Source organism: Bos grunniens, chromosome 29 (assembly GCF_055505025.1).
Source record: "Bos grunniens cultivar Pamir isolate PY7600 chromosome 29, Bosgru_T2T1.0, whole genome shotgun sequence".
Taxonomy (NCBI): Eukaryota; Metazoa; Chordata; class Mammalia; order Artiodactyla; family Bovidae; genus Bos; species Bos grunniens.
The window spans coordinates 28,700,992-28,773,080 of NC_141193.1; the positions used below are offsets into that span (position 1 = coordinate 28,700,992).

The window sequence follows — 72,089 nt, forward strand, 5'->3', positions numbered from 1 at the left end:
CTTTGTGAGCTCATCTAACCCTGATCTGAATGAGGAAATTTAGAAATGGTATAAGCTCAGACACTTAATTTTTTCTGTGATGAATATTGTGTTTTTTCTATGCCTGTAGAAGAGAAACATGGGCCTGCCTAAAGTTTTACACAGTAAAGGAAGGGATTTTTTTTTTTTTAATTAAGACTTTTTATAAGAGAAGTTTAAGGTTCATGGTAAAATTGAGGAGAAGTATGTAGAGATTTCCCATATACTCCCTTCCCCCAATATGCATAGCCTCCCCCATATCCACATCCCCCACCAGAGTGGTACATTTGTTAGAATTGATGAACCCACATTGGCACATTATAATCACTCAGCCTGTGCAGTTTCTTTAAGGTTTGTTCTCAGTCTCCTATATTCTATAGGTTTGGACAAATGTATAATGACATGTATACATCAATACGATATCATATTTTCACTGTCCTAAAAATCCTCTGTGCTTCAACTATTCACCCCTCCTCCACAAATCCACCCTTACCCTCATAACCAATGGCAACCATTGATGTTTTTACTGTCTTCATAATTTTGCCTTTTTCAGAAAGTCATATAGTTTAATTTGATTTAATTAAATATAAATTAATTTTATTTAATTAAATATAATTAATTTAATTTAATTTTAATTTGAGTCATACAGTCTGTAGCCTTTCAGACTGACTTCTTTCACTTAGTTATAGTCATTTAATATGCCTCCGAAGTGGTAAAGAATCCACCTGCCAATGCAAGAGACACAAAAGATGTGGTTTGATCCCTGCATCAGAAAGATCCCTTGGAGTAGTCAATAGCAACCCACTGCAGTATTCTTCCTTGGAAAATTCCATGGACAGAGGAGCCTAAAGGGCTACGGTTTATCGGGTCCCAAAGAGTTGGACACGATTGAGCCACTGATGCGTGCACATGTATATGTCTTTTTATGACTTGATAGCTCATGTATTTTTAGTGCTAAATAATATTCCATCGATGTAAGTAATATTCCACAGTTTATTTATCCATTCAACTACTGAAGGACATCTTGATAACTTCCAAGTTTTGATAAATATGAATCAGTTCAGTTCAGTTCAGTCGCTCAATCATGTCTGACTCTTTGCGACCCATGGACTGCAGCATGCTAGGCCTCATCCATCACCAACTGCTGGAGTTGACTCAAATTCATGTCCACTGGGTCAGTGATGTCATCCAACCATCTCATCCTCTGTCGTCCCCTTCTCCTCCCACCTTCAATATTTCCCAGCATCAGGGTCTTTTCCAATAAGTCAGTTCTTTGCATCAGGTAGCCAAAGTATTGGAGTTTCAGCTTCAACATCAGTCCTTCCAGTGAACATTCAGGACTGATTTCCTTTAGGATGGACTGGTTTGATCTCCTTTCAGTCTAAGGGACTCTCAAGAGTCTTCTCCAACACTACAGTTCAAAGTCATCAATTCTTCTGCACTCAGCTTTCTTTATAGTCCAACTCTCACATTCATACATGACCACTGGAAAAACCATAGCCTTGACTAGACAGACCTTTGTTGGCAAAGTAATGTCTCTGCTTGGTCATAACTTTCCTTCCAAGGAGTAAGCATCTTTTTATTTCATGGCTGCAGTCATCATCTGCAGTGATTTTGTAGCCCCCAAAAAAATAAAGTCAGCCACTGTTTCCCCATCTATTTGCCAAGAAGTGATGGGACCAGATGCCATGATCTTTGTTTTCTGAATGTTGTGGTTTAAGCCAACTTTTTCACTCTCCTCTTTCACTTTCATCAAGAGGCTCTTTAGTTCCTCTTCCCTTTCTGTCATAAGGGTGGTGTCATCTGCATATCTGAGGTTACTGATATTTCTCCCAGCAATCTTGATTCCAGCTTGTGCTTCCTCCAGCCCAGCGTTTCTCATGATGTACTCTGCATATAAGTTAAATAAGCAGGGTGACAATATACAGCCTTGACCTACTCCTTTTCCTATTTGGAACCAGTCTATTGTTCCATGTCCAGTTCTATCTGTTAATTATGAATAAAGCTGCTAAAAATGTTCAACTGTAGGTTTTTTTGTGGACATAAGTTTTCAACTGAGTTTTGTTTTAAATATAAAAGGGACACAGTCTTCCAATTAAATTGGGATAATTGAACATACCATTTGTGTTCATTTTCTCCTACTGGCTCACGAAAACGATAATGAAAAGTTTTTGAAAAAGCAATAAAGCCCCAAGGAAAATGAGAATGGGACGCCAGGAAACAATATTTAGAAGATGTTACCAAGCTTTCAGAAGATGGAAAGCTGATGGACAAGTGGAAAGTGACGTAAAGAGTGAAGAAGGGTGATCTCCAAATGCCTTCCAGTGGAAGCCAACCAGAAGTCACCTGATTCATGCACAAAGTGAGGAAAAGCTCGGGAGCTGAAATGAACAGATAACTCTGAAAGTAGGGTGGTTGGCTCAGGGTTAAAAACAGGTGCTCTGCTGCCATTGTCTATAAAGAGGAGTTAGACCTACCCAGACAGGCACATGAACTCACCTATCATGAAAGGATATGGAAATGTATCTCTCCAGGGTGATCATATGGTTCCACACCTGAAGGAGATAAGTATAACTGAGGCCTGGGGTGAGATGAGATGCCTTACTGAAAATCAAAAGGAAAAATCAAAGTTTTTATACTGAATAGTAAGACTCTACCCCCAGCTCCTTTCTCTATTCAGCTTTCAGAATGTTGGTTACCAGATGTGTGATCTTCTCCAGGAAAAATCTTAGAGGACTCCAATGTAGATAAGAAGGAGGGGAAATCATCAGGAATATTAAATAAGAATGTTTCCTGATTTGAGGATATGAAAGACTCTGTCTCTTAGCAACAAGCACAAAGAATACAAAATGTCCCTTATTAAATTTTCCAAATAATAAAGATAGAGTACCATAATGCTTCCATAGAAAGATTTAAAAGAAACCACACACATGATACGCACTTCTTCAGGAATCATAATGGAATTAATCTTCCCAATGGGAACACTGTAAGATGGAAATCAATGAGACAATATGATCAAATAAGACAATATGATCAAAATTATCAGGGAAAAAAGTGTTATACTTAAAATTCATAGCAACAAAACTATCAATCAAGTGTGAAGGAAGAAAAAGTCAACTTTCATATTTGCAGGGTTTCAAATAACAAGCCTTGTGTTAAATAAATAGCAGGCCCCTGTTTGTATATAAACAGACTCCTATTTCAGGAAACCATGGGAGTATGTAATCCAGGAAGGATGCAGGATCCAGAAAGCAAGAAGGGGACACAGAAAAGGAGTTGGAAAGATCTTTCAGAAGATGGTGACTGAGGACTCCAGGTTGGCATCGATATAACAAAACTGGAAAGCACCTAGTGTAGATTGAAGTAGAAGTTCAGAAAGCTCCAGGAGAAATGTATCCATGGAAAAGCAGAATTGATAGATTACCTCATGAGCTTGATTATATCAAGAGGAATTAGTTCTTTTGGCATGTTTTGAGATAGATTAATGACAGGAATATAGAAACATAATAAAACAATGTCAACAAACTAGTGTATAAGAGAAAGGAAATGAAAGCAAAGTAGCCCTGTGGCTTGGCTGTGAGGGGGGCAAGGTGGAAGGCTTGAGTTGAAATTCCAACTTTGCCATTGAACTGTGATCATATGAGTGTTGCTTGTTATTATTATTTTGATTGTTATGTTCACATTACATTTTGATTTAAATAATATCAATGAGAGGATGGGGGATAGCAAGTGTGTGCAAGTGAGAGGGAGAAAGAGAGGGAGAGATGTGAAGCAGAATTAAATTTAATAATTCCTCATCTTCCAAAGGAGAATGTCAAAGGACAAGTCAAAAGTTGAAAATCAGCCAACAGCAGTGTAATGATTTTAGTAGCTGACACATACAGTGCTTACTTATTCTGTATGAGGATTATCCTTTAACACACATGCACACACAGTCACTCATTTAATCTTCTCCATAAAAGTGGTGTCAGCTAGTAGCAAGAATTGTCAGTAGGTGAAATGAGTCAAAGATGGTGGTGGTGGTTTAGTCACTAAGTTGTGCCAACTTAAAAAATATAGTCACAATCTGAAAGTTAGAGAGTTGTTCTATTCAGTAGGAATGTTTAGGACTTCAAGCCTGGGAGATAGCTTCTCAAGTAGCCCTGAGAAACTGCTCTAAGAAGATAGGGGAAGGAGTCAGGTTTTATAGAAGTTTGCAACAAAGGGGTTGATAGTCAATATCAAAAGTAGAAAGTGTTAGTTGCTAAGTCGTGTCTGGTTCTTTGTGACCCCCGGGCCTGTCCATGGAATTCTCTCCACAAGAATACTGGAGCGGGTTGCCATTGCTTTCTCCAGGGTATCTTCCTGACTCAGGGATTGAGGTCTCCTGCATTGCAGGCAGATTCTTTACCATCTGAGCTACCAGGGAAGCAGTATCAAAGAATATCAAAGATTATTGTTAATTAAGGAAAATCAGATATCTCAAAGAATTTAGCATTTTGTGTATGGAAAATTTAGAATTTTGTGTATGGAAAGATCCAAGCTTCTGGGCTCACTGAAATCATTTCCTTCATAGGCATGTCAGCTCCCTGGGGCCAGCATCCTGCTTTTTCACATCCCCCATCTACAGGGAGTGGCTGTAGTCTGAGGGCTATTAGATAGCAGATATTTTCCTTCCTGAATTCTTTTAGGGCTTACTAGCTCACACCAGAGGGCTGCAATCCCTAATAACTGTGACGTCTTTGTTTACTGATTTTGGCAGGAAATACTCCATGACAGTCTTGTTGACTTATTGCAACCCCATGGACTCTATGTCCATGGGATTTCCCAAGGAAGAATACTGGATTGGGTTGCCATTTCCTTCTCAAGGGCATCTTCCCAATCCAGGGATCAAATCCAGGTCTCCTGCATTATAGGCGGCTTCTTTAACCAAAGCTAGACTAAATATAAAATGTATACTGCATTAGAGACATTTTTGTATTGTCTTACTTGCTATGATAGAAAAGTTCTTTAATTTCTGTTATTATCAAAATTTTGCTTTCCATGGGATCGCAGAGTCAGACACGACTGAGCAACTGAACAACAACAAGGATAGGAAATCATGAGCTGTTGAAAATTGCTCTCCTTTTACCACCTCTCCTCTTACCCTCTTCTGATCTATAGACTCTGAGGTAGGAAGTGCTGTTAGAAAGCTGAGTTCCAGTCAAATGGGGGAAACTTCTTTTACACACAACTTGTGTGTTCTGACATTGTTTCAAGATTCATTTCAATTCTGAGGACCTTCCCCAAAGGAAAAAGTACAAGTGGCCAATGAATGGGGGTTCATTTGTTCCCGAGTCATCTCAGTCTGAAAGGAATCAGCCACTTCAGATCCACTGTTAGCTACTTCTGTCCTGAGGATGAATTCTGTATATTGTCACCTTGCTTATTTAAATTATATGCGGAGTACATCATGAGAAATATCGGGCTGGATGAAGCCCAAGCTGGAACCAAGATTGCCAGGAGAAAGATCAATAACCTCAGATATACAGATGACAGCACCCTTATGGCAGAAAGTGAAGAAGAACTGAAGAGCCTCCTGATGAAAGTGAAAGAGGAAAGTGAAAAAGTTGGCTTAAAACTCAGCATTCAAAAAACTAAGATCATGGCATCCAGTCCCATCACTTCATGGCAACTAGATGGGGAAATAATGGAAACAGTGACAGACTTTATTTTTTTGGGCTCCATAATTACTGCAGATGGTGACTGCAGCCATGAAATTTAAAGACGTTTGCTTCTTGGAAGAAAAGCAATGACCAACCTCTACAGTATATTAAAAAGCAGAAACATTACTTTGCCGATAAAGGTCTACCTAGTCAAAGCTATGGTTCTCCCAGTAGTCACGTAAGGATGTGAGAGTTGGACTATAAAGAAAGCTGAGCACCTAAGAATTGATGCTTTTGAACTATACTGTTGGATAAGACTCTTGAGAGTCCCTTGGACTGCAAGGAGATCCAACCAGTCCATCCTAAAGGAGATCAGTCCTGGGTGTTCTTTGAAAGGACTGATGCTGAAGCTGAAACTCCAGTCCTTTGGCCACCTGATGTGAAGAACTGACTTATTTTCAAGACCCTGATGCTGGGAAAGATTGAAGGCAGGAGGAGAAGTGGACAACAGAAGATGAGCTGGTTGGATGGCATCACCAACTCGATGGGCATGAGTTTGAGCAAGTCCCGGGAGTTGGTGATGGACAGGGAAGCCTGGCAAGCTGCAGTCCATGGGGTCACAATGAGTCGGACATGACTAAGCAATTGAACTGAACTGAACTGACAAGGGTAGAAAAGTAAGAATGTTAATGGAAGGCATTTTACTTTGACATTTCCCTTTTCTCCACTCACTAAATAAAAGTGCTAATTTTTCTTTTTAATGTCTGGGATCATGCCGGGGTTGAAACAGGAGAGTGGGCTAGGGAGAAATAGAATATACTTTTTAGAAATTAAGTTATCTTACAGAAGCAATCTCCCAATGCCATTTGAGTCCACAATTTTCAAACTGATCTAAGCAAGTGTTCTAATGATAGCTGTTGTGTACTATATCCATGTGTCTATGGGTAATTTTTCCTCAATCCCTGAATGAGTTAAAAATCTGATGATAAAAGGGAAAAGAAGATTATTATTTTTTAATATTTTATTGGCTCACACACAACTATTACAGCAGTTACTTTCTGACCCTTTTGCTTTATCTTCTATCCATATACAATTCATCCTACCATTGCCTGATAAACTTCTAAGAAGATTACTGTGCTTGATAAAATCATAAATTTTTTCCAATTATTCATAAGGAAAAAAAATCTAAATTTCTTAATTAAAATCTGAGGTCTCTGAAAGAGACTAAGTATGTGTCTTATTTATTTCTTCTTCTGTAGTATCCAGCAAATGATTGAGCATGTAATTAAGACAGCAATATTAACAAAGATTTCATTGAATTAACTTGAAATTTAAGGCTTTCTTTTGTCTTACCCCATTCTGCTTTTCTAGTATTTTGTTCTATAATTACTCTTACATGACTCTTCCCTCTTTCTAGGGTTTTTAATTTGTATTCTAAACTTCAGGTTTGTCTGTCCATCCTTTTTTCATTCATCTGATTTTTCCATTCATAGATATTTTCAAAGATGATAAATCAAAATACTCTCAGTTGCAAGTAATGGAAAATCTAACTCCAACTGGCTTGAGTATTAATTAAACGGCATTGTTACCGAGTCCAAACTCCCTCTGCTCACCTCAAGATAAGTCAGTGAATCTCAGATGAGGTGTTGGGGTCATTAAGGGAGCTGGCTGACCCAGAAGATGGCAGCTAGCACCTCACAATAACCATCTTGTAGGGGCTGGGTTACCAGTTTATTTTATGGGTCAGAGATAGGGAGAGGTTGAGGGAACAAAAGACTATTCAAGGGCAAGCCTCAGGCAGGGGAAGATGTTAGTTTCATCTCCTTACAGTCCTTCACTGGTGGGAGGCTCAGGTTATCTCCCCGAGGCAGGCCATTATGTATGCCTACAGTAACAACAACAATAACAAAACCAGCAGATGAGGGTAAAGTCACAGAAGCAGATCTAGCATAAATTCAAAATTAACCCTTCCCGATTACAGGATTCATTGACTCAAAAATTTGGAAAATCACTCTAGTCAGTCAGAGCAAAATGAATGACCGAAGGTATTGACACTCAGGACCACAGTGAATGATCACAGTCTCTCCAATTTACACAGTAAAACCTACCCATTATGGTTCTCACCACGCTGTAATGGTGAATCCGTAGTTAAGTCATGTCCAGTCACTAAGTCATGTCCAGTTTCTAAGTCATGTCCAACTCCTTGCAACCCCATGGACTGCAGCCTACCAGGCTCTTCTGTCCATGGGATTTTCCAGGCAAGAGGACTGGCGTGGGTTGCCATTTCCTTCTCCAGGGAATCCTCTTGACCCAGGGATTGAACCTATGCCTCTCATGTCTCCTTCATCTCCACACAGATTCTTTACCACAGAGCCACCAATGGTATTTTTACTATTATTATAATCCAACTAGCAGGCACAAAAAATTGTGTAGATGGCATAGGATTATTTAACTATGATTTATCAGTGCCCTGCTATTCTTTGTACTAAGAGAAAAACCACACATATAAATATTTGAAAGACGTTTTCCTATTGACTTTCAAAGAATTAAAATTAACCTCCTGGTGTATGCTAGTTGCTCAGTCATGCCCGGCTCTCTGCGACCCCGTGACTGCAGCCTGGCAAGCTCTTCTGTCCATGGGATTTTCCAGGCAAGAATACTGGAGTTGAAGGAGGAAACAGAACAGGCTCTATCTTGAAAGCAGGAGTCCATCTTGGGCCGGACTGTGGCCTTTGAGCTATATGCCCAGTATCTATGGAAATAACATACCAACTGGAAAACTAGGCCCCAGGAAGGAAGAGCCCCAGGACTCCTACCTAGACTCCCTAATTATCTCCAATCTATCTAACGGAATAGAATCATACATTCATTCTATTATGCTTATTGGGGTATGACCACAGGCCTATTGATAACTGTCCACTGTTAACTACCTAGGCTTAAAGCATATGAATCTCGGGTTAACTTTTATTGTATCTTTCTTTTTCTTTGTTCAGACTAGTTTCAGGAAATTTGGGGAGGTGGATTTGGGCACATAACTTAGGGTATATAAGATTTTCACAAAAACTGGTGAGGGTCCTTGGCTAAGAGGAGACTCTTCCTTGGGCCCGCTGGTGTAATAAACTGCACTCCACTCTCTGCAGTCTCTTTCTGAGTGAGTTTGTTTCCCAGAACGCGTGCTTACAACAGAGTAGGTTGCCATTTCCTTCTCCAACCTGCTGTTAGGTTAGCCCTTTTAGCGCAAAGAAAATTATCTATTTCAACACTAGAGGGCGGCAGTTAGAAAACATTAATAGACGCCATTGCATTTCACTACATTTTTTGTTGTTTTTTCTCCAAAATTATGACCAGAGTATGCTTACAGCAGTTAAATATTGTATATTTTAAATATTCTACACCATTACCAAACTGTGTATTCATAATATTTACTTTGTAAAGTGTCACTTTAAATATTCTAAAAATGAAAGCTTTTCACCTTCTGCCACTCATAACTTACGTATCTTAGAAAGCAGAGTGAAGAAGTCAACTTGACAATCTCTAGTGTGTGTAGTCAAGTGGGAGATTTCAATAATGTTATATGCTTTCCTTCAAGGAATATAATGTCCCATAATCTGGAATGATGATGAAAGCAAAATAGCATCCCTATAGGACAGAGAGATTTCAATTAGGTAATATTTCATCAGATCACAAAAATATTCCATATTATAATACTTGTCAGTCTGTTTATTAGTCTGTAAAATACATTAAGGCAGGGTGTTCTCTGTTTTAGGCTTCTTCATGTTGAAGTATTTATTTTATTCTCTTTACAAGTGGCACCTCTTATCTACTAATTTTTCCCCAATTTTTTAAATTCAATCATACCTTTTACTTTAAGAAAAAAATGTTGAGAGTTTAAAGAAGCTAATGTTTTCAAAATCGTTTTGTAATATATCCCATTGCTCTATGTATATAGTATGGGATTCACAACAAGGAATATGTTTCTGGAATTAGAAGAGCAATAGTTGGTCTTCATTCACTTTAACACTTGGATTTTTCCAAGGCACAATGCTGTGAAAGTGAATGAGGATTTTTTCCCCTTGGGTACACAAAGAAAGAAATGGCATAAAATGTGTATATCTTTCTAATGGTGAGTTATTTATAGAGAGTAAGATGCACATAGAAAAGACTAATATGTATTTTGGTAGTTTATATATATATATATATATATACTTGATTACAGTGTACATTTATTTAAAACTTCCTACTTCCAAATTTTTTATCAGACAGACCACAGGTAAATAAAAAAATAATTCATATTAGGCCATTAAATATAAAAGTGCAGAGTAGTTATATACACAGATGTGAGTAAGACAAACTAAATTATTTCTTCTATCTCTGGTTCTCAAGAAATTGTACCATAACTTATTGGTAATTTCTCTAAAGCTAACACTGCAAAGTAAAGTCAAATAAAGCTGAACTAAAAACTGTCCATTTAAAAACCCTTAGTAAGAAAAAGGTCACAGATGAATCCTAGAGCTTATTTGCATCACTTCAGCCTGAAAGAAGTATGTAATTAGAATGAACATGGATTAAAGAATGCAAAGTCAAATAAAGTCATACTATAAAAAAGCTTCTCAAAGCAGTTTTCTCTTTAAGAATATGCAAGCTGTACAACCTGCATAGAAAGCTATAAACTATACTAAGTCCACTAGTTTACTATACCCCAGGAAAGCACCTATCCCACAGTGGGTGCAATATTTGTTGGGTGAATATTTGTTGATAGTGAATAGAAACTATTGCATTCAAAACAGCCTCAGAATTAGTCTCCTTGAAATATTTTTCAAAATAAATTTGCTTTAAAAACACGTTACCAGTGATTGATAAATAATATTAATTATGATAAAAAGGAAACTTCTCAAACATTACTATTTCAAAAAACTTATAGTTATTACAACTTATTCTATTGTGAGTGAAAACATTAGCCCATTTTTACCCCCATGATTGCCATGTCATTTCTAAATCTTAACTGAGTGAAGTATAATGACTCTTTCATTAACTGAAGGATTCCCAGACAACCAAATTATTTCTGAGGACTTAAGTACTTGGTCAGACAATTGCAAACATATTGCCCACAAAGGATTCTTCATATTTGTAGGTATAGATTTTAACAAGTACCAAAAAAGAAGAAGGACATGGGAAAGGAAGAGTAGAGAAGAAGAAGGGACTTCCCTGGTGATTAAGATTTTGTGCTCCCAAAGCAGGGAGCTGGGGTTTGGTCCCTGGTCAGGGATTCCCTGGTGGCTCAGACAGTAAAGTGTCTCCCTGCAATGCAGGAGACCTGGGTTCGATCCCTGGGTAGGGAAGATCCCCTGGAGAAGGAAATGGCAACCCACTCCACTACTCTTGCCTGGAAAATCCTATGGACGGAGGAGCCTGGTAGGCTATAATCCATGTGGCTGAGGCTGCAAAGAGTCTGACAAGACTGAGTAACTTCACTTTCACTTTTCTTTCAGGGAATTAGAACCCACATGCTGCCACTAAGACCTGCTGCAACCAAATAAATACATTTTTAAAAAAGGAAAGAAAGAAAGAAGGAGGAGAGAAAAAAGAAAGGAAGGAGAGAAAGAAAACAGTTTTAATTATTAATACATAAAGACAGTTGCTTCTAAATTGATAACATATCCTTCCACCAGAGGGCAACATTTGCAAGACATTTAAATGATCTCTCAAAAGCATTTCCTAACACAAAAATATAAACAAATGCAAACTTATAACACTGCTATTGGGTAACATCTTATGTAATTTTGAAGAATACAAAATTTGATGATGATGATAGTTATTTAAACAGTTGCTTATAAAACACTACTTAGTAAAACACAAGCAATAAATTGACTTCTTTAAAATATAAGAAGATAGAACTTTCAGAAAGGAATATATTGCTCTATGTCATTGGACTTTTTTTTCAGTTCATTATTAGCCATGTAACTCAAATATAATACAAAAATTTTAGGGTAGAAGAAATGAAAAAATACTGTTCTACATCAATGAATAAATTAATGAAAAAGTCATAGAATTTTACATGTGGAACGGACGATAGAGATTACGTGCAAGCCTTCATTTTTTACAAATAAGAAATCAGTTTATTAAAACTAAGTAACTGATTCAAAGTTGCAGGGATGATAATCAGCAGAACCAGGATCCAAACACAGTCAGCTGATTTCACATTTTTTATTCTACACCATTGATATTCAAATTATGATCCAGGGGTGCAGCCCTGGAAACTTGTTAGAATTGCTGCACCTTGGTCTCCACTGCAGAACTATTGAGTCAGAATCTGTATTTTAAACAAGGCCTTAAATGGTGAAAAACTACTCTAATCCATGCTGCTTCTTCATCACTGGTCTCATGACTTCAGGCAAATCATTAACTCTCATTTCCCTCCTCAGTAAACTGGAAATAAATTTTAAAAAAAAAGAAACTGGGAATGAAATTAGTTTGAAGAATCATTATAAAGAGTAAATGAGATCATGTAAATGAAATGAAAGTCATTATAAATTATAACACTACACACATTAGTTATAGTCAATGAAACCTCCTTTTATTGATAACAGTGCTTAGAAAAAGGGGACAATTCTCTTAGAAGAATTGTCTAATAATGCAATTCAAAGGCTAAAATTGGATGGAATATTAAGGGTAAGGGAAGGTGTCCAGAGAATGGAAGACTTTTTCAGTATTCCTAAATTAATACCATTTGTATAACTATGAACATTTCCTTGCATAAAATGAAAGCTGGTGATATTAAGATCACAAAGGTACATATTTAATGTTTGGATTTGGGGAGCATGAATGAAGAAAATATGTCATTTTCTTCAGATTAGTAAGTAATATCTGAATATATGTCTCTTATATTGGGTGTAGCTATTAACCTAAGAATAGCCTAAATGGTAGTCTAATACAATTCTTGTAATTTTTCACATACAACATTTTCCCCTTGTTTATGAATTTGCTCAAGATATCCCCTCAGCTGAGATCTAAGTGCCATCATCTTTCCCCACCCAATTTCCTGGACTGTCATCATTTTTATAGGACTAAATTTCTCTTCAAGTATTAAGACAGACAAGGAAACATCACTTCCTGAACTATTTTCTGTACACTTTCACTTCCAGGCTGGGTTACTTAACTTGTCCAATTTCACCCATAAATGGTTGTAATTGTATTTATGTGTCTATTTCCCATGCAGTTTGTGAGATCTTTCAGGGAACAGTCCCAGAACCTAGTGAAATTTTGAGCACTAATAATTATCTTTAAAATGAATAAATGAATATTAGCAGTAATTCTGATTCAAACACTTACCCTTTCATCAAGAGAATGGAGAAGAGAATCAAATGACAAAGATTTCAATGAGGTGAATGTAATTATTTTACACTACAAGCAATGCTTTTATGTTGGATGTGTCTCATATATATGACACTCAGCAATCAGGCTTGCCAGTGATTTAGATCTCTAGTCATTTGGGCTGAAACTTAGGCAGGAATTCTTAGAAAAATCATTTTTTATATCACCATCTTAACTTCACAGATATTTATCTGACTTCTGTTTTGTATATAATTTTCTGGAACTTCAAGGTCACTGAAATCTCTAAATGAATTAAATTTTATGAATTTGGTCATGAAAGATTTGAAAAACAGATACTTTGAAAAGCACTAGATGAGTTAAGTCCTGATGAGCTGGAAGAAGGTAGCTTGTTTGGAAGAAGGTAGTCTAATGTTTCTCCCCTTCTTTTTATAGTTGATCACCTTTGGGGATGGATACTGTTTTGAGGCATTTCAGAGTTTTAGGAAAATCTTGTTTGGTATACAATAAGTATACTTATTTTGATGTGCGCATATATATATATGCGCACATCAAAATAAGAGAAAGATGCCCCCAGTATCCTTTTCTTTACTATAATTCTTAATAAAATATAATTTGATAAAGGTTAAATTTAATAATAGCAGATGGCTTCAGCTACTTTTGAAATGTTTCCACTATCCATTCAGTACATGCATATTCATTGTATTATTTGGCCTATTTGGGGAATATTCTTACATGATTCTGTATTTAGATCCATATTTCTGAGATTTGGCACCAAAATCCCTAAGAAAAATCTACTCCCCCTGTTGGTTTAAAGGAAATTCAAGGATTTTGACTTTGAGAATATAGTTCAAGGACAATCTGTTTTGTAACTATTTGCTTGAATTACATCTAAGAAGTTTGTGATTCATGTCAAATGCATTAATAATTAACATTAATCTTGCATAGTTTCCTCACTTTGCTTAATGAAGTAGATTCATTGGTGCCATACTTACATACCTGAGAGCAAATGTCTTTCATGAATGTCTCTGTAATTCTGCTTTAGAAGAAGATGTTACAAGATAAAAAATTTATATTTGAAAAGATTATAATTAATTTAAAATAAATATTGAAAATATAATCAGCAATAATTTGTTAAAAAGCACAAGGTATAGCCACAAATGTCCTCAATATATTGATATTTTTGTAGTGTGTGTGCTGAAAATTAGTTAAAAGTGAAGAAGCATACAATTCCAAGGAATTTATATTAAACTGCTTGTCTTTTATTTAACCAGGATCACTGAGGAACAACTATTCTTTTTAAAAAAAAAAAATTTCTCTACCCTCTCTCTCCTCCTCTCTCTGCCTTCTTCTGTCTCTATTATTCCTCTTTCTTGCTTCCTCCTTCTCTTTCTTCCTTTCTACCTTTTTTTCCCCCCTCTTACCTATCAGGGGTTAAAACAAAATACATGAACAATATAATTATGCAGTTTGTATACGTATAATTTATATTAAAGGGAGCCCAGGTGCCCCAAATTCCACAAGCATAAGTAAAATATGTTGTAATCGTCCTTCCCCGAAACAGTCAGAGTTGGCATCAGCATGCTGGGCAAAATGTAGCAAACTAGAAGTAACTTGTCAATTTTTAATAAAATCCTTCTCCCTTGCAGAGCTAAATGCACCATTCTCCCTGCAAACCCTGGCGATGATGACATCTTCTCACTTGGTTTCCATAGCATCCATTCCTGAATCCCCAGTATGGTCCTTGGTCAGGGCCATCCTTCCAGTTCCCCTAGAAAGTTGGCAACCTGACTAGCCAAAAGAAACCGCCCCTTTTCCGAAGACTTACTCTGTCCGTGGTGCTGAACCATTTTGCCAAGAAGCGCCCAGACGGGCGCTGTCAGCGGTGCTGAAAAAAATCTTCCCTGACGCTGCCCAAATCAGAACGGTGTATCTGTTATTTACTCACGTCCTCAAAGAGCAGCAAGCTTTCTCCATCTTAATTCGACTCTACCGCAGAGCAGAGTTTGCGCTGGCGTGATGGGAGGAGATCATGGGCAAGAAGGAAAAACTAACAGCAGCATCGCTCACCTGAGACCTAAGATGCTCCCATGAGTTTCGGAAGTGCTCTGCTCCTTACAGCAAAGGTACCATTTTAAAAAGTACTATTCTTTTGACTTCGTCCTTACACAAGGGTTCTGTGATATTTCCACCCGCGTTAGAGAGGCCGAGGGTTTGTCAGCAACAAGGCTTTTAAAACCGAGGACTTATATTGTTTTCGAGTGGACTGACTTCCAGGACAAGGATTCATCTGCACCCGCTCAAATACCATGGCACTGCGTGCGCCCTTTGCCACCGGATCCTCCCCTTCCAATGAGACTTTCTGATTGTGTCTACCAACTCTCCTATTAGGAAACCCGTGGATTGCATGCAGCTATTCTGTTGTATTCTCGTTCTCACTCTCCCTCCCCTCTCTCACTCGCACTCTAGCAAGAGGCACACCGATACCATTCTGCTGAGGAGGGGAAAAAAAAAAAAACCTACAACTACCTTAAGCGATTAAGACAATATGCGCAACTCTCGCCTTTCATAGCGATCTCTATGTAAATCTGGCAAGAGCCGACACCAAGCTTTGCAAGAATGGAGTCGGTAAAACAAAGGATTTTGACCCCAGGAAAAGAGGGGCTAAAGAATTTTGCTGGAAAATCCCTCGGCCAGATCTACAGGTAAGGGAAAGCAAACCTATGTTTGCCTGGGACTCAGCAGGAAAAAAAATCTGCAGAGCTATTTCTTTAAACCCTGGTTGCTTAGAGATTGTAATACGATCAGAAAATCTTTCTTTTTGCTCATTGCTGAAGTGAGGCTGCTCTGGAAACCTACTTATTAATTCAGGAATGTTGCACTAAATTAACCTGTCTGCTGTTTGTGTGTGTGTGTGTGTGATTTTTGCTTTGGTACCTGCAGATTCTTGTCCTTTCCTACTGAGGATTTATCCTTTTTACAATTGAGAAATGACCTGCACCTGTTCAAAGAGCCTTTATTTTGTTGCTTATAGTGACACCAAATTAAATTCCTTTAATGCAGAAAAAGGAATAAAGAACACACCACCTAAAAAATTAATAAAATTCTGAAGAGTAGTGGCAGAAAGAAAGCTGGGTCTTAGTTTCAAAACCACTTGAGTGGAGAATCCCCCAGTGAAATCTTCCTTCTGTACTGAAGGAATAATCAAAATATATCAATAATTGATAGCAGAAGCAGTTCCTCTTTTTAAATCTGAAACAATGTATGTGTATTTTTAATTATTTGATCTCTCTTAGATGTCTATTTCTTGTGTGGGAAATATCACAGTGCTTTTAAGAAGAGCCATAATAATAATCAGCCAAATGACTTTGGAAGTATTAGAAATGATTTAAAATTTTAAATCCTCTCTGTAGTCACTGTACTATTCTGTAAATTTAATAACTTTAAATCTGTTCAAGAATATGGAACAAATGCACATTTTATTAATAATAGGAGCAAAATCAAGAAGAAAGGGCAGAAACAAAAGGAGAAACGATTCTAAGAGAGTGCTAATCTTCAAACTTGATAAATTGAAGCCTTTGGAAATGTATAGGAAATGTAAAGAAAATGACCAATGCACGTCCCAGTTTTCCCAATCTCTCCAGCTCTGGTGGGCTTCTTGTAGGCACCATCATGCACCTATGCGGCAGTAAATACTGCAAGGGCCCTGCAGTTCCACAGATGCCCTGGAAAGAGCTATTCTTTCCCAGCCCAACTGCCATCAGTGGGGAGTTCAGGTGCAGAGTTTAACTTTGCATATATGAGCATATGAAGCCAATGTGAAAAAAAATTTCATTAATGAAACTTTACTCTCCCAAAATAAATACATTGCCATATGCTCTAATGCTGGAATTAGACTTTAGGAATAAGTACTAACATAGCTACAGTTAGCTTTATGATCTATTCCCCAGTTTATATTTTGTAGAATTTGCAAGTCTGATTTTTTTTCCTGGTAGCCTCAAATTGCTTAACAGCTGTCTCCCAAGCTAGGTATTCTTGAAATTGATCTATTTTGCTTTCTCCATGTGTATGAAAATGATTCTGTGTGGCAAGATACATGGTGGATTGGAAAATATCTGCAAATTGTAAACGGAGAGGTTCTTTGTTTAAATATCCATCTCAAAGGTTCACGATGTGTTACCCTTCACATTCCTCTTCTTTTTAATAGAAATTTCACGGATATACTGTGGACCAGAACAGCACTCTCAGCTTCTAGTTAAACCATTCCATCACTCTACTTTCCCCTTCCCCCAAGGACAAAGCCCAGAGCGATTGAATCAGAGGGGTGAAATCTTGTGAAACACTAAACAAGTTAAAAAAAAAACACACAAACAGAAACATAAATCTGGTGTCTTCTACCTTGATGTGGGACATCTTCCTGGAGTTGATTTGGGGGCGCGTTCGTGTATCTGGGAGTCGCATTGTCTTTGGAAATGGGCCCAGGACATTTTTGGTGTTTGTAACTGAGATAGTAATGACGCAAGATTGTGAATAATTAATTATTCATGTTCTGGCGGTAGGAAGCTTTGGTGTCGGCCATATGCGGCGGAGGCCTTTGTTTCAAACTCGAGTAAAAAGAGGGAAAAGAGTAAGCTGTGTCACAGGAGAGTAAACGTTGAACTGGCATCCTGGGGTTAGAGGAACGGGAAGGGAGAGGGCATGACACTCACGGAGCGTTCGCAGACCTCCCCGTGGACACTGGACGGGACAGGCCTTGGTCCCCGGGGGCTCCCGGGCTCAGCCGGGACGGTATCCCGGCGTCCTCCGTCCGGGGGGGTTTAACTTAGCAGGAAAGGAAGGGGTACGCGGGTGCAGGAGTGTGCCTGGGCCCGCCGCCGCGGAGCAGCCCTCGGGAGACTGGAGGCTGTATGAAAGCGACTCGGGTAGAGCGCTGCAGTTGGGAGGCGTCTACACAGGTGCTGAGAAGGCACCGTTCGGGTCACTCTTCTTTTCCAAACTGCAGACCCCACAGGAAAGTCAGGCCCAGGCGATGGATATGAATCAAGGCACTGTGGGGTGAATCCCCGAGGGAAGGGGGATTGGCTGCCAGAGAAGATAAAATATTGAAAGTTGAAGAGATGCGGCCGCAGGGAGGGAGCTTGGGAGTCCCTGAAGTCTGGTGTGACCCCAGCTCCCTAATTCCTGAGGGTGGGGAAGGCGGTCCGGGCCCTCCTCCCCCAGATATGACGGGTTCCGGGAACTGGGAATGGTCCCGGCGTAGGGGGGGTGGGATGGGGTGCCTAACCCCCAGCGTCCTTGCCTCCCCACGCTGTGCCGCGCAGGGTGCTGGAGAAGAAGCAGGACGCCGGGGAGACCATCGAGCTGACGGAGGATGGCAAGCCCCTGGAGGTGCCTGAGAAGAAGGCGCCGCTGTGCGACTGCACGTGCTTTGGCCTGCCGCGTCGCTACATCATCGCCATCATGAGCGGCCTGGGCTTCTGCATCTCCTTCGGCATCCGCTGCAACCTGGGCGTGGCCATCGTGGACATGGTCAACAACAGCACCATCCACCGCGGGGGCAAGGTGATCAAGGAGGTACGCGACGGCTGGCCCGGTGGTGTCGCAGACCCACTTCACCTGTTTGAGCCTCGCTGTCCCCGCCGAATGCGGAGGGCGTGGTTGCCCCTTCAAGGCCCCCTCTAGCCCTGCCCTTCTAGATGGGGCCGCGGCAATGTTATCGATCCCTGTTTACGTTGGAGCACGCCGCTTCTGTTCTCTGGGCCTTCTTTTTCTCCCCAGCAAAGTGGAAAATAGTAAAGTGGAAAAAGCTCAATAGCTTTTTGAGGATAGAGATTTCATACAAAGAGTTGATCCTTAATACCGTCCGCAAAATCTAAATCGAACTATTTTTCTTTTACCCGGAGGAATAGAGCAGCAGATCAGTTATTATTTCCCCCAACTCCCTACAATTCTCGACCAACATTCTTAATCACCACAATGAAACAAAACCGAAAAACAAATCAAAGCAACTGTGCACACATATGGGCAGTTTTAGCCGAGAGGTCTTTAGGAGCCGCCCTGACTGGCGGACAAAGAAGAGCTTGATAGGCTCAGGGTCACCGGGAATCCAGTCCCGCCCGCCCGTAATCTTACAATGTGCGTTGAGTGGTGCCTAGAGAGAGGGTGGCGGGAGGTCAAAGTCAAGGTCACAGAAAGCCGCGGGTCCGGAGACTTCCTGTAAAGAGACCTGAGAGAATTTAAGTCTGGCAGAGCAAGGGCTGGGGGTTGGGATGATAAATTCGGGATGGGCTGTGGATGGGATACTGTGAGTGCTGATGGGCCCTGGGTTATTCTTGGAGATCCTGCGAAGGGCGTTTGGTTTCAGAATTTTATTCAAAGGGGCAGAAACAGGGTCTCCAGTTTCCCACGCCGAAAAAGGACCTTTTCACCTTTCCTGTGCGGATAGTTAGCCCGGGTTTACTGTAAGGTTCACCTTGGATGGCAAGCCACGCTGGCGAGGGCGGAGTTAGGCTCGGACCTTCAGACACACCCCTCTCCTGCTCTTCAGACTACCCCTGAGCGCCACCTCCGTCTCCACTGATTTCCCCGGTTTCCCTGGGCTTTTCCAAATCTTTCTGGCCCAGGCCCATCCCCACTTTACAGGGACCACCATCCTTCCCACTAGCTCTTCCGACTTCCGCGCGTTTCATCCCAAGCTCCCCACCCCCTCTTCCCTAGCTTTTTCCCAGTTGGGTTCCATTCTCCCAGCGATTCCACCGCTGCAGCCGAATACGTCGGCCTGGGCTACATGGACCCCCGTCAGATGTCTCCGTCCCCCGCCAGCGAACAGAATCTCCTCGTGGAGAGTCATTTCCCAAATTCAAGCCCTGCCGGGTCGTCGTTCATAGAGGGGATCCGACCTGCCAGACAGTTGTCGGGGAGCAAAATCAAGGCGCCCAGATTCGCTATGAATCCATTTCAAACGAGCACGTTTTTCAGTGAAAAGAGGCATTTCTTCTCTGTAAGAAGGTATAGATTTAATTTTGTTAGGAAACGAACATTAAGCCATCTCCACGACCAGAAGTCAGGGAGTATCTCGGGCGGTGAGGGCCGTTACGCAGAGAACTCCTGATCGTGAATTTCTAGCCCAAAGCCCTGACTAAACGATCTCCCTCCACTTGTTTCTTTTTTCCCTACTCCATAGAAAGCCAAATTCAACTGGGACCCGGAAACCGTAGGGATGATCCACGGTTCTTTCTTTTGGGGCTATATCATCACACAGATTCCAGGCGGCTACATCGCTTCTCGGCTGGCAGCCAACAGGTAAAGCTCCGGGGCCCGACGGGGGCGCAGAGAGGTGGGATTTATACCCCCCGAGGGGTAGCGGAAGCTGGGGCCGGGGCGAGAGCTCCGCGGGACTGGGGAACTCCCGGACGAGGTCTCCTAGTCCCCTGGAATCCACTATCGGGGCTGGAACATGGTGCCTCCTTCCAGAATAAGGCGCCCTCAAGGATGTGGGTGCAGGTTACCGCCGCCCCCTCCCAGCGCGGGTGTAACCGGCTTCTGGTGAAATGGTCGACGTGCCCCGAGGCCTGGTAGGTGCTGAGGCCGGCCGGGGAGCCGGGCAGCTGAGACAGTGCCGCCCGGTGCACAAAGGGTGGGGGCGTCATTGCGCGCCTCTCCTCTCATCCCTCGGGTACCACGGCTCCGTGTGATGCTGACCTCCTGGCAGGGCGCATCGAAAGCCCGCCCAGATGGTGCTCTGGGTCTGCCGGATTTGTTTCTATGGAGCCAGGCGGGATTTCAGGCGCCCCGGGTGCGATTCCACCTGTTAATGAGCTCGGCGGAGTAGGGGCGGGGTGGGGAAGGCGCTCAGCTGCGTCCAGCGCCCTCCAGCCTGGCTGCGGTGGTGACGGCGGCCGGGGTCCTAGCGCCAGCCCTCAAGAGTGCCCCTGCCGGCACCTGCAGAGGCACCCTGAAATGCGAGGCAAAACGACTGATGGGGTGGGGGTGTCAAGGAGCATAGCCTGGCCCTCCGACGGTGAGAATCAGCTTCATTTGCTTCATTGTGTTCATTATGATAAATAAAACTAAGTACTCCTTAAATCTAAGTGTTAAGCTGAGAAAGAACAGATGCTCCTGCCTTTGCTGGTATTGCTGCATAGTGGTTGGTGGTTTAGTCGCCAAGTCTTGTCGGACTCTTGCAACTCCGTGGGGGATAGCCCGCTAGGCTTCTCCATCCATGGCATTTCCCAGGCAAGAATACTGGAGTGGGTTGCCATGCCCTTCTCCAGGGAATCTTCCCAATCAGGGATCGAATCCGGGTCTCTCATATTGCAGGCAGATTCTTTACCCTCTGAGCCAACAGGGAAGCCCATTCGCTGCATAGAGACCCCAAATAAAGATTTTGGGTCATGTTTCAGAGCCTATACCTAGGACTTCACCTCTCTCTCTCCCCACCAAAGTTTAAGTTTTCCTGGGAAGTAATCTAGAACTGGGCACCTCTCTAGTCTTGATCTCCTCTCTGCTTCCCTACACTGGTCTCTCATCCCTCAGTGACATCTCCCAAGCCCCTTCCCTGGCTTTTGTCACCTACGGTCCCATCCAGGAGAGGTGTTTTCCTGCCCCAAATTTCTCAGTCATCTCCAAGACCTAGGGAGAGATTCTTGGGAATTTATTTTCAGCTTAATGCCCCTAGGGTGAGGATTTTTGTTCTCAAAATGTTAAGAGGAGAGTGCAATAGACTAGAAATAATGCCTCTTGAATACTGTCTTTACCCTAACATTGTGATGGCTAATACAGGCTCAACAGGATAAAAAAAATATATACTTTTAAAAATGATATGAGTTTAAACTGAAAATTATTAACTGTGTAGAGAACCCTATTTTATGGATGGGATAAATTTTAAAAATTGACATAAGGCAGAAAAATTTAAAGGAATATTTTCTTAAATATTACTGGCAATAGATATGTTACATTTTGACTTTTATATCCCTAATGCAGTGCCAATAATTTTTTCCTAAAACTATTTTCCAAAACAAAATAAATTTCCCAGAAAGATACCCCAAACATACATATGTAAAATATTTTTCACTTCAGTGGAAAACCATGCATAAATTCACCAAAAAAAAAAAAAAAGGAAAGGAAACTCAATAAAAGGTGAAATAAAAATATAATGACTATGCCTTTAAGTTTTTTTTCAGAGTCAAAACCTTCAGCTTGCCAAATGTTAAAATGCTAACATTTTCCTGCCAGGAAAAAACATCAGGGATGCTTTAGCTTTCACTCTTTCTAACACTGGGAGGTCAGTAAACAGGTTTTTCTAGGTTTAAAAAAAATGCAAGCTCATTGCTATCACTTGTGTCATGTCTAGTAAAGAAAAGACTGATGCTGACTCAGGTTCTAATTTATTTGAAGATTTTCCTCAAGAGAAAATGTCCTGAAGTTTAGAATTTTTATTTGGATCCAAAACCACAGTATCTTTAAGTAGATATTTAGGAGAGAGGAACAATATTTTCGTATACAATGTTTTGTGTTCTCCAAGGCACAGAAAACAGTCAAAATTTTTTGTAAAATATTGTGAACAGATAAGAATGTGAACCTGCTCACTTTTTAAGATTTTGATTATCTGCTTTATTTTTAATATTTTTTAAAATATTATTAAAAGCATACAATGAGAAATATACACTGGAAACCTCTTGTGAAAACAGGTTTTAAAATGTATAACATTTCCTTTTCTGATTATAAAAGTGTTACATATCAAATAGGAAAAATATACCAAAAAGAAAGGACAATAAAAATCATACATAACTTAATCACCCAGAGACACTTTCATTGACTAGTTGGTAAATGTCCATTACTCCTGTACATGCTACATAGAATTTTATCTTAGAAGACTTTTTTTAACATAAAGTTTTAGAAATTTTTAGAATTGGCTTGAAAGATGTATGTTTCCATTTTCAAAACAGCAAAAGCAGCATACCAAGACCCATTTTCCACCTACAAGCATTGTGCACCCATTCTGCCTTCCCTACAGATCATTTAATAATAGAACAAGCTTTCCCTTGAGTGGGATGCTGGGGACAGAGTCCTTTCCCTCTTGGTGTACAAAAAGCTCTCTTTGGAAGTGTTTGCCATCACTGTTGTGGGTGGAACTGGAGTAGAGGAACTGACACATGTGGAGACAGCTCCCCTAGAGAGAAGTGCTTCTGGTTACACCTCCTGGCAGATTTCTCAATGAAAAACAAACAGCAATGATTTGGCTTCTCCATTTTATGAATTAAGCAAAAACAGCCCCACTCTTGGTCAGAATACAGATTTCTTGTTTGTTTTTTTTTCTGGTCCAATTCTCAGTTCTTGCTTTTCTGCTCATTGAGAAGAAGAGGTAGGGGAGTTGTGGGGGGAAGGAAACTGAGTCTCCAGGAAAGCTCCTGAATCATTATTTTCTTTACCTTTCCTCAAACAGCTATTGCACACCCTGGACAGAAGAATTTCATCAACTCCCTCTACAGAGGGTTTTAAAATGGGGAATCAAAGGAAGATTTCTTACAAAATCTGTAATGTTTTTAGATGAGAACATATTTAATACAGTGATTACAAAGTATTGGGGGCAAATTAATTTTGTCTTTAAACAATAAGACCGTAGGGCTCATGGTAACTCAGATACTTACAAATGTGAAATTACTAAAAACGATCTTTATCTTGTATTTAGAGAGTGATGAGGAGCGTGGTCAATGACTTAGTGGAAGAAACAACAAAATTTTTGCAAAGGCATAACCAAAGAAGGTCAGATTTATCAAAGAAAGTTTGGTCAACATTATGTTTTTAGTGGATGATGTTGTATTCACAGAGACTATTCTTGCCTCTGTCTAGGTGGAAATATTACTTAAGCTCTATTTAAAAACATTCCCTCTTCTGCTCCTGTCCTCCTGATTTCCCAACTCTGCTTTAATTTTTTATGTAGCACCACTGCCAGCTATCATACCAGTATTTTTCTTAGTGATCTATAACTAAGAAATAACTGCTTTTCTACAATAAAATGTAAGCTCCATGAGTGCAAGTAATTTTGTCATGTATTAACACCACTATATCTCTAGCATCTCAAAGAGTGCCTGGCTTATGATAGATACTTGTTGAGTAAATGAAATAACATCTCAACAAAGTGTTTCACACTTTAACTATAGATTTTAAAGCCAATAGGGTTGTGTTCAGACTCCTGAATATACTACTTAATAATCGAATGGCATGAAACATTATTTAAACTCTCTGAGCCTCGGTTTGTATTTCTGTAAAAGGAGTTAGTTAAACTATTTACCTGCTGGGACTATCATGATGCCTAAATAAGAGAATATGTGTAAAATTATTAAGCATGCCTGGTACTTAATAATTGTTGACTGTTACTTATTTCTAATAGCATTTTATATTCAGAAAAAAATGAAAGAAAAAAGCCCTGATCATTCAGTATCACTTGTGTTTAAATTTGCCTTAAGAATTAGTAATGCAAAAAGATTATTTCTCTTGTGGTAAAAATAGCTCTTTTCTCATATCAGATTTCTGCCTTTAAAATTATTTTCCCATACATATTATTCATAGTTAAAATTATTGTTTGCTGAAAGTGCCATAAGTCTCATGTAAAGGCTTGTAAACAGCTGTCTTAAAAAACACATTTAGCCAACAGTATATGGATTATAGAATTTTGGTATATGGAATCTTTGAATTCTAGCCAGGCATTATAAATGTGCTTAGATAAATCCATAAAAGTTTGAGGTTAGACTTCTCTGATAAAAATTAAAGATTATTTCCCATACCCCTATCCTTTATTCAAAGAGAGTTCAGTTCCTAGTGGAACATTTTATCTTTTCAGGTATTCTTGGGTTTCTAACTTGACTTTTGCTAAAGAGAAAACAGTTCTTTATTCAGATAACAAACTGACCATCACATGTATCTGTAGCATATAGTGAACTCCTGGTAACAGAAAGAACAGCAAGTGAAGAAGAACTAAAGAGCCTCTTGATGAAAGTGAAAGAGGAGAGCAAAAAAGTTGGCTTAAAACTCAACATTCAGAAAACTAAGAGCATGGCATCCAGTCCTATCACTTCATGGCAACTAGATAGGGAAACAATGGAAACTGTGAGAGACTTTATTTTGGGGGGCTCCAAAATCACAGCAGATGGTGACTTCAGCCATGAAATTAAAAGACACTTGCTCCTTGGAAGAAAAGCTATGACAGACCTAGACAGCATACTAAAAAGCAGAGACATCACTTTACCGACAAAGGTCCATCTAGTCAAAGCTATGGTCTTTCCAGTAGTCATGTATCAATGTGAGAACTGGACTATAAAGAAAGCTGAGCACCAAAGAATTGATGCTTTTGAATTATGGTGTTGGAGAAGACTCTTGAAAGTCCTTTGGACTGCAAAGAGATCTAACCAATCCATCCTAAAGGAAATCAGTCCTGAATATTCATTGGAAGGACTGATGCTGAAGCTGAAGCTCCAATACTTTGGCCACCTGATTCAAAGAACTCTCATTTGAAAAGTCCCGGATGCTGGGAAAGATTACAGGCAGGAGGAGAAAGGGATGACAGAGGATGAGATAGTTGGATGCCCTCACCGACGCGATGGACATGAGTTTGAGTATGCTCTGGAAGTTGGTGATGGACAGGGAGGCCTGGCATGCTGTAGTCCATTGGGTCGCAGAGAGTCAGACACGACTGAGTGACTGAACTGAACTGAGGGTTCAACTCATTTGATCCTCTCATTGGGAAAGGAAATAGAAAATCAGGGAGGTGGTGACTTGTTCAAAGTCACAAAGAGATTGTGACTAAAACTCAGATGTCCAGTAATACATGACTGCAACCTCTCTCTGCATTGAAAGTTGACATCTCTGCCTGATATTATATGGTTTATTGCAATATTCACTTTCAGTAGCAAGTTGAGCCCTCTACTCTCTGAATGAGTGCCTATAATCTATCATACCCTAAATCCAGGACAGAAATCCATGAATTAGAGAGAGAAGCCTTTAGCAAGCCCCAGGGATTCTTAGATTTCTGTGGCAGGAGAAACATACTATATCTGTGTGTGTGTGTACTGGCTCCCAAATGATTTAGCCATAACACAGTGATTCTGTTCTTTTCCCTGCAAAAGGCAAATACGTAATAATGACTTAGACAAATAGTGTGATTTTTCTGGAGGAAAAAGCCATGGTATTTGGAAGTTTTTCTACTGACCCAGCCCTTTGGCAGTTTGAGCTTCTAGAAGATTGTAGAGATTTGAGCATGACTGGGATAGTTTAGACCCTTTGTCTAGAAGAAAGAGGTTCTTGCTTGCAACTCTAATTGATACAGCTCAATTTGTACTACTGCTATAAAGAAGAGAGGATTAATACTTAAAAATTAACAAATTCTAATGTATGGATTATAGAACTGTTTACTAATGTGCATTTGCATTTATAAAAGTGGAATTTGATATACTTTAGGTAAATATTCTGGCTTGCCTGATTATGAAAACTCCTTTTGTGAGAATGATTTTCAGAAAGAGGAACAAAGATACTTTAAACACAATGCCTTCATACTTCAAGCCCAGAAATAAATAATGTTACTGGTACTATTCTGTCATTTTCTTTCACAAAAATAAAATGATGAAGATATTTATTATAATAAGCATTGGAAATAGATTCTTAAGTCTCATCACCTAACTCTCTCTGTCTCTCACCTGTCTATCATCTTTTGTTTTCTACACTTACTTAGCCATTGCAACACTGATTGCATGCAGGAGTTTCTTAACTCTTCCAGTGAGAAGCATCTACAAATTCCTTTTGGTGAGAAAATAATTCAGACTGTGACTATAAAGCCTGCTGCAAAATACCACCATCTTGCTATGAGGGAACTAGTTCATAGTGATCCAGTCCTTTAGGGCCAGAGGTGACTATCTCTATTTCAGTCATCTGGCTGCCTATCAAACATCTAGCCATTTCCCCATTGTGGGCTCTATAGGTTTGGTATCTGGGGCAATGCAGAAAAGGCCTTCTTTTCTTCTGACAAAAGAAATACCCTTTCCAGGAGATGAATAGATGTATTGGGGAGGAGGGGTCCCTAAGGGTTTGCACGTGGTTTGCTGACACGGGCTTCTCTCGCCTTCCAGTCTCCTCTCCTCCCGCCCTTACTAGGTCTGGTTTCCACTGTGGCTGCCACATTCTACTACTGCAGTGCAGAAGCAGCCTCTGGGGGGAGGGACATGATTTTGAAGGAGGAGAGTCAGGTGGGCAGCTGGTAGAATGATTCTCCCGCTGCCATATGCCACTGTTGGGGCTGTCTAATTTCTCTGTCATGAGTGATGAAGTCATTTTTACAACATAATGAGGTACCAAGGGACCCAGAGGGCTGGCTTGTGCTTGTGTATTCCTTTTTTAATTTGGGAATGGGAGCATCAGATGTGACAAAGGGAGGCACCCAAGCCCTGATTTGATTAGATTAAATCCATTAAACAGCCTGGCTCAGTCTATTCCTACAGATCCTCTCCAAGAGGATTAGTGCCCCACCTGGGGTGAGAAACACTAGATCCTTGTTAAGTGACAAGCCCCTGCCCAAATGGAAACTGATTGATTGATTCCAGGAAAATAGATATCATCTGTAGAAATGACAAGTCACCAGTGTTCCTGTCACCTCTTCCAGGCAAATACTTGTCAGGTGGGCTTGATATGTGAGGTTGTTTGTGACTATGGGTCATAGAAAAAAAGATGACGACTGGGAATTTCACAGCGAACTCACTCTGGGTCACGCTGAATGTTAATCATCAGGCAGGTTGTGATGCTGGTTTTCAGCAACTGCATTTGCTTTTTCAGATGTTTCTGTATCAGGGATACTGTATGTTTCTCAGTTCTGGTAATCTGTTTGTAATATAGAGCATCCTCTCTCTCTCACTCACACTTACACAGACACACACACCTTTCCTCTTTTTTTGTCTTACGGTATGAAGTGATTGTATTCTCTTACATATAATCACTTTAAGAACACTGGAGGGTGTGTGTGTGTGTGTGTGTGTGTACATGTGTGTATAACAGAGGAGAAACAAGTAAAATGAGGTTTTAACTTGAAAATAAGCAAATCAAATTCATCTTAATATGTCATTTACTGCAAAGGAAATCATGAGGAAAACAATTTTAAGTAGCTTTCAAGTAGTTCATCATTTTGAAAAGCAATCTTAATAAGCAAATGGCTGTTATTTCATTTCACAGATATTGTAATGATGCTCTTTGATACATTTAGAGCATGAATTAGTTTCTAATCCTGTTCTTCAGGCATAGAAAAGTTAAGATTTTTTTTTTATATTTACTTTTGCATATTTCTTTGTTTTTTCCCTCAACCAAAATTTACACCAGGAGTGGATTTTTTTTAGGTAGCACCTTAGTTGCCAACTATAAGGACAAAGGCTTTAAACAGAATAAATATAATTTTAGCTGAAGTCCTCTTACTACTTGGAACTTCAAGTTCATCAATATTTATCTAATTAATGATTACATATATTGACTTTTTTCAGATAAAGCAATATTTTAGTTTAGTTCATTGCTAAAAAATTAGTATAATTTGCTAGAATTTGCATTGAGTGCTTGTTTTTATATATAATACTAATATAAATATACTGCCTGATATTACATATACTAATATAAATATTGTCTGATATTATTGATAATGTACATTTACAAGTCAGAAAATTAAGCAAGTTATTTTAAAATTAAAATATGTTTATTTGGGGAAATTTATTTCTACAAAATATTTTTATGTAAAATATAATATTTATTTTTCTTCACATTATTCACCTTTATTTGGAAGAAGCTGTCATCAGACCTTACATGAGTTTCTTAATTGAAATGGATTATAAAGCAAAAAACAAAACAAATGGAAAACTCAGGCTATGGATCAGAAATTGGATTAATTTTACAAATGTGTAATTGGTTAATTATATTGAATAATATCTTAAATGTATATTCTATAATCATCAATTCATTAAAATATTATCAGATGAAATACATTAGTATTTACAGTTTACAGTTTAACATTTAACCTATGATGAGACATTGAAAACCCACCTGCAGAAAGCTACAGTGGAATTTCAAAAGACGAAAGTGTTATAAAAATTGAACCTGAAAAATAAATATTTCCTTTGAGCTCCTGAAGTCAAGCAGTAGCATGGCTGTTTAACTCATATGATACTGTAGAGTACAACCTTCTCCTAACTCATAGTTAAAATGAATCCAGAAATCTAGCTCTTATATTAAAATGGGGGAAAATAGAAAGCCAGCTCTATTGCATAGCAACACAGAAGAGACAGTCTAATCATGTAAAGTGGAGAGGGGGTGAATGAATATCAGAAGAGCTTTTCAATCAATGTGAGGTAGATCATTCAGGTATAAAATCTCTTCTTTTCCCTAAACAGTACAAACAGTACATTTGTATTGGGGGTGGGAAGAGAGCAGATATGAAATATAAATTGTCTTCATAATTTTCTTAGTTCTCCATTTCAGGAGGCAGATGCAATTGCAATTAGAATTAAATTAATAAATATACATATCACTAAACTTTTTATATATCATCATTCTTCCTTACAGCAACTCTATAAGGCAGGCATTCTTATATATTCAAAGACATTGTGTTCCTGATCAGAGAACTGAACAGAATAGCAGAGTAACTTTCCCAAAGATCACTACCTGGTAAAAGGAAGAGAAGTCTTTTGATCAGAGGATAAACTTGAAAAACAGATGATGGTGGGTATTATTTTCAAATGCAGTTGTGTGTCAAAGTCGAGACTAGTGCTGGGGAAATAAAACACACACAAGTGGTAAATGTTTCTTAATACATAATCTATTTATTATTTCTTCAACTTCTTATGTTCATGCTTATATTTGTTTGTTTCGGTAACATCAAGCCAAACAAAAATGATGACTGTTAAGCATAATACAACAAGCACAACTACATTAAGCACTGGTAAATGGAGAAATTCTTTAGGAGGACAGTATATCACCTCTGAAACATTACCACCTAATTTGATTTTGAAAGTAGAGCTTAAAGAGAGTCGTTTCAGAAGCTGAGGAAGATGTGCTGAATAGAAAGTGTAATGGCAGTTGATTGTAGTATATCCCACAATGTTGTTTGGAATATTTAAGGGTGAGGCCAGACTGGGCCATGCATTTGCTATTTCAAGTGCAGATTTATCCACAGGAATAGTCTCAATTCTATTAGTCCAGAACTACTATCCTACAGTTATTCTAGGGAGTAACTCAGCTTTCTAGGATTATTAGAATACCCAGAACAGTAGTTTGTGCCCATCAAAGACTCAGGAACAAATAAATGGTCAATTGATCTTAAAGGCTATTGGGATAAAGAAGGCTCAAGAAAGAAAGACCTGTTATCACCTACATATAGGGAAGGGAAGATATCACTTCCCTGGATTTAAAATCTTTATACAAAAGGAGCTGGTGGTTATTTCTTAAGCACATGCCACATGCAAAGTATTCTGCTACCATCTAGGAATTTGAAGAAATAAAAGATCTAGACTGTGTTGTCCAAGAGACACAAATAATATGGAGGATCTTGGGGTAAGTCTTTTGAAAGTGATCTACAGTGCTTTAGAAATATCTGAGAGAGACAGTTGGAAAAGAAAAGTGTGCATGTGTGTGTGTATGGTGGGTAGGTATTGAAGGCAAGTGTGTAGGAGATACCAAGACAACAAACTGATCTGAAGAAGACTGTCAATTTTTGTTTGCTTGTTTCCTGTCAGATATTTTAAATAGACTATTGAGGCACAGATTGACGGACTGATGTATTTCAGTCCATACTGTGTGCCCTCAGAATGAGAGCTAAGATTCAGGCACTCTAAGCTTCTAGAATTTCAGGATGACACAGGACAACTTTGAATCCATGGTCACAGAAATAGCATTATTAATTAGAACAAAAACATTCTGGAGGAAAAAGACAGATAATAACAGTTCTCTGGAGAACTCTGTTGAATGTTAGGGAGTTTCTATATCATGATAGCTGATATTATAAACCACTTACTGTTAACCAGATACTGTCTCCTTTCATAATTGATTCATTTAATCTTCATGATAATCCCTTAAAGTATAAAGATACATTATCTCCATTTAACAAATGGAGAAGGTAAGGCTTAGAGAATTCAAGTAGTAACAACTGCACAAGATCAGATCTAGTAAGAAATTAGAGTTGGAAGTTGAATTCATACAGTGTAACCATAGAATGTGTATTCTTAGCTAATGTTATGTTCTACTGTTTATATGTCCCAAAGGAAAATATGGCAGCCACTCAATCAGTTTGGTTAATGAACTGAAGTGAAAATTGCTGTCATATCCAACTCTTTGCGACCCCATGGACTATAGAGACCATGCAATTCTCTAGGCCAGAATACTGGAGTGGGTACCGTTCCCTTCTCCAGGGGTTCTTCCCAACCCAGGGATCAAACCAGGTCTCCTGCACTGCAGGTGATTCTTTACCAGCTGAGCCAAAAGGGAAGCCCAGAAATACTGGAGTAGTCGTCTATCCTTTCTCCAGAGGATCTTCCTGACTCGGGAATTGAACTGGGGACTCCTGCATTGCAGGCGGATTCTTTACCAACTGAGCTTTCAGGGAAGCCCCCAATTTGGTTAATGAGGACAATCAAAACCAGGTCAGAGGACCTTCTCTTGTGGCCTTGACTGAATGATCTCCTTATAATCTATATTTTATAAAGGAGATTGTCCTTTTCAGCGGGTGTTTCCACTTCACCCTTGCTGCTCCCCTCTACAATAAAAGGCAAGGCTCTTATTTCAGCTATGACAAGCTCTGTTCTCTCTGGGCCTTTCCCTTGCCCCAGATCTGTCTCGTTTGTGAAGGCTGGGGGGAATATCCAGCATAATACTGCTAAATCAGTTATTCTCATATCAGGAAAAGCAACATCAACACCACCAGGGTACTTGTTAGAAATACAAACTCTCAGGCACCATACCAAGCTAGGAAATCAGAAGTTCTGGCCCAGCCCTCTGTGTTTGAACATGCTCCTTAAGGTGATGTTCATACATGAGGAACTCTGGAAATCATAGTGCTAAACTATGTTACATTCCAGAGCTTTTTTTTTCCATACTCAGTTTTCCTATTTCTTTGACTTCTTTTCTGAAGCTTAGATTTTGTTCATAAAAGGACAAAACCCCCCTCAAATGAGCTCTCTATTTAACTACTTTGAACTACTAGGTATACATTAAATGTTACAAGGATGTAAAACACATCACAGGAAATATGGGTATTGGTTTATAATGACTTTGCATGAATTTTAATCTATAAAGATATTTAATCACTGTGTTGTACACCTGAAGCTAGTATAATGTTGTAAGTCAACTACACAAAATAAATAAGCGGACAAACCATAGGAGAGACAGAATAGAATTCTTCTCTCACTCCCCACTGCTGTGACCATTCATCTTTCAATAACATTTTGGTCTTTCAGAGTTTTTGTTATTTTATCTGCTGCTGCTGGCACTGTTAGGGCTAGTATTCGTTCTGCCCCTATTAAAGTACAATATAGCTTCGGGGTTAAGTATTTAGAATCTACAACCAGACTTGAGTCATTATAAGACACAGTTCTCCACTTAAAGTGTCTATGTGACTGCAGCAACTTATTTAACTCACCGGGACTTGGTTATTTTATCCATGAAATAAGAATGGTAGTAGTAGCCCTCCAATATAGTTTTTAGTTTAAAATGAGAATCTGGAACAGTGACTGGCACACAACTAGCACAATACCATTGGCTGTGATTATTTCTCCCTGACTGACTCACATTTACGGATTTATTTTTAGTGCCAGGCACCAGTCTAAGCCTTTTAGGTATATTGTTTCTTTTAGCCTCACAACAATCCTATGAAGCATGATAGACTAATACAATCATTGACCAACTCCTAACACCTTTTAAATGCTTAGGATATGTCAGACATTCTTCTGGGTCCTTAACTGGTAATAAATCATAGGTTCTATAAATATCCCTGTTTTGTAGATGAGGAATGAAGCATAGACAGTAGAGTACACTGTTCAAGATCACTCAAGTAGTAAGCGACAGGAACGGACTTTGAATCTCAGATGTCTGGCCCTGGTAAACATGATCTAGACCATTGCATTCCTTTTTATAGACAAGAAATCAGAAGCCAAATGAGGTTAAGTAGCTTTCCAGTCACGTAGTTATTAACCAACAGAGCTAGAATCTTATCAAAATTTCTGTACAATATTGATGTCATCTTTTTTCCCTCTCCCACTTTAGTGACTTTGACCGCTTTACTCCCCTGCAAGCCTTCCTCTTATCTGAACTTACATGTATGCTTCTCACCTTCTGACTCCCTGACTTCATCACTTCCTACCCCCTCAATTTCAGTAAGCTTTTCATGTTTACTTAACTTTAGGGGCATAATTGCATTCCCTCTGGGGTCACCCTAAACGCTATCATCTCCAAGATGCCATGGACTTATGATTTCTTCTCTTGCCTTCCCTGTTGTATCTACACCTGCTTAAACCCTCCTTACAATTTCCCTGTTCATCTCACTCCTGATGTTCTCCTACTCACGTGTATCACTGTGTTCAGCCGTTTTCAATTCTGCCTTTGTTTCGGATATGTAATGCAATCTCTTCCATGTTTTGAAACTTTGCTGATTCATTTCCTCTTTGGAATTTCTTCATCCTTTTTCATACTAATCTTCCAAAGCCCAACTTTAAAGGTTCCTCCTGAAGGACTTGTTTCCTTGTCACACCAGCTGGAATGGACTTTTCCCTCCTTTGCTTTCCATTTGCACTCTGGTTATGGCCTTTAGTGTATGTTGTTTTTGGCTAGTTGTCTTTCTTTTGCTCTTCTACTACACATAGAGCATCCTTGTCTTTTTCTAGATGCCTAGTTGCAACATGTGGGCTCCCCCGGTGGGTCAGCAGTAAATAATCTACCTGCCAATGCAGGAGATGCAGATTTGATCCTTGGGTTGGGAAGATTCCCCTGGAGAAGGAAATGGTAATGCACGCCAGTATTCTTGCCTGGGAAATCTCAAGGACAGAGGAGCCCGGTGGGCTGCAGGCCATGGGGTCACAGAGTCAGACATGATTTAGCCACTAAACAGCAATAACAACAAGTTGCATCTTGTAGATAAAAGAGCAGAGATTTACAGATTTCCATGTCGGAGAGTTTGGAATTCAGATATCAGGTCTATTGCTTGCTTTTTTTCTCTTACACAGTCTGTCTCTAGTCTCTGATTTGTAAAATGAAAGTGTAACTCAGAGTTGTTGTGAGGATTAAATGAATTAATGTAGGTGGAGAGAGTATAGCAAGTGCTCTGTAAATTTGGCTCCCGTTTCCTCCTCAACATAGTACCCTAAATATAGTCTCATAGAGGTTTGGAGTGTGAAAGCATAAATCAATGTTGAATGAAGTGGCTGTTTCAATTTTGACTATCTGTAGTACATTAAGAAAAATGTAAAGACCTTCCATATTGGCCAAGAATTTCTATGATCATTATTTTAATTACTTGGATATTGATTTAGATATCATTTTCATAAAATTAGAAAAAACTGGATTCTGAAGTGTTTTATGAATTATATTCTTAAGTAGTTGGAAAAAGTCAATCCATTTTTATAATGCAATGGCCACTAATAATAAAAAGGATAGCTAAACAAATTGAGAAACTTAAAACTAGGAATCATTTGGAAATGTCACAGATTATATAATTAGAAACAACTATTCAGGGTAAGAATGGAAAGTAAACATTGAAAGTAATCTACTGACATTTTTAATCTCAGGAATAGTGTGATTTCAAGTAACTTTGTGAAAAACGAGTATTTAAATTTTCAGTTTTAATTCTGAAACACATTACTGACTACATATTATGTGCACAATTAGATGTAAATCCCAGCAACAAAACCCACTGACCTTGGAATTATATGGACTAGATTTGAAACAAGATTCCTCTACTTAGAGCTGCTTAACAACTTGGGCAAGTGATATCACTTACTTCAGGCTTAGTTTCTTCATCTAGAAAATGGGTGTCTTAATAATGTCATGTCATTGCGTTGTTAGATTTTTGGTATGTGAAGTATAAGCATGATGTCTTACCAGTTGAATAATCACTTATTAAATTTAGTTCTGACTACAATATGAGTTGAGTAACAAATAGTTCATGATTGATTCAGCTTTACTGGCAGATGATTTTGTCCCCCAAGGGATAGTTTGTGATTTCTGGGGACATTTTTGGTTGTCACCATTTGCAGGCATGTGCTATGGGCATCTAGTGCATAAAGGTTGGGGTGCTGTTTACATCATCATATAATGCACAGGACTACATCCCACAATAAAGAATTTTGTTCATCTCAGAATATCAACGGTGTAGAGGCTGAGAAACCCTAAACTAAAAAAAGATAAAATTAATCTCTCTCCAGTTTATCTAGAGATAGCAATGTTTTCAAATAGGCAGAAAGAAACTGATGATTGAAAGATATAAAATAAATGTCATGCATCATTCTTTCAAAATAAGTATTAGAAAAGAAGACACATATTAGATGAACCTGTTTAAAAACTATATATATATATATATATATATATATACATATATTTGTAAACCTTAGGATGCACATGCAAAATTATCACCTGGACTGCTTATTACAACCAATTTCCAGGCTTCACTCTTAGCACATTCTGTTTTGGAAAGTCTGGAGTAAGAAGTCTGCATTTTTAATAAACACTCCAGGGAATTCTAATGCATCTGGTTCATGGACAACAATTTGAAGGAATTCTTCCAAAGAGCTGAATGGAGTAGTTGGATGTATAACTCATATAAACACTTTTGAAACTCCTTTAGCATTATGTAGCTCTGGCTCTCTTTATCCTTGATGTTGTAAATAGCCTCAGTCTCATTTTTATTGAGCATAAGAAATAAAGTAAGATGGATATACAGAAACAACAGTAGTTTTCCAGTATACAGAAACCTACCCATAAGCCCAAAACTCCTGTGTCATTTTCTCTCTCTGCTTTCACCTTTTCTGCACAGGTTTAACATTCAAACTCCCAGAACGGGAAAGACATTGGCCTTTGGGACGGGTACCATTTACCACTAGGTCCAGGAAGCTTGCTTCATACACTCCCTTGTATCTAGTTCCTCTCAGCCCTAAAGGAAACCTCCAAAATGTTCTGGAGTTTGCACATAAGAGCATGTGGATTTCAGTCTTGAGACAGGTGAAAAGTCAACTGAAAATAATCAAGCATGAAAATACATTTTTAAACAATTTTAATAACAATTTTGAGTTTTTATATTTTAAAGACAGGATATGGGATTTTTGCATTTAATTTCTGGAAAATAAATCCATAGTCGGCAGAAGTTTAATATCGCTGGGCATTTTAATGGGGATAATCATTTCTAGAAATAAAAAGTTTCTATTTTGCACCAAGCATTTAGGAAATAAGTTACTTTGACTCAGAGCCAAAGATACCTATTCAGGAAATAGCACACAGGAAGAACAGAAGAGAATATTCACCTCTTGAGTGACTGTTTACCTGTGTGAAGAGAAGCCACTGAGAACAGGTGGATTATTAGGCTATAGCAAGTAAACAAAAGTTTGTGTCCAAGTCTAAGATTCATAGAAAAAAGCTGATCTACTTCATCCTTTCATAAAGTCATTTATCAAATTTCAGTAGCAGATTAATCATGATCAAGGCTCTTTCAGAAACTCCCGTCTTTAACAGTTACATTTAAACATGCTCCTGGAAAAATGAGAACTTCTATGAGGCAGCCAATTTTGACTGAATTCAAGGTTCAGTGTTTGCCTTGAAAAAATTTACTGAGAACACACAGCTTAGCCCACTAGAGACAATGTGTCCCCAGATTTCTCTGCAAGAGAAATTTCTAAAGTTACCTGGTTAAGGGGATATTTTTCTTCCTTAGTATTACATTATGAGAGATTTTTTTTTGTTAATAATGGAATATAATTTTTACTTGTAGATGGATAAAGGTGTTAGCAATTCTATTTTGAATTGTTTATATGTATGCAAAAAGAAGGGTATCTAAAACCCCTCCACTCAACCACCTACACAGAAAGACAAACCTGAGGTAGATATATGAAGTATTAATTTTTTCTATTTTAAAAATATGTCCTATGGGAGCTGATCATTAGATCTGGGGAGCATTTACATATGATTCCCTTCATAAAATTTTATGAATGGAGTTATAATTTCCATACTTCAAGGTATCACACTAGACACAACTTCATTTAGGCACTTACTATTTCTTTAGCAGCTCTTCAGTGAGTATCTCCTATGTATCAGGCACTGTGCTAGGCATTAGGGATACAACAGTGTATCTGAAAAGCAAGCTCTTGCCCTTCAGCAGCTTACATTGTAGATATATAGACTCAAACCATATACAGTGCTTAATTAACTATTTAAAATTTGTAATTATATCTATGAAGAAAGTGACTAAAATTATGTATAAACAGATTTATTCAGTTTAGTTCAGTTGCTCAGTTGTGTCCGACTCTTTGTGACCCCATGGACTGCAGCACACCATGCTTCCTGTCCATCACCAACTCCCAGAGCTTGCTCAAACTCATGTCCATTGAGTTGGTGATGCCATCCAACCATCTCATCCTCTGTCGTCCCCTTCTCCTCCTGCCTTCAATCTTTTCCAGCATCAGGGTCTTTTCCAAGAAGTCAATTCTTTGCATCAGGTGGCCAAAGTATTGGAGTTTCAGCTTCAGCATCAGGTGGCCAAAGTGTTGGAGTTTCAGCTTTAGCATCAGCCTTTCCAGTGAATATTCAGGACTGATTTCCTTTAGGATGGACTGGTTGGATCTCCTTGCAGTCCAAGGGACTCTCAAGAGTCTTCTCCAACACCACAGTTCAAAAGCATCACTTCTTTGGTGCTCAGCTTTCTTTATAGTCCAACTCTCACATCCATACATGACTACTGGAAAAACCATTGCTTTGACTAGATGGACTTTTGTCGACAAAGTAATGTCTCCACTTTTTAGTATGCTGTCTAGGTTGGTCATAGCTTTTCATCCAAGGAGCAAATGTCTTTTTATTTCATGGCTGCAATCACCATCTGCAGTGATTTTGGAGCCCCCCCCCGCCCCCAAAATAAAGTTTGTCACTGTTTCCATTGTTTTCCCATCTATTTGCCATGAAGTGATGGGACCAGATGCCATGATCTTTGTTTTCTGAATGTTGAGTTTTGTTCTTCAAATGATGTAGCAATTCAAGATAGTCCAATATCTATTTGCAATGGCTAGCCAATCCAGTTCAGAACATTCTTATTCTTTTAGGAAAAAAAAAAATTCTGTCTTGAAATTGCTTGTAATTAACCTGATCTGAGAAATGTAGACCTGTTAACTCCTTTTATTTTTCAGAGTTTTCGGAGCTGCCATACTTCTTACCTCTACCCTGAATATGCTAATCCCATCAGCAGCCAGAGTGCATTATGGGTGTGTCATCTTTGTTAGGATACTGCAGGGACTTGTTGAGGTATGGAACTACAGGATGACATCATTTTAAGGTTGGCATGCTAACAAGAATCAGAAGATTATCTTTGTTTTGACCTACAAATAAATATATTGTATTAGGCTGTGTCTAGTGAAAGTGAAGTCGCTCAGTCGTGTCCGACTCTTAGCGACCCCATGGACTGTAGCCTACCAGGCTCCTCCGTCCATGGGATTTTCCAGGCAAGAGTACTGGAGTGGGGTGCCATTGCCTTCTCCTCCTTTAGCTACTGACGTGTAATGCCCTCTGTGTTATAAACCAGATATGTTTAAATGATGACAGACTACCACTGTGACTGTTTATCCCCACTTATCTGGAATTGAGTGATGATGAAGTGTTTAGTGAATAACATAAAAAAAAAAAAGAACAGACAGTTTTGTTAATGTGCTGTGATAAAAATTTTGAGTCCATCCTCTGAATTAATATGTTTGGAGAGTTTTTTAACAAGTCTCTGTTGGCTTTACATCATGATCTGAATTTTCACTAAAAAAAAAACATTTCATTGAATGTATTCTTTGGGCATCAACTCTAATGATTGACTTTTGCTCCATCAACCTGTTGTCTTTGAAGGAATATCATTTAAAAACTTGAGAATGGTATACATATTGCCCTTTCTCTTTCCATGAAATACGGTGGGAGTAGGTAAGTTAGATAAAGTATCAAGGCACTGAAAACAGTTTCTTGTCTTTCCAAAAAGAAAGAAAAAATGATAGGATCAAAACAATACAAAAAAGAATATTTTAAAGATTTTAAGTTTTAGACACGCATTTCAGGAAGTATAACAACCTTCAAGGATCTAAACTGCACATTCTTCTGTAGGGATTTGGGAATCACTAAGTTTAACTCTTTACAAAATTGTCTCTCAAACTGTTCAGAATTGCAGATGAACTGAATAATAGAGGATCTTTTCTTCAGCCTTAATCAGAAGAAAGCTGAGGTTAGAAGGAAGTCTTAAAGGGCGGGAATAATTTGAACATGTGACTAAAAAGAGGTCATGTCTTACCTGGTCTGGGCTGAAAGTTTTTAAAATGGAATTTTATGGAATCAGCAAAGAAAGGCCCTCACATGGCAACTGGGGACCCTGTGCCCATTCTAAGAAAACAGCATCACATCAGAGAAGTGAATGTGCTTATTTTCCTAAGATCCAAGATTCTAAACAGTGCTGATATATTTCTTTCCATCACAGGGTGTCACCTACCCAGCATGTCATGGGATATGGAGCAAATGGGCTCCCCCTTTAGAGAGAAGTCGATTGGCAACCACCTCCTTTTGTGGTGAGCATTATGTGCAGATACAGTTATGTGCATAAAAGCTTAGGAACAACTTTTGTAAGAATTGAAAGTTGCTAAAACTCATCTGTAAGACCATTTGAGGTGTGTCTGTATGTGTACATGAGGAAAGGTTTTTGACCCACGATCTCAATTTCTTTAATTATTACTAGTCTACTCAAATCTTCTACTCCCTCTTACATTTTGTATTTTTCTGGGAGTTTATTCATTTCTTCTGGATTTTCAAATATATTCATTAATTATTTTTATTATAGTTTTTTGAATTTTATTTTTATTATAGTGTTGTACTATTTTTATATCTCTGACTTGGGTGTGTAGGTTATATTCACTTGTGTAGTCTTGTACTCCTGGATATGTGTTTGAAGTATGTGGATAAGAGTGCATATACATCCAAGTGTGCAAGGATGTGTTTGTAAGATCCAGTCAAGGAAAATGAGATGAAGTCAAGAGTTTCTATTGATTTCACCTACTTTTCTCTCATTTTCTCTTCTACTTTAGGTTCCTATGCTGGAGCTGTGATTGCAATGCCTTTAGCTGGCATTCTTGTGCAGTATACCGGCTGGTCTTCCGTATTCTATGTCTATGGTATGTTGCATTTCTGTATAATAGAATTAAAAGAAATGTGCATAAACTAAAGCCGTATGATAGATCAATGAATATACTTCTGTGTTTACTCACTATTGTTTTTTCATTGATTCTTTTCTTTATAATCTAAGATCAAGGGCAATATTCTATATCTGCAATTTTCTCTGTAATATTATTTATTATTTTTAAAAGCAATCACATTGCTGATGGAAACTTTGTAATGTACAGTATGTGTTGCCCTTGATTATGAAACATTTAATTTAGCTCTTGATTCAAAGCTGATTAAAAGGAAGAAGCTAGGCAGCACCAACTTCTCTTTTTGATTCTTGCTTTCTTGGTCATTTCCCTGATTCTATTTCCTTGAGACTCAATGGGATAGGAAGCTTAAAGGCCATATTAGTGTTAATGCAAACATTCGATCTTGTGATGAAATATTAGCAGTTGCTGCAGGGGCAGTACATTTTAGTCCACATTTCCCCAGGATTAAAGAAGATTAAGCCCCCAAGTGGAAATAAAAATGACAGGAAGCCCAAAGTCCAAACTCCCTTTCTGTTCACTTTCTAACCAGAATATGGAATCTTACTTCTTGAAAGTATCCCATAGTCTTTCGCTAAGATACACTTTTTTAATAAAGAGAAAAGAAGAAAGATAAGAGATCTGGATTCCAACTGATGTTGTCACTAATTAATACCAGTTTTGGACATGGGCAGGAGAAGCTGAAAGATTAATGAAGTCATGTGGGAGAACAGAACAGAATTTGGCTGCTTCCAAATGTGCTATGATCCATTTTCATTTTGAAATGTTCTCATCAAAGCAAATTCTTATATTTATAGAATGTAAATAGTGGAGGATCTTATCCTGGTTTAAAAGCCATGGTTGGGTTTTGGATTCATGAATACCCTAAATGGTGAGCTATGTATGCAGTTGAACATATTTTTGTTTTCTAGGGAAATTTTTTTAACAGATTTTAATCCATAGCTTTTGTTTGATTTTATTTTAAAGCCCATAATTCAAAGATATTTAAAGCACTTACTTACAAGGTATATAGTAAATTTGGTGTGCTGCTGCTGCTGCTGCTAAATTGCTTCAGTCGTGTCCGACTCTGTGTGACCCCATAAACTGCAGCCCACCAGGCTCCCCTGTCCCTAGGATTCTCCAGGCAAGAACACTGGAGTGGGCTGCCATTTCCTTCTCCAAAGCATGAAAGTGAAAAGTGAAAGTGAAGTCACTCAGTCATGTCTGACTCTTCGAGACCCCATGGACTACAGCCTACCAGGCTCCTCCACCCATGGGATTTTCCAGGCAAGAGCACTGGAGTGGGGTGCCATTGCCTTTTCCGAAAGTTGGTATAGCCATCCATTAAATTCTCTGATTTGTGCCTTAGTCCATTATTTAATTGAAGATGTGATGTGACTTTTAAGAATATGAATTTCCCACAAAGGACCCAAGAAAAACCTACCTTGTTATTTCAAGCTATATCCCATTTCATACTTATCATTGAATGGCTTCCCAGGTGGCACCGTGGTAAAGAACCTGCCTGTTAATGCAGGAGACATTAGAGATGCCAGTTCAATCCCTGAGTCAGGAAGATCCTCTGCAGGAGGGCATGGCAACCCACTCCAGCATTCTTGCCTGGAGAATCCCATGGACAGCGGAGCCTGGTGGGCTACAGTCCATAGCGTCGCAGAGTCGTATACAATGACTGAAGTGACTTAACACATGTGCACAATCTGAAAATATCATAATAATAGTACTTGCTTACTTGCTGTATATGACAAAAGCTTGGTCTTTGAGCCACATGTTAAATATTCATTTTTTTTTAATTAATGAGATAAGACCCATATGGCAGCTTAAGTTTTAAAAAGATAACGCATATACAGCAATTAGCTGAGTGTCTAGCACTTCAGATGTATTCAGTTAGTGGAAATTATAATTATTACTCAATTACAAGAGTTCTCATTTATTGAGTACTTATCTTGTGCCATCCACTATGCTAGTTTCTTTATGTATTGCCTTCTTTAACTTCTGTTTGCAAAAATCTTATTAAAAAATGAATTATCTCATTTGGTAGTAGAGATTTTCAGAGATTTAGTTACTGATTAGAAGATGTAGCTAGTGAGTGACACAGCCGCAATTTGAATACGGGAGAACCATATTCCACAACCACTACACTCTACCAAGCTGTCACACACCATCTGATTCCAAATTGTGTTTGCTATCATATTCAGTAATTAAAAGGGCACAGTACATCAGAAGTTATGATATTAAGAAGCACTTAGAGACTGACTAGCCCCCCACCCCCCCAAAAAAAAATATATATAGTATTATAGCGATCAGAGATTAGATTGTTACCCAAGGGAGAAATAGAACAGTATGAGGAAAAAATGAAATGACCAGTTGATGAGAATCAGGATACATTATGTGATTTTTTTCTGTTATTGATGCTTCAGATTTATATTGCACAATAAGGGCATATTTTAGTGGTGAAAGTGCTGAATAAAGGGATGAAATAGAGCTTGCAGTAGCATGGTTATTGTATTGGAATTTATAACTTTCATCTGTCCAAACAATGATCAATAGGCATATGCTGTGGTATACAGTCACATAAACTGTTAAATATTACCACATTAATTATAGAAGCTCATGTTTCATGTACAGTATCTATTCAGGCTAAAATATTCTTCGGAAAATTGAAAGTGAAAGTCGCTCAGTTGTGTCCAACTCTTTGCGACCCCATGGACTAGTCCGTGGACTTCTCCAGGCCAGAATACTGGAGTGAGTAGCCTTTCCCTTCTCCAGGGGATCTTCCCAACCCAAGGATCAAACCCAGGTCTGCCACATGGCCAGTGGATTCTTTACCAGCTGAATCACAAGGGAAGCTCACCAATACTGGAGTGGGTAGCCTATCCCTTCTCCAGGGAATCTTCCCAACCCAGGAACTGAACTGGGGTCTCCTGCATTGCAGGCCAATTCCTTACCAACTGAGCTATGAGAGAAGCCCAAGAATATTCTTTTGGATTTTATTTAATAGTCTGTTTACTAGAGCTGGGAATTGCATGGACAGAGGAGCCTAGTGGGCTATCATCTATGGGGCTGCAAAGAGTCGGACACGACTGAGCGACTAACACATGCACAGTATTAGATCTGCACGTGCTAACAGGAGAGGGGAAAAAGCATTTCTTTCCCCTGGAAATGCAGACCACTACCCATATTAAAGACAGACACAAATAAAAGGATTTACTTCCAGCGAAATTTTTTGAGGACAGGAGTGTTTTCTTGTTTATCATATTTCTCTCATTCAGCAGAGTACCTGGAAAAGTAACTGTTCAGTAAATATTTGTTGAATGTATGAACATGTTCCAAACTATACCATTCAATATTTATTGTGAGTTTCCTGTGTTTCAGCATTGTTTAACAGTGACAAAGATTAAATTACAGCACCAGTCTTCAGATTGTGTGAAGTCTAGTGATAAAAGACAAGTAGAGATGGCTAGGTTCATTTGGAGAAGCATAAGCTCAAATTCACATTTTATAATCCTGTTACAAGATTACTGTAATTTTATCCCAGCTACTGACTGTTAAATGGAAATAGTTAGGTGAGTATGCCTTTCCTTGACTTCCTCCTTTTGAACTCTTACTTTCAGGAAGCTTTGGAATGATCTGGTACATGTTTTGGCTTTTGGTGTCCTACGAGAGTCCTGCAAAGCATCCTACTATTACAGATGAAGAACGTAGGTACATAGAAGAAAGCATTGGAGAGAGTGCAAATCTTTTAGGTGCAATGGAAGTAAGAACTTTATTATGGTGTATATTCCTATTCTTGTTCTCCATCTCACCTCTCTTCGACCAAGCAGATTGTTTTATGTGTCCCTATTCAGCAAAACTAATTTAGTATCAGTCATGATTGCTTTTTTTTTTTTTAACTCCATGCATATTCCCTGACTTAGAAATGATTGCTCCTTCTTCCATCTATGATTTCTTTTTTTCTTTAACTTTTCTTAAGCACCTTCAAATTTTAACTGGATTATAGCTATAATACTGGAGCTGTAAACCTCAGTAAATTTTTTAAAATAGCTCAACATAGCTAATTGAAACAAAATTCAACTAGTATTTGTTAAATTTAGATTACAGGAAATGTCAAATCACCTAACACAGTCATGAAAGGAGATATTTTTATTCACTGAATATTCTAAATCTAAGTTTTATACATGTGTATTTCTATATAATTTAGTAAATACTAAAACATTAGTATGCCAACCATAGGTAGCTAATCTGAAAAATATTCTTATATAATATAACCCTTTTATTGATAAAACATTACCATTTTAGGATTATCATATGAAGATCAAGTGTTATAATATTGTAAAGGCTTTTTCTGATTATAATTTAGTTTCTTGGGCAGGATTTGCTGATAGAGAAAGAAATGCAGTTCTATATCAGTAATACAAATATTTTAGTACACATATTAATACATCATAAATAGCAACTAATGAATACCCATCTGATGCTATAAAAATAAAATAAAACCCTTAAGCAAAAATATTGTAGACAGTCTCAGTAATTCAGGACCTAATCAACTCAATTTCTTTATGCTAGGAGTTGAAAGTTACTGTGCATAACCAAGGACTCTTATGCATTATGCTTCCCCCCAACTTCAGTTGTATTTGATTTCAGCTCTGATTCTCTGCTTCATTTGTTAGGGAAGGCCTGTCCTTGGCATCTCATTCTAGGAAAAAAGGTCTGTCACTGATTGTTGCTGAGGGCATCATGGTCTTTAATGAATAAGAAAAGGCCATATTGGGTAACATTCAAAATTAAGCCGGTTCTTTAAAAAAAAATCTTACATTGTAGTTGTTCCATTAGCTAAATAGTCTGGTATTAGAATGCACCCCTTTCCTGTTTTCTTCTGTAAATAGACTGATAATTTTTTTTTTCTGATGGTAGCTACTCAAGAAACAAGTGATGGTGTGGAGGCGGGTTCATACTTAGCTTCCTGTTCTAGTCCAAAATACTCTGATTAGCCCATATCATCATTGATAAAATACGCTTCTTCTATTTACCAGTTCTTGAGAGATTGTGTGGTGTTGAAGTGAGGTATATATTTTTTAAAACAGCAAGAAATTTAGTCTAAGTGAAAACTAATTTCTGGAAATGACTCACAAGAGAGTAATCAGTAGATTGATAAAACAGTATAGGTAAGCTCAAACTCTCCATTTCTTAGACTTAACTATTTTTCCAAACACAATATTTTACTTCTTACTGATTTTTCTTTTTTTTTACTTTCCTGAAGTAAATTTAAAAATGAGATCAAGTGGGAATAGAACTTGTATTTTAGTTATTTTGAACTTTTTATTGTGATCAAGTTCAACATATAACAGAAAGAATAAGTAACAGGAATATCTATATATCCACTGCATAGAAACAAAAGTTTTTAACATCTTGCCTTATTTATTTCACTTTTCTTTTTGTTGAGCAATTTTAAAGTAAATGAGACGTCATAATACTTTACCCACAAATACATGCTTCTCTAGAAAAATAATATTCTCCTTTATAATCTAAGTACTATCATCATACTTAACACAACTAAAAGTAATTCTCTAACATTATCCAATACTAGATCATACTGAAATTTCAGATGCCCAGTTCAATCCTAATATCTAATCAATATTCATGTCTTTTGTAGCCATTGTTTGTGAAGTTTAGATCAAATTAAGGATCATATATTGTAGTTTATTCTTATGTCTTTTAAATCTGTTATTTTTCTCTACAAAATGATTAAATATGCAAACAGAAAAATGTACAAATATAAGCAAATAGCTTGCTGAATTTTTACAAACTAAACACACCTATGAAGCAAGCAACCAGTTCAGTAAATAGAATACTATCAAAATATCATAAGTCCCCCTACAGCCACCAATAGTTTTTAAGAGAGATGACTAGACACTTTCTCATGCATTTGATGAAGTGCTTTGTGGCCTGAAGAAAAAGTACTTAATAAAGATGATCCTGATATAAATTGAAAACAACACCTTCTCTGCAAGAAAAATATTTTCTTCTTAAAATCTTCTGAAGTTATTACTTATTAAAACACAATGCTATAATAGACATTCCTGTATTTGGCCATTTTTATTATCTTTGAAATAAGTATATTCATCTGGCACCATTTTTCTAGAACTTGTTAGGAAAAAATTCTTTTAAATTTGCACTTTTTGAATCCATCTATGATGGTGTCACTAGAAACTTTTACCTAAAGCAAAAATACTCACTATTTATTGTTACGACAGGTTTTTGTTTTTTGATTTGTTCCCTGTGATCACCACAATGTATCTTCCTACTATATCACTTTAAAGTGATCTGTAAAAAGTTTCATTAGATTCACAACCACTGCTAGTAATTATGAGGCTCTACACCCAGCAATCATGACTAAATCTTGTAAAAAACTGTTTGCCACCTCTTTTACTAACTTGTTAGGTTGAGAATCCAAGATAGGGCTTCCCTAGTCGCTCAGAGGGAAAGAATTCACCTTCCAATGCAGGAGACACGGATTCGATCCCTGATCCGGGAAGATCCTGCGTGCTGGGGAGCAGCTAAGCTCCTCCTCCTCCCCAAGAGAAGCTGTCTCAATGAGAAGCCTGTGCACTGCAACTGGAGAGTAAGCCCTACTCGTCACAACTAGAGAAAAGCCTGCACAACAATGAAGACCCAGCACAGCCTAAACAAACAAATAGTGTTAAAATAAATAAAGCCTAAATAAATAAATAATACTAAAAAAAAATCCCAAAACTAGTGATAAACATTTATATTAGGCTATTGCCCCTTCACCAAAGAGTATTTCTGTGTTCAAAATAAAGAATTGAGAAAGTGTTTGGAACTATGAGAGATTTTTTAAGGTCTAAAAAATATTAGTCTTGAGGGAAGATAATTGCTTTGTATTTGGGCATACACAGCATCTTTAAATATACCAGGTATAATTTTTTAATGAGTGTCATAAGCAAAGCTAATCATATTTAAGTTAATTTTTAATGTCTTGAATATCTTAAATAGCTAGTTATGGTGTGCTGGGTGGCCAAATGCTTAACCCAGATGTATACCATGTGAATTTTAAAGACTCTTGCACTCCAGTGTCACAGAATTTATACTGATATCCACTGGCTACCAAGAGAATTTATAGTTAGGTAATGAAGTTATTAACTTTTGATGGGGTCTAGAATACTGCACATTTTTCTTATTTTTCTTTTCCTAACTGCGTTGAATTTTCAACATTTTATATAAAATATGTCAGATACCAACAAGGTCATTGATTTGGCAGTGAGTTTCAGCTGAGGCCTGATCTATCACTGCCAAAACAAAACAAAAATCTTGGAAACTAGGATCTATGCATTTGGAATTACTTTTTGAGGAAAACAGAATCTTATCTATTTCTAAAACTGAAACAATTTAATCAGGACAGCCATATCTTCTTTTCTTCTTCCAACAATTATTTATGCCGCTAAGGTTAACTGGACTGGTGCAATTAACAACTCACTACCTCCTGCCTATCTCCTACTCATGCTTCAGCATACACATCCTAAAAATGCAAAAGTATCTATGATTCTCATTTAAGTTAGGAAATATTTAAAATGATCCGAATGGCTCTTTTTTTGGAATTTCAGAAATTCAAGACTCCATGGAGAAAATTTTTTACATCTATGCCAGTCTATGCAATAATTGTTGCAAACTTCTGCAGAAGCTGGACTTTTTATTTATTGCTTATTAGTCAGCCAGCATATTTTGAGGAAGTCTTTGGATTTGAAATCAGCAAGGTATGTAAAAATTATCCTTCTTTAAAAAGAGCATTACTTTTGTACTTTAGTGACTATTAAGTTTCTTTGCCAATATTTTATCTCCTAATTTTATCTTGAAAATTAGAATTACAAATGAATAGAACAGTCTTCTGGACTCTGTGGGAGAGGGAGAGGGTGGGAAGATTTGGGAGAATGGCATTGAAACACGTATAATATCATATATGAAACGAGTCGCCAGTCCAGTTTCGATGCACGATACTGGATGCTTGGGGCTGGTGCACTGGGACGACCCAGAGGGATGGTATGGGGAGAGAGGAGGGTTCAGGATAGGGAACACGTGTATACCTGTGGCGGATTCATTTTGATATATGGCAAAACCAATACAATATTGTAAAGTTAAAAAATAAAATGAAAAAAAACAAAACAAAACAAATTAATTCTAGTAAACAAAGACTAAGTTAGGCATCTGAGTGTCTGTTAACATTTAAATGCCTGCTAAAAACTGTTGCTGGGATATAAACAAAACAGACCTAGTCTTTGCCCTCAGAGAGTTTACCTCTTGGTTGGGACGGGCAACAACATAGCCTTTTTTCTTGTAAACAAGCATAATTCCCTTTAAGTTTCAGGTCAAAGGCAATACATCAGTGAACAAAAAAATATTTCATTTAAATGAAATTGTATTTATATAATTATCAATCTAACTCTGCTTCGACACCCTCAGAAATCTGTCTGGCTAAAAGATTTAAGGATAGCAAAAATATCTGAAAACATTCTTGTATCTTATTTATCCAGTTTAATCATTTGGCAAGCATTTATATGTGAAGATTTATGTGTTATATTGAGAAATAAAAATGTGGTTCCTCAAGTGTTCACAGCTTGGTGGTGTAGACAAAAATAAAACATTTCCAACTACAGCACAGCATGCTCAATGCTACATTTATTTGTAGGTATGAAAATGTAATCATTTTAAGATTCTTGTAAGGATTAAATGAACATAAAATACTACAATATATTGAAATTTACAAGGTCTTCTCATATTCATGAATAACCTGTCCACCAACTGAATAACTATCATCATTTCTATTGAAATGATGGAGAAACAGAAGCTAGGGAAAGTATTTAAATTATCAAAGGCCAAGCTAACAATAAGCGACAGAATTAAGTTTAAGCCCATATCCTTCGATTTATGTTTCAATTCCCTTTACTATGCCATTCAAATTCAGGTAAACCATAATTCATTTAAACATGAAGCAAGTATTTGCTCAATGCCATCTCAGTGACAAGTGCTTTGCTGAATACATTTGTCTGCTTTGGCCATGGACTTGCCATTTCTCTTCATGTCATTACATAAGTCCAGCTGGGCTCGCTATTCATATTATGCCTCTTTGAATGACTATCTGAGGCCTGAAACTGAAGAAAACCCGAGTTTAGGAGTAGCTATTCTAAGAGCTCTTTTGTAATCCCTGTTTCTAAGGAAACTGCTTCCTCCATGCCTGAGAAGAATGACTGTTTTAGACAGGGCTCTTCTCTTTGGAGCTGATCAAACATTGCAGGGTAGCCTTCGTGAGCTCTGAGAGGTGTTATACGTCTCAACAAAGGCTGCTGGAGGTGTGAGTCCATTTTCACAATCTAGGACGAGTATGACACTGAGAGGCTATTAATAAAGTCTAGTCTCATCGGGGAGAGTGAGGGAACCAACTGATGTTAATGAAACTGTGTGGTCATTCTGGCCCTTAGCTCCAATTAACAGAAAGTGCCTGAGTGCACGATATTCTGCAAAACCTAAATGTAATCAGCATCTATGTTGATTAATTCACTTATTATATTTTAATTAAAATTTTGATAAATTCTACACATACAAATCGGCCTGAAGATTTTGATTATACTGGTTTAAAAAAATTACTGACTTATCTAAAGTATGTGAAAAGGAGATGATGGAGGCAATAAAATATGAGATTTGGATCCAGGCTGACATGGTCCTAAATCTAAGCTCCGCAAGAGAGTATTAATACATAACCTTGGTCCTGTTCTTGAATAATTGTGTCCTCGGTTTTCTGACCTGTAAATAACAGTATTAAGATTGTCTTTCACCACAGTGCATTAAGTAGAGTTCCCTGTGCTATACAGTAACACAATATTGTAAAGCAACTATACCCCAATAAAAATTAATTTTAAAAAATGACCATGCTTCAAAAGTGCAGGAAAATTTAAGTGAACTAAAGTATTTATACAGAGGATTGTTTTAATCAACCTTAGTTAAACTGAGTATCCTACAGATAAAACCACAAGTGCAATGACTTTTTCATATGTGTATATACACACACACACATACACACACATACAGAGTCTCAGCCTATACTCATATATAAATCTTCTCAACCTCTTGAGAATGGCATAATCTTTTTAAGTCATAGTTTCTTCATCATTGCAATGAAGATAATAATATTAAAAGTTTCTGTCTGGAGTGAAAGAAAGAATAAAATTGCTTGGATATTTAAGCTATTTAGAGTCATTTAGTATCTCAATTGGAGAAGGAAATGGCAACCCACTCCAGTATTCTTGCCTGGAGAATCCCATGGACAGAGAAGCCTGGTAGGCTGCAGTCCATGGGGTCGCACAGAGTCAGACACGACTGAAGCGACTTGGCGGCAGCAGCAGCAGCAGCAGTATCTCAATTAGTCATTAATCATTCCAAGTCCATGGTCGTGATACCACAGTATACAGCATTGTAAAATAAAACAGAATCTTTTCTTAATCCTTCAGTAATCTAGTTTGGAAGGACACATCTATACAAATAATGAACATTTATCTAATATTTACTATTTTCTAGGAATTGTTCTTCAAAGTATGCTTAGTAAAAATCTTCCTTATATATTGATGTGTATGAAATTTACTAAGTCCATATGTGTGGTAATACACAATTAAAATATATTTTATTCACAATTTCTGCCTCTGTGATGCCCAGAGGACAGTGTTTTACACATAATTGTTGATCAAAAAAATGTATGTTGAATTGATGCTGGCAGGTTAGGTTTTAAATTGGGCCATTTAGTATGAAATTAGTTCAGAAACTAAGTATGCTATATGACAGTGTAACCAAATATTGCTATTTGACATGGAAAATGCCTAAAACTGAGAATTGATCTGTATTTTCTGAGCTCTTAATCTATAGAAACTAAATATAAAATATATTTAACATGCAATTAAGGTTTTATCTTTATTATGAATTAAAAACAAATTTTAAAATAGTCTCTTCAAGGTTTGTCAAACGTATTTCTCTTCTCTCTGATTTTGTCTCTCTTTCTCTTTTCCTCTGTTGCTAATGATGAATTTCTACAAACATATTTAAGACTATAAAATAGGCACATAAATGTGAATCATTCTGTGATAAAATTCAGGATAGTTTACTCAGAAACTCAAGATTTACTGACACATAGCAGAAAAGAAGTGTTCTCATCTAGAAGAGAAACAAGAATCAAAGTAAATGTACTTCGCTTTTCTCATTTATTCTGTGGAAGTTATTGCTTACTCTGAGAATGAGTAAGTGGTCATTTGCAGACAGTAGTTTTTTCCTTCCTTTGTCCATAAAGAGCTTACAAGACCATTAAATTGCCCACATTGCTTATTTCTCTCCTTTTCGTTTCTCATCAGGTTGGCATGCTATCTGCTGTGCCACACTTAGTAATGACAATTATTGTACCTATTGGAGGGCAGATTGCAGATTTTCTAAGAAGCAAACAAATTCTTTCAACTACTACAGTAAGGAAGATCATGAATTGTGGTGGTAAGTATGCTAAGAACACGTTTTTACTTCACAAAGTTCAAATCGACATGATTCAGCTTTTTCTATGCATATCACATATGCTATTAAATTTGTACCTTTAATGTTCATTCAGAATCATTCTCCCATCTTCAAATATTTATAACTTCTAGTTTTAGATAATTGCGTAACTGACTTGACCCTTCCCACTATTGAAACTTAAAGTTGTTTTTGTTGTTTTTCTTAAAACACAAAGAAGGCTTCAGTAACTTCTGTGAATAAATGACTGTTATTATTATTTTGAAGATAGAATCCCTGAAGTGTTTTTCTAGGTCAAATAAGTGTGATCATTTTTAATAGTTTTGACTCACTGGAAACTGACATAAATTTCTGAAGTATTTTCATGTGTCTGTTTCTGAAGGTTTTGGCATGGAGGCAACGCTGCTTCTGGTTGTTGGTTATTCTCACACTAGAGGGGTCGCAATCTCATTCTTGGTACTTGCCGTGGGATTCAGTGGATTTGCTATTTCTGGTAAGATACTTTTTTTAAAAAAATGTACTTGTAACATTCTGATTTTAAAGAAATTTATATTCTACTTTCCTCTAACATTTTGACTGTTGATAAAGTTTACTCAACATATTTCCACTAGAAAATAACAACGATGAAAGTAGCTCAGACGGTAAAGCATCTGCCTGCAATGCAGGAGACCTGGGTTTGATCCCTGGGTTGGGAAGATCCCCTGGAGAAGGAAATGGCAACCCAATCCAGTATTCTTGCCTGGAAAATCCCATGGACAGAGGAGCCTGGTGGGCTATCGTCTATGGGGTCGCAAAGAGTTGGACATGACTGAGTGACTAACACATTGGTGTTTGTTACTATTCACTACTTACTTACCCCTGATTATCCCCTCTCTTTTTTTTTTTTTAATGAGCATCTCCTCTTCTCTATGGAGTAAATATCACATGTTAAGTATTGGATAACAAATCATACCTCTTTCTATTCTCATTATATCTCTGAGCTAAATTATCAAAAATAGTTAAGCACATGCTATGAACCTGGTGTCTTTTAAGGAGGTTGGTGAGGGTGGTGGAGAAAATTCTGTAGTCACCTACTTCTGTAAGGTTTGGGATTCTCTGAGTCACACCTTCTGTGTGTTTCAGGTTTCAATGTCAACCACTTGGATATTGCTCCAAGATATGCCAGTATCTTAATGGGCATTTCGAATGGTGTTGGCACATTGTCAGGAATGGTTTGCCCTATTATTGTTGGTGCAATGACAAAGAATAAGGTAAGACAGAGCAAGAGATGTTCATTTGTAGAATACTCTCTCTCATGATTAGGAAAAGCATCTGTATGTTCTCTGTGGCATTCTGCTTGTGGTCCAGTCACCACATCTCTGAGTAGGGGAGATAACTGAGGCTCAGAAGTAAATCTCTTTCTGAACTCTGAGGGAGCCTGCTTCTCCAGCCGATAAAGGTTATACTTTCAACACCTTCTAATACTTCTAGTATCCCTGGTGTGGCAAAACAACAACATCCTAGCTCATTTGAACAGACAAATGGAAATCTTCACAGCTTTATTTGTAAACATCAATTTAGACTTCTCTGTAGTAATTGATGGACGAATATTGCTATCAGTATTTGTCTTTATAGGTAGAGTTTCTAAATTAGGGCTTCTCTGGTGACAAGAATATTGCTATCAGTATTTATCTTTATAGGTAGACCTTTTAAATTATGGTTTACTAAAAGGAAATAAAAGAAGTGGGAGAAAAAACTAAGTAACTCAATGGAATTTACAGAAAGATTATGAAATTTAAAAAATGAGCAGACCATAGACATCTTTGGAGTTCTATTTCAGAACTTTAGACTAAAAAGTTTTGAATAATGAGAGTCACAGTAATATAGAACATTTCACTGACAGTGTTTGTTAACTAGACACAGAACAAGGATTTCCCCTGAAGATAGCATTTTAGGAAACGCTTAATGGTGGAACTTTCAGAGAAGATGTTAGGCTTTTCAAACCCAGGGAGTTTGTTCTCACAATGCCGCTTTTTGTCACCGCAGTCACGTGAAGAGTGGCAGTATGTCTTCCTGATCGCTGCCCTAGTCCACTATGGTGGAGTTATATTTTATGCAATATTCGCCTCAGGAGAGAAGCAGCCCTGGGCAGACCCTGAGGAAACAAGTGAAGAGAAATGTGGATTTATCCATGAAGATGAGCTCGATGAAGAAACAGGGGACATTACTCAAAATTATATAAATTATGGTACCACTAAGTCTTATGGTGCCACAACACAGGCCAATGGAGGTTGGCCCAATGGTTGGGAAAAGAAAGAGGAATTTGTACAAGAAGAAGTACAAAACTCATACAACTATAAGGACCGAGATGATTATTCATAACAAAGTTAATTGCTGGGTTTATTTTTAGTGTTTGTGATTAAATTAATTGTGATTGCACAAAAATTTTACAAGATGTGGTGTAAACATGTACACATATCAACCAGGCAAGTCTTGTTGTAAAAATGAAATCAAAACAAACTCATAAAGTTACCATCAAGTGCAATCTATAGAAGTTGTGAAACTCCATCATTTCCATTCAAGTCATCCATTCTTGCATTTGTGATTTAAAGGTTGACTGGTCAAAATTGTAGAAGTAAGTAGTTATTCATTAGATTCATATGAGTTAAAACTCATCACCACTTACTAAAGCACAACTAAAACAGTTGGCACATCCCATCCTACAAAGGTTAGGAAGCCAAAGCTACTTGATCATGCAAAATGCACTTACGTATTTGTTACACCGTATTGCAAGATATCGTGCAGAAGTCCTGTTAAAAAAAGGTGAAGTTGTCATGTTGGCTGCATCGGGTGTTGGCAACATTTATTGAGTATAAATCATAGAGTTGAGATATCTCTCATGTAGAGAAGAATGTTGTGGGCTAGCAACTAGCAAGGTGTACTAAATAATTATTGTTATTACACAATGTAGACTATTTTGTTGATTCTCAAGAGGAATATCTTGCAGCGTTTTATATGAAATGCTTGGGCACAAACACTTTTATCTGTGAAAAGGAAGTTGTAGAGTGAGGGGATGCTTCATGTTCTTCCATTCATTTACCTAACGTATAAAACACTTCACACTTCAATAAAATCTGACTTTTCATGTAGCGTATCACATAACTTTTTTGCAAAAATATTAAAAATAAATAGACTTCAATGTATTTTTTATTACAACTTTGTACTGGTTGTAACTTGCATTAGGAAAAAAAAAAAGATGCATACACCATAAAGAATCTAATAAGAAATTTACTATGGAGATATAGCCCTTAAAATGCAATATTAACAGCAAAAGAATAGACATGATAGAGGTATCTTTGTTCCTTACTGATTAAACATATATGAAACTTGTGCCACAGAGCTATATATAATATGAAAAGGTAAACTTAATAGAGATATTATAAGTAGATGATTTTATTATTTAAATTCCCACTAAAATATTTGTCTTAAATATATAGGACAATAAATTATATTAAAACTATATCTATATATATCTGTATATCTTATACATATCCATACACATATACATAATAAACGATCTTCACAAGAAACCAAAAATAGCATACACCTAATGTTGGGTTAGGGGACTGCAATTTCTACTTTCATAGAGTCATAGAATTTTAGATGGGGCAGAGGCATTTTGCTTGTCATTTCTTAATATAACTCAACAGAAATTGCAACATTTGTGTACCGAGCAATAAGTGCAATGCATAAAATTTCCTGTCTGTATATTTATCTTCATTTTGCTTCTGGTAGCTGTTCGGGTGGTTGGAATGATTTTCTTCCTTTAAAAAGTTAACATCAGACCTCTTTATGATGTTTGAAAATGACAATGATACATTTCCCAATTCAACTTAAAATATTATTGGTGTGTTTGTCTGTTCTGGATATTTGATCTGCTCATTGTATTGTGCTAGTGACTGGAGGCCCTGCTACTGCAAATATAAAACATAAAGTTTGTTTTAAAAACGCAAACCATTCTTGACCTTAAGATAATAAAATTATCTTTTGCTTTGTGTCTCAAAGTGATGTAATGTGATCATCGCTTTTACTGTGTTGAATGAAAAGATATGGACTATCATTTTGTTGCTGCAAAAAAAAAAAAGTGTTAATAAAATGCTCTATTTATCCTTTTGCACAAAAACAGTACATTAATTTGGGGTCATTTTTTTTGTTGTTGTAGCTTAACTTTGTACAGTTTAGCCTGCGTACACCCCAATGAAGTCAAATGTAGGGTCAGGAAAATTAGCCTTTTCAACCACTTGAGATTTAATGGAAGTATATGGCATTCTTTAGATTGTGTGGGATGTGATTCTGCAAAAAGAGTTTTATATCAAGAAATAGGTCTCTAAGTCAAATTCTATCTTTCAATGCCTGGTTTCTCATCACTAGTGCTAAGCTTTAAAACATTAGGAAAAAAACTCAAAACTTGTTGGGTCAATGATACTACTGAATTTTCATTGTGCATGTACCTTGTGCTGGGACTGCTTTAATCATTTTGTGTTGAGTGTTTTATGTAACGCCACAAGGACCCTCCAAACTGGGTACTCTTTATTCCCAGGTTACAAATGAAGGAACCGAAGCTCAGAAAGTTTAAATATCTTTCCCAAAGTTAAATTGAATAATGACATGTTAGTATAATGTGTCAGCCAAATCAGCAAACGCGGAGCAAGGTTTCTCAGTGAAGCCAGAGGAATGTCTGCGTCACTGGAAAGATGATCATTCGCTCTGACTCCCTCTTTTACAGATATGTAGGAAGGGATGACCATCATTTTTACAGATATGTAGGAGGTGATGATCATCATTACATAAAATTGGTAACTGAGACTCATAGAACTTACTATTTAAAGAGACTTATGGGATGACTTAGCTGATACCTCTTATTTAACAAATGAGGACCCTGAAGGTCAACAAGGAAACAGATGTGATCAAGAGGACACAGAGGATATTATGGATTTGGAAAGAAGTTGTTATGATTAGTTATGCTTTTACCTTTATTTTTTTAGGCAGGTTTTTATTTAAGGAATTAAATAAGAATATTTTTTGGTTCAACCACTACCTCGTATTCACTACTCACATAACCTCTGAGTGGGAGGTGAGGGAGTGTATTTTCTCTTCCTGTAATCTTGTACATAATGAAACAACAGGCAGAGACCTAGTTTAATTTTTAAGGAGGCCCACATGCCATCTTTATACAACTTGATGGCAGGAATGAAAATGTCATAATCTAACACTCTATATAATTTTTTCAGTTCCCATAAGAAAATTGTTCTAATGATGCCTCTAAATGCTACCATGGGCTACACTCATTTACTTTGATCTCAAACCTGTGAAGTCATCTTCCCTTTCATTTTCCTCCTCATCCCAATGCCCTTCCCCATCTATACTGTTCTATGCATCTAGTATTTTGCAACTTGCAAAATGGCTTTCCATGCATTCTCTCATTCCATCCACACATCTGCTTGTAAAGTTGAAAGGCCACATATCAGTATTAATATTTCTACTCTCCAAGTACGGTAACTGGCTCTAAGCTGTATAATTAACTTCCTAAAGAGTCCCCAGGCAGAATTAGAACAAAAATACATACTATCTGACTATAGCAGGAGAGTAATTTACTTTTAGCTCTTAAGTGTTATTACTCTTCTGATTATGAATACAGGATAAGGGGAGGGCATCTTCATTAAGGGAAGGACAATATTAAAAACAATGAAAATAAGAGTAATCAAAGCACTGTTAACATTTTAGGCTATTTTCTGTGAAAAATACATAGGAAACACCCATATACTTTGTGATTTGCAAATTTGAAGTCATACTTGATCTACTGTTGCCAACTATTTTTTTCATTTAATTGTATGGCATGCATATTTTCCTATTTGAATACTAGAGTTCTATAGTTAATATTCTATTACATAACATGGGCTATACTTACTCTATTTATGCCTTCATTATTATGAATATTTCATTTTTGTACCTCTTTACCTTTGTCTCCCTGCTCCAGTGGTGTTTTGGGGAAACATGAAATACTATACACCAAAAAAAAAAAAAAAAAAAGAAATACTATACACCTATATTAAGACCTTTAACTTCTCTAAGTGTGATATTGTTTCTGTGTCTAGATATAGATATAGAAATAACAATAAAGATATTGTTCCTAGAGCTACTGGCAATTAGCTTTTCTGGGGTTCATTTACTAGTTCACTTATTTACTCAATAAATATCTATTAAGCAGCTACACTGTGCAGTCAGGGTAGGACACGATGGGGAGAAAACTGGACCTCTCTCTTGGACTCTAAAATCCAGTTCCCATTCTGGAGGTATCGGTGGTACCCCAGTTGCCCAGTCTGACCACACAGAAGCTCCTGGATACCAGAAACTCACTAACCTCCCTCAGGTTTTTTCTTAAACTCTCAAAGACCTAAAGTGAGCTGCTTTCAATGTGCTCCCCATGTCATTTTTTTTTAAGTTTCCAGTAAGAAAGATTTTTCTCATCCTTTTGTTCTCCAAATTTCTTTGTTTGTGCTTCTCCCCTGGGTTTCTAAGGACCTATGTATTTTATCTTTTCATTTTTTTCTCTTCATTAACATAGTGCTTCTCTAATTTTTAATGGCACAGAATGACTATTGACATTTATTTCTGCTGTAGTGGTATAGTTAGCAGGTTTTTCTGCTTTTCTCTCCATCCTCATGCAAGACCTCAAACCTCAGTTTTCATTCAGCAGCTGTCAAAAGCACTTTATTTGTGAAGGTTGGTCGATGCTATACAGTCCCTTAAAATGCTCCAGCTTCTCCAAGCTTTCCCCTGAGTGCAGCAGGCACCTGAAAGCCACATCACCTGGACTGTCACCCTGACCCTTGTCCAAATTCAGCAGCTTTTATTGAATAAAATCCTAGACTTTCACCAAGAGCAAACAAAGTGAAGAAACCTCTCCAGTTTTGTTAAATCACTTTCTCGAGCACGTTTTATTACCCTGCTTAATGTGCTTTAGATAAATATCCTTGCATTTCTAAGAGTTTGAGGTATTCCTTTCCGGATGCATGAGAGGACTGTCAACATTTAGATAGGAAAGAACCTGGGACCCCTCTTCCCACCCCCATGGAGCCTTTGTCTGCTTCTCAAGGAACTTAAAGACATATTTTTTGGCTCAATTGCTGCTTGTATCTCCCTTCCTCATTTTCATTTGGTTTTCATCTTTTACTGTTTGTTGGTTTGTTTTGGTGTTATTACCTTTGATTATATTTTGAAGGAGGAGGTGAATGAGTGATCAAATATAATAATTATGATACACATGCCTGTGTGCTCAGCTATGTCTGACTCTTCGCAACCCCATGGACTGTAGCTCGCCAGGCTCTTCTGTCCATGAAATTTTTCAGGCAAGAATACTGAAGTGGGTTGCCATTTCCTACTCCAGGGGATCTTCCCAACTCAGGAATTGAACCCTGTCTCTTGCATCTCCTGTATTGGCAGGTGGATTCTTAATCCCTGTGCCACCTGGGAAGCCCAATAATTCTAGTAGGAATTATTTATAGTTCATGAAATGCCAGACACTAATCTCAGGGGTTTATGTATTAAAACCCTGCGAACATTATTACATAATGTTCACAATACCCTTTTGTGGTAGATACTACTATCAACCCCATATATAAATGAGGGAACTTTGGCACAGAGAAGTTAAGTGACTTATCTGTGGTCATACAACTAATGGAGTGAAGTCGGAAAGTGAACTCAAGCCATATGGCTCCAGATTTGTGCTCTTCATCACTTCTGTCCATTGTCTCTGAAGAGTTGTATGACTTTGGAAAGTTACTTGACTCCTCTGAGGCTCAATTTTTCATTTGTAAAATGACAATTTAATACCTTATTAGTAGCTGGTTTTCCAATCTAATCAAATAACAGAGCTTATTAGTACAGCAAGCCGCACATGTAGAGTTTAACAAATATCCTTTCCCCTTCCTCATTATACTAAGTAAATACTAGATATTAACTCTTCAAGTGTAACTTCAATTCCAGCTTCATCAAAATGGACCGTTTTGGAAACTATCTCTAGAGAAATTTTTTTTGACTACAACTAAATTACTCAGAGTTGTTCCCTAAATTATTTTTTTTGTATTTGTATTTATCAATTATGTGACACAAAACAAGTGCAGAAAACTAAGCACCATTGCTATTTATGTAAAATATAATGTATACTTATACAAATTTAGGAAACTATACACTGTGTATAGTAAAAGATTAAATACATAGATTGGAAAGATACAGAAATATTCATTAAGTTTGTATCTGGAGAGCAAGAAAGAAAATGGATCTGGGAAAAGCATGAAAGAAATTTATAATTGTCATCCTTTAATTTCAAAGAAGATCTGAAGCATATATGAGAAAATATCAATATCTGTTTATTTTCAGAATTCATGCGTGGCTTATTATATTTTTCATGGTAATTTTCTTTATTTTGAAGTACTAAAGCAAGAAAACCAGATAGGATATAATTCCCAGAGAACACCAGTCTTATTTCTCTCCAGTTTTTTTTTTTCTCTCTCATATCTGAGCTGCCAATGAAGATATTGTCATGATCTTCAAGTGCATTTGACAATTTTCTGAAGCGACAGAATTTAATACAATAGCTTTGGGAGAATGTTTTTATTTTATAAAGTCAAGGTAAAGGTAGAATTATACACATTTATGAACAGATTTATGAATCCAAATGAAGTTCTTCTGCACAAAGCCAACAAAAATGTGCATGAGAATAAATGTCACAGATGAAAGCCATCATTCTGACAGATCTCATCATATTCTACTGGACTGCTTCTCAAAGATTAAAAAAAGGAGTGTGGTGGGTGGAGGAGCATGTCTCTCTTCATGAATTCAGGGTGGAAATTAATATATCTCCATTCAAAAGGTTCATTAACCCTTTCAATTCCAGTTGTAATGGGATCACAGCAAAAAACCAAAACAAACAAACAAACAAAAAAACCCACAGTTGTTTGGATTCAAACTCTTTACCACTGCCCCCTTTATATAACCCAAGGCAAGTCATATTGGTTCAATGAGCTTGGGCTTTCTCATCTGGAGGATAAAGGGATTGGTTATCTTGAATGGTTTTTGAAGATCCTCCCAGCTCTGAAATTTTCTGACTTCATTCTCACTGATAAACAGCTGAGTTCCTCAAATTAACTTGGTGAAATATTATAATTGTTCTCAAAATTCTGCTAAATAGAAGACCAAATGTTTATTTTCTGCTTACTTTTCTAGTAACTTAAAAAAAAATTAGCCACCCATCTCAATAGCCAAAAGGAGGGACACTATTGAAAGTTTGCTTTATCCTGGTGCCCTTGATTCTGTGGTTCTTCTTTCATCCTGACCTGAGATTTGAGAATTTCATGAAACCACTTATTAACTAAAAGCCCTGCAGCGAGCTGAAATATTTGTTTGAAAAACATGAGTTGAGTTGAAGTTCCCATAACAGGTCATACTCACCTTTTACTGGTTTAATGAGATATGTTATAGAGTCCTGGCACTGGAAAAGATGGAAATGCATGTTCAAACCTCTTCTTTCTATAGTTAGGAAAGTTGGGAGTAGAAAAGTAAAAAGAAAGGTTCAAGTCTATCTAACTAGTTAGTGGTAGAAGGGTAACTTGGACTCATATCTTGAACTCATAACTGGGCTCTTGAGATTAAAAAAAACACTTTCATTAAGTTAGTATTTCCAGCAATAAATATTTATTGATACCGTATTACATGGCTGGTCCTAGGAATATAGGGAGTGGGGGGAAATGACTAAATGAATCTTGTCTTCATAGACCCTAAAACAGTGGGTGACAGATGGTAAAAATGATGAACAGAAAAACCTATTACAATTGTGATAGCTGTTATGCAATAGAAGTATAGGTGCTCTGAGGGTTTCAAATGAGGGACTTGATCGATCTAGTCAATGCGTTGAGGAAAATTTCTTCAGCGATGTGACATACAGGGTGAGACATCAGAGGTGAGATGAAGTTAGCCTGGCAGAGCAGTATTGGAAGAGAGATTCAAAAATGGTATGTGCAAAGACACCAAGAAGGAAAGATCTTGGTAAGTATTTTAATATTTAGTGTTACCACTCCCCAAATGTTAATGAGTGTACCTGGAATTTAATTAATATGTAGAAATGCTAATCAACTAAAGGTTAAATCTAGCATGCTAAAACATGTTTTTTCAAGAGCTACAGTGCCTGTTCATTGCCTATTCATTACCTCTGCTGCTAAGTCACTTCAGTCATGTCCAACTCTGTGCAACTCCATGGACAACAGCCCACCAGGCTCCCCTGTCCCTGGGATTCTCCAGGCAAGAACACTGGAGTGGGTTGCCATTTCCTTCTCCAATACATGAAAGTGAAAAGTGAAAGTGAAGTCACTCAGTTGTGTCCGACTGCTAGCGACCCCATGGACTGCAGCCTACCAAGCTCCTCCGTCCACGGGATTTGCCAGGCAAGAGTACTGGAGTGGGGTGCCATTGCCTTCTCCGATTCATTACCTCATCCAACATCTATTAAGCTATGTACAGGCCTATATTACACTATGAGGACACAAGAATAAATTAAACATGGTTTAGAGGTTAAGAATGATACACATAGAAATAAGTGTAGAATGTCTTCAGAGCAAATGAAAGAGAACTTGTGTATGTATATCATTTGGGCAGCAAATCCTGCATATCAAAAGATATTCACAATTATTCCTTATACCATTTAAAATTTTCAGAACACTTTTATGTATGATTTATCACAATTTGCTTTAGACATGTGTTTGTTTATAACTTTAGTATGTATGTCTACTAAGCCATTACTGCTATAAAGTATATCTTTTGTTCTCTATACTATATCCAAGTTTAACAAAAATAAAGAACTCAATAATGAATGGAAAAATGAATGACCATATTTGATATGCACAGAAAATTATATAGGTAGGCAGATTATTGGGCTCATTAAATTAATTCTCCTTTCCAGAAAGGAAGTTGGGGAGACCAGACATAGAACTGGACTTTGCAAGTGGAATAGTTATTTGCCCACCTTATAAGGGGCTTCCCGGGTGATTCAGTGGTAAAGAATTTGCCTGCCAACACAGGAGATGCAAGAGATGTGGGTTTGATCCCTGATTCCGGAAAATGCCCTGGAGTAGGAAATGGCTACCCACTCCAGTATTCTTGCCTGGGAAAGTCCAAGTAAGTAATTTGGACAGAGGAGCCTAGCAGGCTACAGTTTGTGGTGTCACAAAGAGTTGGACACGACTGAGTGACTGAACACGCACACACACAACCATATAAATGGAGAACAGGCGTAGAGGCAGAGGCCGCAACAGTAGCAGATGCTGGGGGTGTATCTACCATGGCATGTGTCTGGAGGAATGAGTATGATTGGACCACCAAGTGTACATAGGAGATATAAAGATAGATAGGGCATTAAGCTAGCTGGCTCTGCAGTGCCATAGATGCTGGGGTATGGTGTTCAGATGCTATCTTATAGTTGAGGGAATTTTAAGTGGCGCCTGAGTGATTAGTGATTATTCCATCTGGCAAGATGTTGCAGAGGAGAGGGGAGAGACTGGAAGCAGGTTCCATACAAGAGTGCCAAGGAAGATATGGGAGGGAGGTGGTGTGGAGAGACGGCATGACCGGGGGATTGTGGCATAGTTACAGATATCAAGACAAAAGCCTGGTATATTCATCTCCATATCTATCCACTCACAACTCAAACCACAGAGCAAGAGGTGGATAATGAAAATATATTAACAAATACGCAATTCATGCTTTCTGCACCTTGAATGATGTTTCCGGGCCAGGGTGATCCACTTGTCTCTGGCTTCCACAACTTTAGATAGAAAGAAGCATGCACAATATTTTTGAGAAAATACTCTCTTGTTCTTCTTTTTCAGAATTCTGTATGAAACTAAAGATTTATACACATTCTCTCTCATTTCAAGGGGCATATTTATTCCAGAAGTTTCTCAAGTTAGTGTCTTTCCTCAAGGAAATTGATGCATTCAACCAAGGGAACGATAGACTCACTCACTTTAAGGGTAGATTCACCTTAAGCTTTGGCTGTATCCCCATAATTTTGTTGTGCTTTTTTCCCTGTCATACATCTTCCTTTTTCTCTTGATAAAGCACAGTTATTTATGATGTGTCTAGAAACATAAATGAAAACTTGATGTATCACTAGAGAGCTTTCAAGGTCAAAATCACATTTCTTCTTCAGTAACGGTGGACGTTATTGTTGCCTGTATTGGGGTTTACTTTAAAAAAAAAAAAAAAAGCATAGGAAGGGCTGGGTGATCCAAAATATCCCCTTACTAGGGGTTGCCAAGTACAACAAGGCAGGTATTGAACTTGTCTCCACATCATACCTCTAATCGCTTATAAGCAAACCACTTCATTTCTCTGAACTCAGTATCCTCATTTGCAAAATGGGTATCACAATGCATATTTCACTGAACTCTAATAAATGTTATGAGAGGTGGTTTGATTTGCATGTTTTGTAAATTTTTATAAGGTTCAAGCAAAGGCAGGAATTTCAAGTTTCTCCATTTGAATGATGGTAACACCCAGAAGCTCCCAGTAAAAGGAAAGTACTAACTGGATGCAAATATATCTATTTGCATTCATAGTAACTATGAATATTTTATGGTATATTAACCGGTGTTCCAAGTGTTTCCAGATAGTCTCTCTTATTGATCCTCACTCCAGTGATGTAAGGTAGAATGGAGAAGGATCGTTATCCCCCTTCCCCACTTTCTTTCCAAATTTAAAAAAAGAAATTAAGACTCAGAGAGTATTTGATTTATCCATCTGGGATTAGAACCCTGGGCTAGTACTAATTCAGATACACCACAGTACTCATTCTTAGACGGAACAGATTCAAGTGAAATAAGTTCCAGGAGGGGTGGTAATTGGGAAGAGCTGCTCTCCAGGAAAGGTAGATTCAGTAGGGAGACCCTTGAGTGGGGGTGGGCAGGAGCAGCCACGTGACTGCATGGGATCCCCGTGTGGCACGAGGAGAAAAGGAGCCCGGAGAAGGAAGGGAATTGGGCTAGTGCATCCCGCTTTCCTCTGCCCACTGACGGCAAGTTACTTTTATTTCCATGTCGCCCTTATTTATCATTGTCTCATTGTTTGTGCCTAAATGAGTGTTCCTCAGTGAACTCACTGAAGGTAGGAATCATGTTTTATTTCTTTTCATATATTCCCACATTATGCAAAACTATGCCTCCCACCTAATAAATACAGAATTGAGATGCATGGAGCTCAGAACACCTCTGTACTCGTTTCTGTGGGCTCTTATAATGAAGTACCACAAGCTGGGTGGCTCAGAACAGCAGAAGTTTATTGGCTCACAGTTCTGGAGGTCAGAAATCTGAAATCAAGGTGTTTTTGAAGTCAGTAGGACCATGTGCTTCCTGAAGGCACTAGGGGATGATCTGTTCCAGGCTTCTCTCCTAGTCTGGGCTATTTCCTGTGCTTATTGGCAGCATAACTCCAGTCTTCACATGGCATTCTTTTCCCTGTGTGTTTGTCTCTTCATGGGAATTTCTTTTCTAAAGATACCAGTCACATTGGATTGGAGACCCACCCTAGTCCAGTATGATCTCATCTTTATTCAACTAGTTACATCAGCAATGGTCCTATTTCCCAATAAACTCACATTCTGAAGTACCAGAGGTTAGGACTTTTGCCTATGAATTCAATCTATAACAACCTCTCCCTGGTCTTAAGAGAGTCTACCAGGCTCTTTGTTTTTCAGAGCTTGTTCAATTAGTGATCACAAAGCAGTTATTTTTAATACTCTCTTTCCTATGGGTAACATGTCTTTTGCAAAATGTTGTTACCGTTGGCTTCTTGTGGTCATTGATTTCCCAGCATTTTCTCCAAGATATGCAGGACTATGACCATCTGATCCCACCGCTACAATGGCCAGAAATGGGAGAGTGAACACACATCCTGAACAGCGAGGAAAACATCACAGAGACACTGCATGGCCATTCTGCTGACAAGGAATCCGTCTGACAAGACATGTTGTCGATCCTCTCAAGGATCAGATGGCAGATGTCCTAGATGAAAGGGCAAGAAATAAAATGAGCACCGAAGACAAGGGCATGAAACAAGTGTACTTGGCTGTGTGACTTGTATTTCAAATCACTTGAGACGCCGGTTTCTTCCATTTGGCAGTATGTGTCTTACTCTATGCTTAACCTCGCTCAGAAAATTCAGTAAAGCTACTCAATGGCAACAGCAGTCACTGCAGGAGTGGAGGAATTATTTGGTGCAAGTATTTATTTAAGAATCAACATCTGTGTATATCTCAGTGTGAGACATCTAGGATACATGAAACTGAAAAGCTACCTGAAAATCAAATAAAACCAAAATACCTATAGGTCGTTCTCTTTCTGGGGTCGAATGAGGTCACATAACAGTTAAACCTGAAGTTCCCTTTTGACTCAGCATCCAACTTTTTTGAGGGGAGCTTCTCTTTGGCTCCCATTTGTATCTGAGTCACTGAAAGGACATCTACTACTTTTGGTACCAGGGAGCTGATCCACCACCCATGGGTCACTGGCGGTGTTCTTCTGGAAGTTTCAGCAGAAGTTTCAGCATGCTACCCCATGCTGGCCTGAGGGGTATGGCTCTCCTTCACACATAGCTTCCATCTATGGCTTGCCCATGGGGAATGGATTACAAAAGGGCTGATGAGATTTGAAAGGGACATTGTTCCTATTAGTTTAGGTGGATTGATGTCAGGAGAGATTGCTTGGCACACAGGAGTCTTGCCTTTGTGCAGACTACACCTTGCATGACGTTATGAGATGGTTCTACAAGCTCCTATTTACCACTCTAATCCTCCATACAGTCATGCACAGCACAGTACAAGACAAACTAAAGGTTTTGTTATACAAAAATTTCATCCAAGAAAGGATCCAAGACTATAGATGAAATTTTAGTACAGAGATTTTCAATGGCCCACTACTTGGATTAGAAACTAAATAGGGACCAAGCATATAATGCAAAAGAAAGACCATATCCTAGTGTGGATATGGCGACAGCGAAAACTCATGCCCAGCCGAAAAGGCGTAGCAGATCCTTAGTTGCAGTAGACAGTGGTCACATGGGAATGATGCCGTTTTTTTTCAAGAGGCTGAAAATCCAGATATTTTTGTGACGTGTCAATTGAAAAAAAAAGAAGTGCAACCTAAAAGTTGAGAGTTATATTTTATTTGGCAGAAACTTGGAGGACTTAAGTCCAGAAGGCAGGTACCTCTAATAAACCTGAGAGAACTGGTCCTAGGAGGCAAGGGAGGGAGCCAGTTTATACAGAAGTTTTACAACAAAGAACAGGTGGTCTTAATGTTAAAAGATTACTGTAAATTAAAGAAAACCAAATATCAAGTAAAGGAATTTAGGGCTTTTTTTTTTTCTGTATGAGAAGATGCAAGAGTATGGGGTCACTGAATTCATTCCTTTTATATGTGCCTCAGCTCTCTGGGGCCAGTATCCTGTGTTTTCACATTCTGAGTTTCCTCAGGGTTTGACCTTGGGGAGTAGTTGCAGTCTGATAGCTTGGAGGAGGCAATGGCACCCCACTCCAGTACTCTTGCCTGGAAAATCCTGTGGACGGAGGAGCCTGGTAGGCTGCAGTCCATGGGGTCGCTAGGAGTCAAACACGACTGAGCGACTTCACTTTGACTTTTCACTTTCATGCATTGGAGAAGGAAATGGCAACCCACTCCAGTATTCTTGCCTGGAAAATCCCAGGGATGGGGGAGCCTGGTGGGCTGCCGTCTCTGGGGTCGCACAGAGTCGGACACGACTGAAGCGACTTAGCAGCAGCAGCAGCAGCTGCTGCTAGAGGACAGGTATTCTTTTCCTTCCTGAGTTCCCTCAGGGCTCATCAGATCACCTTCCATGGTGGCTGTAATTGCTGATGACTGACCATCCTTTGTTTACTGCTGTGGCTGGAAACGTTCCATTTCTCAGAAATCTCATAATTTTTTCTAATGTTGGCAATCATAATGGCAGCTTAACAATCAGTGTTAGCTCAGCAAAATATCTCCAGATCAATTTGGCCCTCAGGCTCCCAGTTGGAAATTTCTGGGCTCATAGTTTTATTAGAGGCTACATGGCTCAGAAATTCCTCAGGCCTCTTCTAGGGTGCCCCACACTCATTATAAGCCTGATTTGCTGGCAATAGCTAAGAATAACTCCCTGGCTTCCTCTTAGCTGATGTCCCTATGCAAAGATCACCTTTTCCCTTCAACTTCTTAAAAGTATCTACCCATCTCAGAAGCCAGGTTTGAGAGATCAAAGTCCAGAAAGAGAAAGTATTTCCCTCCTCATCTAAGTCTAAAGGCCTGAATTCCATTTATCCAATAAATATTGACTATGTGGCCACACACCAGCAGATATTTTTCCAAACATAGATAGGTATATCATGGAGTTACATGTCTAGGTGACCAGATTTTTCTAAGTAAATGAATAAAAACAGATACTTTAAGAATGGCATGTGTTAGGGCAAAAATTAAGGAGGGTAATGAGATGGAGAATGGTGGGAAGGTGTCTAGCTGTCAAGAAAACCTCTGAGTTGTGTGAGTGAAAGTCGCTCAGTCATGTCCAACTCTTTGCGAACCTCTGGACTCTAGTCTGCCAGGCTCTTCTGTCCATAGGATTCTCCAGGCAAGAATACTGGAGTGGATAGCCATTTCCTTCTCCAGGGGATCTTCCCGATCCAGGAATTGAACCCAGGTCCCCTGCATTGTAGGCAGGTTCTTTACCATCTGAGCCACGAGGGAAGCCCAAAGCTTCTGAGGAGAAATCTTAAATAGGGTTTTTTTTTTTTTTTTTAAGTAAAGCCTGCGATGGGGATTCTTGGGTGATTTCTTGGAAGTATACTTTCCCCCAAGGCAAGATCTCATCTAGTAGGTGACAGTACTCAAAGAAGGATTCAGATCCTTTTCCGGCAGGATCTTTTCCTGGACCCTAAGAAAATCCTCTTTGGAGGGCCTGTGCTTTGGACCTGCCCTTTTCCATCCTTCAAATATGGACATTGATGGGAATTAGATTCCTTTCTTCCTTGCATTCATCAACCCTGACTCTCCCCCATTGGGTCAGATGTCTTCCCTCTGGGTCTGCTGTTTCCTTCTGTCGCAAATCCCCACTCCTTCCCCTTGCCATTTCTCCCTTCTACTTGAATTTATCTCGGTGTGACCTTTTGATAAGCTTAAGAATCACAGCAATATGTGCTCTTTAAATACTAGAGAAGAGAATATATTTAAAAGAAAGATTTGATTAAGACAGTTTAAAGTACAGCCATATTTCAAACCCACTTGATAAGAATGATACTGCCTATAAAATCATGATCAAGAGAAGTTTCACAATTAGTCCTTTGGCTTACAAGGTACATTGTCTCTTCTTTGCAAAAACAACTGGAATAAAGAAGAGAAATACAGGCCCTGGTGGAACAGAGACTCTTTTCAAGCCAAAAGTTTCCACAGATTTCTCATTAAGATGAACTGAATTGATATTAGAATAGATGTTATAAACAAATGTGTTGGACACCTTTTTAAGACCACAAAACAACACAGAATTTAAGTGCATTATCTCTCACAGTAAACAGATCTCCTTTACTAGCTCAGTGGTGTGAAATGAAATATTTCCTGCCATATTGGTTGGCAAGAAATGTCACAGCTATCAGTGATTTCTGGCCTCCAAATGTGAGTGAGGGCTCCCAAAAGGGAACACAATGCCTGCATTCCAGCAAATGCCATCCCATCCCCAACCATGATTGCTGAGGATCTGGGAAGGGGGATGCAAGAAGCAGTCATCCACTATACATGTCATCCCTTATGATGAACAAGGAATTAAAGGTGTGAGCAATCAAGAAACAGGATTCGGCTCCAGGTAGCTGAGGTGCTTATAAAAGGAACAAATTCAGTGAACCCAGAGGCTTGCAACTTCCCATACACAGAAGAACACTACATTCCTTAGCTTGATATCTGGTTTTTCTTTACTACTTAACAATAGTCTTTGATGTTCAGACCATCTGTCCCCTTTGATACAAACTTGTGTGTAGCCTGAGCTCATCACTTGCCTACTTGGAACAATTTTCTCAGAGCTACTAAGATACTGCCTCCCGGGATCATAGTCCTTAGCATTCCCACCAAATAAAATAACTATGTACGGATTGTGACTAATATTTTCTAGAGGCAGTGGCTTAAAAGTTGTGAGCTTGAGAAGAAAACCTGTTTGGTGCCTCCTAAACCTTATCTTGGGCTTCCCTGGTGGCTCGGATGGCAAAGAATCCACCTGCAATAGAGGAGACCTAGGTTCGATCCCTGGGTCAGGAAGATCCACTGGAGAAGGGAATGGCTGCCCACTCCAGTATTCTTGCCTGGAGAACCCCATGGACAGAGGAGCCTGGCAGGTTACACAGTCCATGAGGTTGCAAAGAGATGGACGTGACAGACTAACACACTTTCAAACCTTATCCATGAAGCAGAGACAGTCAGAGACGTAGAGATAGTATCTACATACTACATGATGGTATCTACATGATAGCAGTTGTGAAGATTAAATGTGAGAGAAGGCAGAAAAGATTTAGGGCAGATCCTGACATTTAGTAGGTACTCAATAAATGAAGGTTATTGGTATAAAATAGTGCTAAGATGGGAGATTTAGTGATAAGTGTCAAGATTCTTGGCTTCAGGAGTCTTTGATGGGCCACTGTTAAGAGGATTCAAAGACATAGGGAAGAATACTGAAATCAACGGGGCTTCCCAGGTGGCACTAGTGGTTAAGAACCTGCCTGCCAATGCAGGAGACGTGAGAGACTCGTCGATCCCTGGGTTGGGAAGATCCCCTGGAGGAGGGCATGGCAACCCACTCCAGTATTGCTGCTTGGAGAATCCCATGCACAGAGGAGCCTGGTGGGTTACAGTCCATAGGGTCACAGAGATTCGGACACGACTGAAATGACTTAGCATGCATTGAAATAAATTGTTCAAGGTGGAATTTCAAGTTTTATCAGTTAATGAAATGTGAATGAGAAGCAAAGAACTGAGAGAAGATTTTGAGAAGAAAGCAGGATGTTAGGCATGTGATGGAAAGGTGGTTAAGTCTGAGTTGAGAAGACCTTGTCAAACTCACAATGTTTCTGAGGGACACACGTAGCTTGAATACAACACAGATTTTCTTGTCTTTTCCTTTCCCTGTTTTTCTGTAAAATTCTAGGTGTGCAGTGGCGCAAATAATGAAATTCAACTATATATATTTTTAATTATTTATGGGGAAAGTACTTAATTTACAAAAACAGCAGTTTTATAAAGCAGATATTCTACACATGGCAATATAGTGAGATAAAATATTTAAGCGTGTGAGCATGTTTACTGTTCTGAACAGTCCTTCTGATTAACAAGATGATGTATACACCATAACCTAGTGCTTAGTCTCTTAAAATGTCAGGACTAACCACAGATTGGCTTACTATTTGACTTTATTACAAATGGAAAGTATTTCTTGATAGTTGAATAATCGGTTTAAAATTTTGAGTTTATCCCTTACAATGTGGAAAGTTAAACTAATATCTGCATTTATTTAAGCAATAATTTCTAGATGATTCTATTTATTGCTTTAAATATATGTGTACATACATGTCGGAGAAGGCAATGGCACCCCACTCCAGTACTCTTGCCTGGAAAATCCCATGGACGGAGGAGCCTGGTGGGCTGCAGTACATGGGGTCTCGAAGAGTCGGACACAACTGAGCGACTTCACTTTCACTTTTCACTTTCATGCATTGGAGAAGGAAATGGCAACCCACTCCAGTGTTCTTGCCTGGAGAATCCCAGGGACGGTGGAGCCTGGTGGGCTTCTGTCTATGGGGTCGCACAGAGTCGGACACGACTGAAGCGACTTAGCAGCAGCATACATACATGTTGCTATAGTTTCATCACTAAGTCATGTCCGACTCTGCAACCCCTTGGACTGTAGCCCACCAGGCTTCTCCATTCATGGGATTTCCCAGGCAAGAATACTGGAATGGGATGCCATTGCCTTCTCCAGGAGATCTTCCCTGCCCAAGGAACCTGCATCTCCTGCTTGGCAGGCAGATTTG

The 72,089-nt window shown here is 38.2% G+C and overlaps 1 protein-coding gene across 3 annotated transcripts; it reads left to right on the forward strand.

The window, feature by feature from the left end:
- The first annotated feature begins 14,838 nt into the window (after positions 1–14,838).
- On the forward strand, positions 14,839–54,370 carry SLC17A6 (solute carrier family 17 member 6). Of its 3 annotated transcripts, XM_086385610.1 has the most exons (12): positions 14,839–15,676; positions 18,293–18,545; positions 20,155–20,273; positions 38,360–38,474; positions 39,676–39,763; positions 40,277–40,363; positions 44,008–44,150; positions 48,016–48,165; positions 51,799–51,931; positions 52,329–52,439; positions 53,069–53,196; positions 53,972–54,370. In XM_086385610.1, the coding sequence occupies exons 1-12, from the start codon at positions 15,591–15,593 to the stop codon at positions 54,305–54,307; spliced, it is 1,749 nt and encodes a 582-aa protein (XP_086241736.1). In that variant the 5' UTR covers positions 14,839–15,590; the 3' UTR covers positions 54,308–54,370. The 3 variants fall into 3 exon arrangements, with proteins under 3 accessions (XP_086241736.1, XP_086241738.1, XP_086241739.1); XM_086385612.1 differs by lacking the exons at positions 14,839–15,676; positions 18,293–18,545 and adding an exon at positions 19,842–19,979; XM_086385613.1 differs by lacking the exons at positions 14,839–15,676; positions 18,293–18,545; positions 20,155–20,273 and adding an exon at positions 29,556–29,711.
- Positions 54,371–72,089: the final 17,719 nt, after the last annotated feature.

What these genes read in the sequence shown, in the direction of transcription:
- SLC17A6 (XM_086385610.1), top strand. Translation starts at nt 15,591, where the DNA reads ATGGAGTCGGTAAAACAAAGGATTTTGACCCCAGGAAAAGAGGGGCTA. An exon ending in GGGGCAAGGTGATCAAGGAG is followed by an intron (nt 18,546 to 20,154) that starts GTACGCGACGGC and finishes CCTACTCCATAG; the next exon opens with AAAGCCAAATTCAACTGGGA. An exon ending in GAAGATCATGAATTGTGGTG is followed by an intron (nt 51,932 to 52,328) that starts GTAAGTATGCTA and finishes CTGTTTCTGAAG; the next exon opens with GTTTTGGCATGGAGGCAACG.